Consider the following 72,089-nt stretch of genomic DNA (forward strand, 5'->3'; position numbering starts at 1 on the left):
AACTCTGCCATAGGGACTCGGTATCTGCCTGGAAAACCCTTGCATGCAGACCAAACACTCAGGCCATTTGCCACCTGGAACAGTGGAGATCCAGGAACACAGACTTGGAGAGAATGCGCTGACCTCAGGTCCATGGGAGAGATGGGTACCAATCACAGACAACAAGACCACATATAATCACAGACAACAAGATGGCAAGAGGAAAACAAAAGGACCTAGGCAATGGAAACCAAGACAACCTGGCAACATCAGAATCCAGCTCTCCCATCACAGCAAGCAGTGTAATGCCAAACACCCCAGAAAAAAGAATACTCAGACCTGAAATCATACCTCAAGAACATAATGGAGATCTTTGAAAAGAGCGTGAATAACTCCCTTAAACAAGTACAGGAGGAAAAACATAAACAAATAGAAGCTTTTAAAGAGGAAACACAGAAAACACTCAAATAAATACAGGAAAACAGAAACAAAGAGATTAAGGAATTGAAAATGGAAATAGAAACAGTAAAGAAAACACTAAAAGAGACAAGCCTGGAGGTGGAAAACCAAAACAAGAAATCAGGAGACACAGATGCAAGCATCTCCAACAGACTACAAGAGATGGAAGAGAGAATTTCAGGGGCCAAAGACAACATTAAAAACATAGACAAAACAATCAAAGAAGATGCAAAAACTAAAAAGCTCCTAATGTAAAATGTCCAGGAGATCCAGAACACAATGAAAAAAACCAAACCTAAGGATAATAGAAATAGAAGAGGGCAAATAATATCAACTAAGAGGCACAGTAAATATCTTTAACAAAATCATAGAACAAAACTTCCTTACCCTTAAGAATGAGATGACATGAGCATAAAAGAAGCCTAAGGACAAGAAAATAGAGTGGACAAGAATATAAATTCTTCCGGACACATAATTGTCAAACGCCAAGTGTTCAAAACAAAGAAAGAATAATAAAAGCAGTAAGGGAGTAAAAAGTCATGTAACATATAAAGGTAGACCAATCAGAATTACACCATACTTCTCAACATACACTACAAAAGCTAGAAGATCCTGGACAGACATCATATAGACCCTAGGAGACCACAAATGTCAGCCTAAGCTGCTGTAGCAAGCAAAACTCTCAATCACCATAGATGAAGAGACCAAGATATTCCAGGACAAAACTAAATTTACACAATATCTGACCAGAAAACCAGCACTACAAAGAATAATAGGTGGAAAACCCAATACAAGGAGGGAAACTACATCCTAGAAAAAAACAAGAAAATAACTAAGAAATAAAACCAAAAGAAGAAAGACACATAGGCACAATTCTACCTTTTAAAGCAAAAATAGCAGGAAGCAGCAACCACTATTCCTTAATATCTGTTAACATAATGGACTCAATTCCCAATAAAAAAACATAGGCTATCAGAATGGATACATAAACAAATCCCGGCATTTTGCTGCATACAAGAAACTCATCTCAGAGACAAAGACAGACACTATCTCATAGTAAATGGTTGGGAAAAAAACCTTCCAAGCAAACAGCCCCAACAAGCAAGCTGGAGTGGCCATTCTAATATCGAATAAAGTAGATTTTCTTTCTTTTTTTTTTTTTTAAGAGAAGTAAGCCTTTATTTCCATCTTTCTCAAATTAAGAAGGCTGAGTTGGTTGCATTGAAAGATTAGTCGAAGAGACCAAATCCCAGATCACCATCTGATTCCTCCGACTCTTCCTTTGCTTCAGCAATGGCTGGGGCTGCAGCAGCTGCAGGAGCAGCAGTGGTGGCAGCAGACGCAGGTGCAGCCACTGCAAATGCAGATGGATCAGCCAGGAAGGCCTTGACCTTTTCAGCAAGTGGGAAGGTGTACTCAGTCTCCACAGACAAAGCCAGGACCCGCTTGTACCCATTGATGATGGAGTGAGGCACTGAGGCAACAGTCGGGTAGCCAATCCGCAGACAGACGCTGGCCACATTGCGGACACCGTTTAGGAAGCGAGAGTGCAGGGTCTGCTCGGTGATGTCCAGCACTTAGAGTTGTAAATGCTGCCATTGTCAACACCTGCTGGATGATCAGCCCAAAGGAGAAGGGGGAGATGATCAGCATGTTCAGCTCTGTGGCTTCACTGGCTCCTACCTTGTCTCCAGTTTTGATCAGCTGCACATCACTCAGAATTTCAATGGTACCTCTGGAGATTTTAGTGGTGATACCTAGAGCTTGGAAGAAAGAGGTCTTCTCAGGCCCCAGACCAGTGTTCTGAGCAGGCACAGTGACCTCACATGAGGCGATGGCACCAGCTCGAGCAGCAGCAGGCACCTTGTTGGCCAGCAGCATGTCCCTAATCTCAGTGAGGTCCTCCTTGGTGAACACCAAGCCCATGTTCCCCCGGATGTGAGGCAGCAGTTTCTTCAGAGCTGGGTTGTTCTCCAGGTGCCCCCTGATGGCCTTGCGCATCATGGTGTTCTTTCCCATCAGCACCACAGCCTTCCCTCGGAGGGACATGCGGATCTGCTGCATCTGCTTGGAGCCCACATTGTCTGCTCCCACAATGAAGCATCTTGGGTAATCATCCAAAAGTTGGATGATCTTAAGGAAGTAGTTAGACTTCCAGGGTGCCCTGTCTTCCCTGGGCATCACGGTGTTGCGTCAGGGATTGCCACGCGGTGTTTAAAGATGATGTCACTCCAATGAGGATGCCTTGTGAGAGTATAAAGTAGATTTTCAACCAAAAATTATCAACAAATTAAGGAAGAACACTTTTTACTCATTACAGGGAAAATTTATCAGGAGGAACTCTCAATCCTTAAACATATATGCTTCAAATACAAAGCACACATATTCATAAAAGAAACCCTACTAAAGCTCAAAAAATACATTTTACCCCACACAATTATAGTGGGAGACTTCAACATCCCTCTCTCATCAATGGACAGATTATAGAAACAGAAACTGAACAAGGACACAGTAAAACTAGCAGAGGTTATGAACTCATTGGAATCAATAGACATCTACAGAACATATCACCCTAAAACAAAAGAATACACTTTCTTCTCAGCACCTCACGGCTCCTTCTCCAAAACTGACCATATAATCAGTCACAAAACAAGCCTCAATAGATATAAGAAGATTGAATTACTCCCATGCATCCTATTAGATCACCGTGGTCTAAGGCTGGTCTTAAATAACAAGAAAAACAACAAAAAGCCCATATACACATGGAAACTGAACAATGATCTATTAGACAATAGCATGGTCAAAAAGAAATAATCAAATTAAGAATTTTTTAGAATTCAATGAAAATGAAAGCACAACATACCATACCCAAACCTATGGGATGCAATGAAAGCAGTACTAAGAGGAAAACTACTAGCTCTGAGTGCTTCCAAAACAAAACAAAACAAAACAAAAAACAAAAAAAAAACAAAAAACAAAACAAAAAACAAAACAAAACAACAACAACAAAAAAAACTGGAGAGAACATATACTAGCAACTTGACAGAACAGTTGAAAGCTCTAGAACAAAAGGCAGCAGATACACCCAAGAGGAGTAGATGAAAGAAATAATCAAACTCGGAGCAGAAATTGACCAAATAGAAACAAACAAACAAACAAAAAGCCATTCAAAGAATAAACAAAACCAAGAGCTGATTCTTTGAGAAAATTAACAAGATTGATAAACCCTCAGACAGACTAACTAGAGGGCAAAGAGAGACTATCCAAATTAACAAAATCAGAAAGTGGAGACCTAACAACTGAAACTGAGGAAATTCAAAATATCATTTGATCCTTCTACAAAAGCCTATACTCAACAAAGCTCGAAAATCTGGATGAAATGCATGAATTCCTAGACAGATACCAGATACTAAAATTAAACCAGGACCAGGTATACCATCTAAACAATCTCATAACACCTAAAAATATAGAAGCAGTCATCAAAAGCCTCCCAACCAAAAAAAAAAAAAGCCTCGGTCCAGATGGGTTCAATGTAGAATTTTATCAGACATTTAGTGATGACCTAATGCCAATACTCTCCAAACTATTCTACAAAATAGAGACATAGGGAACACTACCTAACTCATTTTTTTGAGGCCACAATAACCCTCATTCCTAAACCACACAAAGAGCCTACAAGGAAAAAGATCTTCAGACCAATTTCCCTTATAAGCCTTGATGCAAAAATACTCAACAAAATCCTTGCAAACTGAATCCAAGAACACATCAAAATGATCATCACCATCATCACGTATGCTTCATTCCTGGGATGCAGGGATGGTTCAGTATACAGACATCCACCAAGGAAATCCACTGTATAAACAAACTCAAAGAAAAAACTACATGGTCATCTCACTAGCTGCTGAAAAAGCATTTGAAAAAATTCAACCGCCCTTTATGTTAAAAGTCTTGGAAAAAACAGGAATCCAAGGCCCATACCTAAACATAATAAAAGAAATATATATCAAACCAATAGCTAACATCGAACTTAGTGGTAATAAACTTGAAGCAATCCCACTAAACTCAGGGACTCGACAAGGCTGCCCACTCTCCCCTTACGTCTTCAAAATAATACTAGAAGTCCTGGCAAGAGCAATTCGACAGCAAACGAAAATCAGAGGGATAAACTCAGAAAGGAAGAAGTAAACACATTACTGTTTGTACATGATATAATAGTATATGTCAGTGACCTCAAAAATTCCACCAGAGAACTTCTACAGCTGATAAACAAGTTCAGCAATGTGGCTGGATATAAAATTAACTCATACAAATCAGTAGCCTTCCACTACTCAATGGACAAACATACTGAGAAAGAAATAAGGGCAAAGATACCCTTCACAATCGTCACAAACAATATGAAATACCTTGGTGTGACTCTAACTAAGCAAGTGAAGGACCTGTATGACAAGAACTTCAAACCTCTGAAGAAGGAAATTGAGAAAGATCTCAGAAGGTGGAAGGATCTCCCATATTCATGGATTGGAAGGATCAACATTGTAAAAATGGCCATCTTACCAAACGCAATCTAGAGATTCAATGCAATTCCCCTCAAAATTCCAAACCAATTCTTCATAGAGCTGGAAAGATGAATGCGATAGCTCATCTAGAATAACAAAAAACCCAGAATATCAAAATCTAACCTCAACAACAAGAAATATCTATGGGAATCACCATCCCTGTCCTCAAGCTACATTATAAGGCAATCATGTTAAAAACTGCATGGTACTTTTATAAATATAGGCATTTTGATCAATATAATAGAATAGAAGATCTAGAAATGAACCCTCACACATATGTTCACTTGATTTACACACAGGTGCTGTAAACATTCAATGGAAAAAGGACAGCCTATTCAACAAATGGTCTTGGTCCAACTGGCGCTCAGCATGCAGAAGAATGAAAATTTACCCTTTCTTATCTTCTTGTACAAATCTCAAGTGCAAGTGGGTCAAAGATCTCTATATTAAACCAGGTACACTGAAACTATTAGATGAGAAAGTAGGGAAAAACTTAGAACTCATAGGCACAGGAGAAAATTTCCTAAAAAGAACACCAATGGCTCGAGCTCTAAGGTCAAAGATTGACAAATGGGACTTAATGAGATCGCAAAGTTTCTGTAAGGCTAAGGACACTGTCAAGAAAACAAAAAGGCAAACAACAGAGTGGGAAAAGATCTTTACCAACCTCACATCAGATGGAGGCCTAATATCTACTTCAAAGAACTCAAGAAACTAGACATCAGAGAACCAAACAACCCTATTAAAAAATGCGGTACAGAGCTAAACAAAAAATTCTCAGTTGAGGCATATCAAATGGCTGAGAAGCATCTAAGAAAGTGCTTGACATCCTTAGACACCAGAGAAATGCAAATCAAAACAACCTGGAGATTCCACCTCATAGCAGTCAGAATGGCTGAGATCAAAAATTCAGATGACAGAAGATGCTGGAGAGGATGCAGGGAAAGAGGAACACTTCTCCACTGTTGGTGGGGTTGTAAACTGGTACAACCACTCTGGCTATCAATCTCGGGGTCCTCAAAAAATTGGACATAGTACTATCTGAAGACCAGTTTTTCTACTTTTGGGCATATACTCCAGAAACATTCCAACATACAATATAGAGACTTGCACCACAATGTACATAGCAGCCCCATTTATAATAGCCAGAACCCGGAAAGAACCCAGATGTCCTTCAATAGATTAATGAATATAAAAATTGTGGTATGTGTACACAATGGAGTACTTCACAGCTATCAGAAACAATGATTTTATGAATTTCCTACAAAAATGTATGCATCTAGAGAATATCATCCTGAGTGAGATAACTCAGTCACAATAGAAACGACATAATATGCAGTTACTCATAATTGGATACTAACCCCAGAAATCACTGAACACCCCAGAAACAACTCATAGGCTATATGAAGCTCAAGAAAAAAAAAACCTCAGTCCTTCTTAGGAAAGAAATAAATGTATATTACCCTCTCAGAGTGTGGTACACCTGGACTTTGTGGCAATTTTTGGTATCTACAGATCATTATACTTAATGTATACTCAATAAGAAATTTGTTTCCATGTTTTGTTATATCGTACATTTACATTATGCTTAATGTAACTAATGGGATTTGAATGCATGCAATCAAACCTCTCAATGAATCAAGTACTGACAAAAATATTCATATAATGCTATGCCAAAATACCTTTAAAATCTCTCTATATGTTCCAGTTTATTTAAAAATGAAGTTGCAAGAAAAAACGGAAAAATGAACCCTTTGCATGAAAATCAACTGCTTAATTAGTTCTGAGAGTAATGAAGCATACTTTAATATACCCAATGCACACGTTAATACACTAAATGTATACCCCCCTTTTTTTTCAAGAATAAGGAAAATTTAAATGTTCAACAGTCACATTGGCTGGTGATTCCTAGATTTTTTTAAACTTTATTTTAAAAAACAATGATAAAAGAAAAAAATTTAAACATTTTTGCATAAATGTATACAAATAAAATTGTGTCAGTGCTTGGCTTTTTTTTCCTTTTTTTTTTAAGGTTTGATACTCTGCATTAAGGTCTTACTAGTTACAATGAGCAAAAAGTACATGTAAAACAGGATATAACCTGGAATTAGTCAATGTTTCTTGGTGTGTAAGGATGAACATTCCGTTTTTTTTTTTTTTTTTTTTTCTTTTTTTCTTGAACTTCACACAGTCTGTGAGTTGTTTCTGGGGCAGTCCAAGCCTATAGGGTTAGCATCCTAATATCAGTGACTGCATATTATGTCTGTTCTTTTGTGACTGGGTTATCTCACTCAGGATGATATTCTCTAGATGCACCCATTTTCTTAAGAATTTGGTTAACTTATAGTTTCTGAGGGCTGAGTAGTACTCCATTGTGTAAATGTACCACAATTTTTGTATCCATTCATCTACTGAAGGACATCTGGGTCCTTTCCAGCTTCTGACTATTATAAATAGGGCTGCTATGAACATTGTGGTGCATGTATCTTTGTTGTATATTGGAGTGTCTCTGGGGTATATGCCCAGAAGTGGAATAGCTGGATATTCAGGTAGTAATATGTCCAATTTTCTGAGGAATCGCTGGACTGATTTACAGAATGGTTGTATCAGTTTACAACCCCACCAACAGTAGAGAAGTGTTCCTTTCTCCACAACCTCTCCAGCATCTGCTCTCATCTGAGTTTGGATCTTGGCCAATCTGACTGGTGTGAGGTGGAATCTCAGGGTTGTTTTGATTTGCATTTCCCTGATGGCTAAGGATGTTGCGCACTTCCTTGGATGTTTCACATCCATTCGATATTCCTCAATTGAGAACATTTTGTTTAGCTCTGTACCTCATTTTTTAATAGGGTTGTTTGATTCTCTGGGGTCTAGCTTTTTGAATTCTTTGTATACCTTGGATTTTAGGCCTCTATGTGATGTGAAGTTGGTAAAGATCTTTCCCCATTGTGTTGGCTGCCGTTTTGTTTTCTTGACAATGTCTTTAGCCTTAAGGAACTTTGCAATCTCATTAAGTCCCATTTGGTAATCTTTGACCTTAGAGCTTGAGCCATTGGTGTTTTGTTCAGAAAATTTTTTCCTGTGTCTTTGTGTTCTAAGGTTTTCCCTACTTTCTCATCTAATAGTTTCAGTGTATCTGGTTTAATGTGGAGATCTTTGATCCACTTACACTTGAGCTTTGTACAAGGAGATAAGAAACAGTCTATTTTCATTCTTTTGCAAGCTAAGTGCCAGTTGGACCAGCACCATTTGTTGAATAGGCTGTCCTTTTTCCATTGAATGTTTACAGCTCCTTTGTCAAAAATCAGGTGACCATATACGTGAGGGCTCATTTCTGGATCTTCTATTCTCTTCTATTGATCCATGTGCCTATTTCTGTACCAGTACCATGCAGTTTTCAGCCCAATTGCCTTGTATTATAGCTTGAGGTCAGGGATAGTGATTCCCTCAGATGTTTTCTTGTTGAGGATGGATTTCGCTATTCTAGGTCTTTTGTTATTCCAGATGAAATTGAACACTGATCTTTCCAACTCAATGAAGAACTGGGTTGGAATTTTGATGGAGATTGCATTGAATCTGTAGATTGCTTTGATAGGATGGCCATTTTAAAAATGTTGATCCTTCCAATCCATGAACATGGGAAATCTTTCCGTTTTCTGAGATCTTACTCGATTTCCTTCTTTAGAGATTTGAAGTTCTTGTCATACAAGTCCTTCACTTGCTTAGTTAGAGTCACACCAAGGTATTTCATAGTTTTTGTGACTATTGTGAAGGGTATCTTTTCCCTAATTTCTTTCTCCGCATGTTTGGTTTTTGAATATAGTAAGGCTACTGATTTGTTTGAGTTAATTTTGTATCCAGCCACTTTGCTGAACTTGTTTATTAGCTGTAGGAGTTCTCTGGTGAAAATTGTAGGGTCACTTAAGTACACTATCATGTCATCTGCAAAGAGTTATGTTTTTACTTCTTCCTTTCTGATTTGTATCCCCTTGATCTCCTTTTGCTGTCTAATTGCTCCAGCCAGGATGTCCAGTACTATGTTGAATAGGTAGGGGGAGAGTAGGCAGCCTTGTTGAGTCCCTGATTTTAGTGGGATTGCTTCAAGTTTCCCACCATTAAGTTTGATGTTTATTTGCTATATATTGCTTTTATTATGTTTAGGTATGGACCTTGGATTCCTGATATTTCCAGGACTTTTAACAGTAAGAGGTGTTGAATTTTGTTAAATGCTTTCTCAGCATCTAGTGAGATGACCACGTGCTTTGGTTCTTTGAGTTTGTTTATATGGTAGATTACATCGATGGATTTCCTTATATTAAACTATTTCTCCATCCCAGGGATGAAGCCTACTCAGTCATGGTGAATCATCATTTTGACGGGTTCTTGGATTCAGTTTGCAAGGATTTTGCTGAGTATTTTTGCCTCAATGTTCATAAGTGAGATTAGTCTGAAGTTCTCTTTCCTTTTAGGGTCTTTGTGTGGTTTAGTAATGAGGGTTATTGTAGCCTCAAAAAATGAGTTATGTAGTAATCCATCTGATTCTATCTTGTGGAATAGTTTGGAGAGTATTGGTGTCATGCACCCAATAAATGTTTGATAAAATTCTGCACTGAACCTGTATTGACCTGGCCTCTTTTTGGTTGGGAGGCTTTTGATGACTTCTTCTATTTCTTTTGGTGTTATGGGATTATTTAGATGGTTTAACTTGTCCTGGTTGAACTTTTGTATCTTGTATCTGTCTAGGAACTCATTCATTTTCGCCAGATTTTCCAACTTTGTGGAGTATAGGCTTTTGTAGTAGGATCTGATGATTTCTTGAATTTCCTCAGGTTCAGTCGTTATGTCTCCACTTTCCTTTCTGATTTTGTTAATTTGGATACTCACTCTTTGCCCTTTAGTTAGTCTGCCTAAGGGTTTAACAATCTTGTTAATTTTCTTAGAGAACCAGATCTCGGTTTTGTTGATTCTTTTGATGGTTCTTTTTGTTTCTATTTGGTCTATTTCTGCTCTAATTTTGATTATTTCTTGCTGTCTACTCCTCCTGGGTGTATCTGCTTCCTTTTGTTCTAGTGTTTTTAGCTGTGCTGTCAAGTTGATAATGTAAGCTTTCTCCAGTTTCTTTTTGGAAGCGCTCAGGGCTATGAGTTTTTCTCTCAGTACTGCTTTTATAGCATCGCATTGGTTTGAGTATGTTGTGTTTTCCTTTTCATTGAATTTTAGAAAATCCTTAATTTCTTTATTATTTCTTCTTTGACCCTGCTATCTTTTAACAGAGCATTGTTTAGTTTTCATCAGTATGTGGGCTTTTTGTTGTCTTTGTTGTTGTTAAAGACCCACCTTAGACCATGGTGATCTGAGAGGATGCATGGGAATATTTCAATCTTCTTATATCGATTGAGGCTCGTTTTGTGTCCAATTATGTGGTCAATTTTCGAAAAGGTGCCATGGGGTGCTTAAAAGAAGGTGTATTCTTTTTTCTTTATCTTTTTTCTTTAGGATGATATGTTCTGTAGATATCTACTAATTCCAGTTTGTTCATAGTCTCTGCTAGTTTTACAGTGTCGTTGCTCAGTTTCTGTTTCCATGATCTGTCCATTGGTGATAGTGGGGTATTAAACTCTCCCAATATTATTGTGTGGGGTGAAATAATTTTTTGAACTCTAGTAGGGTTTCTTTTACGAATGTTGGTGCTTTTGTATTTGGAGCATATATGTTAAGGATTGAGAGTTCCTTCTGACAGATTTTCTCTGTAATGAGTAAAAACTGTCCTTCCTTTTCTTTTTTTGACAACTTTTGGTTGGAAATCTACTTTATTGCATATTAGAATTGCCACTTCAGCTTGATTCTTGGGGCTCTTTGCTTGGAAGTTTTTTTTCCCAGCCTTTTACTCTGAGATAGTGTCTGTCTTTGTCTCTGAGATGAGTTTCCTGAATTCAGCACAATGCTACATTCTGTTTATGTATCCAGTCTGATAGCCTATGTCTCTTTATTGGGGTGTTGAGTGCATTTATGTTAATAGATATCAAGGAATAGTGTTTGCTGTTTCCTGCTATTATTGCTTTTGTATTTGAGTTGTGTTTGTGTCTTTTTCTTCTTTTGGTTTTCTTGCTTAGGAGTTTTCTTGTTTTTACTAGGTTGTAGTTCCCCTCATTGTATTGGGTTTTCCACCTATAATTTGTCATAGTGCTGGGCTTGTGATCAGATATTGTGTAAATTTACATTTGTCTTGAAATACCTTCATCTCTCCATCTATGGTGATTGATACTTTTGCTGGGTATAGCAGCTTGGGCTGGCACTTGTGCTCTCTTAGGGTCTGCATGATGTCTGTCCAGGCTCTTCTAGCTTTCATAGTCTCTGTTGAGAAATCGGGTGTGAGTCTGATTGGTCTGCTTTTATATGTTATCTGACCTTTTCCCTTACTGCTTCTAGTATTCTTTCTTTGCTTTGGGCACTTGGTGTTTTGACTATTATGTGTCGGGATGAATTTCTTTTCTGGTCCAACCTATTTGGAGTTCTGAAGGCCTCTTTTATGCTTGTGGTCATCTCATTCTTAAGGGTATGTATGTTTTCTTCTGCTATACCCAGCAAAACTATCAATCACCAAAGATGGAGAGACCAAGATATTCCAAGAAAAAACTAAATTTATACAATGTATGACTACAAAACCTACACTACAACGAATTATGGGTGGAAGACCAAATACAATGAGGGGAACCACCTCATAGTAAAAACAAGAAAACTCCTAAGTAAGAAAAGCAAAAGAAGAAAGACACTGGCACAATTCAACCTACAAAAGCAAAAATAGCAGGAAACAGCAACCACTATTCCTTGATATCTATTAACATAAATGAACTCAACTCCCCAATAAAAAGATATAGGCTATCAGACTGGGTACATAAACAAAACCCAGCATTTTGCTGCATACAGGAAACTCATATCAGAGACAAAGACAAACAGCATCTTAGAGTAAAAGGTTGGAAAAAACCTTCAAAGGAAAAGTCCCTACGAAGCAAGCTGGAGTGGCCATTCTAATATCAAATGAAGTAGATTGTTAATTAAATGTTATCAAAAAAGAAAAGGAAGGACACTTTTTACTCATTACAATGGAAATCTGTCAGGAGGAACTCTCAATTCTTACCATATATGCTCCAAATACAAAAGCACCAATATTCATAAAAGAAACCCTACTAAAGCTTAAAAAATACATTTCACCCCAAACAATAATAGTGGGAGACTTTAATGCCCCACTCTCACAAATGAACAGATCATGGAAACAGAAACTGTACAAGGACACTGTAAAATTAGCAGAGACTATGAAACAACTGGTATTAATAGATATCTACAGAACATATCATTCTAAAACAAAAGAATACACTTTCTTCTCAGCACGTCATAGCACCTTCTGAAAATTGACCACATAATTACACAGAACAAGCCTTAGTTGATATAAGAAAATTGAAATACTCCCATGTACCCTTTTAGATCACCATGGTCTAAGGCTGGTTGTTAACAACAACAAAGACAACAAAAACCCATATACACATGGAAACTAAACAATGCTCTATTAAACAAGAGCAGGGTCAAAGAAGAAATAAAGAAAGAAATTAAGGATTTTCGAGAATTCAGAGAAAATGAAAACATTACATACTTAAACCTATGGAATGCAATGAAAGCAGTACTGAGAGGAAAACTCATAGCTCTGAGCGCTTTCGAAAAGAAACTGGAGAGAGCATACATCAGCAACTTGACAGCACAGCTGAAGGCTCTAGAACAAAAGGAAGCAGATATACCAAAGAGGAGTAGACAGCAAGAAATAATCAAACTTATGGCAGAAACAGACCAAATAGAAACAAAAAGAACCATCAAAGAATCAACCAAACCAAGAGCTGGTTCTCTAAGAAAATTAACAAGATTGTTAAACTCTTAGGCAGACTAACTAGAGGGCAAAGAGAGAGTATCCAAATTAACAAAATCAGAAAGGAAAGTGGAGACATAACAACTGAAACTGAGGAAATTCAAGAAATCATCAGATCCTACTACAAAAGCATATAGTCAACAAAGCTGGAAAATTTGGAGGAAATGGATGAATTCCTAGACAGATACAAGATACCAAAGTTAAACCAGGACTAGGCAAACCATCTAAATAATCTCATAATACCTAATGAAATAGAAGAAGTTATCAAAAGCCTCCCAAAAGAAAAAAGCCCAGGTCCAGAGGGTTCACTTGCAGATTTTTAAAGACATTTATTGATGACAAAATACCAATACTCTCCAAATTATTCCACAAAATAGAATCAGATGAAATACTACCTAACTAATTTTTTAGGCTAACAAATGTTCATCTCACTAGATGCTGAGAAAGCATTTGAAAAAATTCAACACCCCTTCATATTAAAAGTCTTGGAAAGAACAGGAATCGAAGGCCCATAACTAAACAAGCAACTTGACAGCACAGCTAAAGGCTCTAGAACAAAAGGAAGCAGATATACCAAAGAGGAGTAGACAGCAAGAAATAATCAAACTTAGGTCAGAAACAGACCAAATAGAAATAAAAAGAATAATTGAAATAATTAACAAAACCAAGAGCTGGTTCTCTAAGAAAACTAACAAGATTGTTAAACCCTTAGGCAGACTAACTAGAGGGCAAAGAGAGAGTATCCAAATTAACAAAATCAGAAAGGAAAGTGGAGACATAACAACTGAAACTGAGGAAATTCAAGAAATCATCAGATCCTACTACAAAATCCTATAGTCAACAAAGCTGGAAAATCTGGAGGAAATGGATGAATTCCTAGACAGATACAAGATACCATAGTTAAACCAGGACTAGGTAAACCATCTAAATAATCTCATAATACCTAATGAAATAGAAGAAGTTATCAAAAGCCTCCCAAAAGAAAAAAGCCCAGGTCCAGAGAGTTCAGTGCAGATTTTTTAAGACATTTATTGATGACAAAATACCAATACTCTCCAAATTATTCCACAAAATAGAATCAGATGAAATACTACCTAACTAATTTTTTAGGCTAACAAATGTTCATCTCACTAGATGATGAGAAAGCATTTGAAAAAATTCAACACCCCTTCATATTAAAAGTCTTGGAAAGAACAGGAATCCAAGGCCCATAACTAAACATAATAAAAGCAATATACAGCAAACCCACAGCCAACATCAAACTTAATGGTGGGAAACTTGAAGCAATCCCACTAAAATCAGGGACTCGACAAGGCTGCCCACTCTTCCCCTACTTATTCAACATAGTATTGAATGTCCTGGATGGAGCAATTAGACAGCAAAATCAAATCAAAGGGATACAAATTGGAAAGGAAGAAGTAAAAACATCACTATTTGCAGATGACATGATAGTGTACTTTAGTGATCCCACAAATTCCACTAGAGAACTCCTTCATCTGATAAACAAGTTCAGCAAAGTGGTTAGATATAAAATTAACTCAAACAAATCAGTAGCCTTCCTCTATTCAAAGGACAAACATGAAGAGAAAAAAATTAAAGAAAAGATACCCTTCACAATAGTCACAAAAACTATGAAATACCTTGGTGTGACACTAAGTAAGTGAAGTACCTGTGTGACAGTAATTTCAAACCTCAAAAGAAGTGAATTGAGGACGATCTCAAAAATGGAAAGATCTCCCATGGTCATTGATTGGAAGGATCAACATTTTAAAAATGGCCATCTTCCAAAATTAATCTACAGATTCAATGCAATCTCCATCAAAATTCCAACCAGTTCTTCATTGAGTTAGAAAGAGCAATTTCATCTGGAACAACAAAAGACCTAGAATAGCGAATTCCATCCTCAATCACAAGAAAACATCTGAGGGAATCACTATCCCTGACCTCAAGCTATATTACAAGGCAATTGTGCTGAAACCTGCATGGTACTGGTACAGAAATAGGCACGTGGATAAATGGAATACAATAAAAGATCCAGAAACGAGCCCTCATATGGTCACCTGATTTTTGACAAAGAAGCTGTAAACATTCAATGGAAAAAGGATGGCCTATTCAACAAATGGTTTTGGTCCAATTGGCACTCAGCATGCAGAAGAATGAAAATAGAACTTTTTTTATCCCCTTGTACAAAGCTGAAGTGTAAGTGGATCAATGATCTCCACATTAAACCAGGTACACTGAAACTATTAGATGAGGAAATAGGGAAAACCTTAGACCTCATAGGCACAGGAGAAAATTTCCTAAACAGAACACCAATGGCTCGAGCTCTAAGGTCAAAGATTGACAAATGGGACTTAATGAAATTGCAATGTTTCTGTAAGACCAAAGACATTGCCTAGATAACAAAATGACAGCCAACAGATTGGGAAGAGGTCTTTACCAACTCCACATCAGATAGAGGTCTAATATCCAAGGTATATAAAGAACTCAAAAAGCTAGATACCAGAGAATCAAATAACCCTACATAAAATGGCGTACAGATTTAATAAAAAAGTTCTCAATTGAGGAATATTGAATGGCTGAGAAACATCTAAGGAAGTGCTCGACATCCTTAGCCATCAGGGAAATGCAAATCAAAACAACCATGAGATTCCACCTCACACCAGTCAGATTGGCCAAGATCCAAAACTCAGATGACAGCAGATACTGGCGAGGAGGTGGAGAAAGAGGAACACTTCTCTACTGTTGGTGGGGTTGTAAACTGATACAACCACTCTCGAAATCAGTTTGGTGATTCCTCAGTAAATTGGACATAGTACTACCTGATGATCCAACTATTCCAGTTCTGGGCATATACCCCAGAGACTCTTCAATATTCCACAAAGTCACATGCACCACAATGTTCATAGCAGCTGTATTTATAATAGCTGAAGCTGGAAAGAACCCAGATGTCCTTCAGTAGATGAATGGGTAGAAAAATTGTGGTGCATATACACAATGGAGTACTACTCTGCTATCAAAGACAATGACTTTATGAAATTCTTAAGAAAATAGATCCATCTAGAGAATATTATCCTGCGTGAGGTAACTGAGTCACAAAAGAACAGACATAACATGCAGTCTCCTATAATGGGATACTAACCCCAGAAACCTCTGAACACCCCAGAAACAATTCACAAACTTGTGACGTTCAAGAAAAAAAAAGTAGCAAAAAAAACCAACCAATCAACCAAAAAAACAAACAAACAAACAAACAAACAAACAAAAAAAAAACAAAAACAAAAACAAAAAAACAAAAAAAAAAAAAAACAAGTTCAGCAAAGTGGCTGGATATAAAATTAACTCTAATTATCTGTAACCCTCCTCTATACAAAGAACAAACATGCTGAGAAAGAAATTAGGGAAAAGATACCCTTCAAAATAGTCACAAACAATATGAAATACCTTGGTTGACTCTAACAAAGAAAATGAAGACCTGTATGACAAGAACTTTAAATCTCTGTAGAAGGAAATTGCAGAAGATTCCAGAAGATGGAAATATCTACCAGGTACATGGATTAGAAGGATCAACAATGTAAAAAATGGCCATCTTATAATGCAACCCCCGTAATAATTCCAATTATTCATAGAACTGTTATGAGCAATTACAATAATCATCTGGAATAAAAAAAAACCTACAACATTAAAATCTATTTCCAACAACTGTTAAACTTCTGTGGAAATCACTATCCCTGACCTTAAGCTATATTACAAAGCAATTGTATTAAAAATTGCATGCTACTGGTACAGAGATAGGCAGGTACATCAATGGAACAGAATAGAATAGCCAGAAATCCTCTTGATTTTTGAAAAAGAAGCTGAAAACATTTAATGAAAAAAGAACAGCCTCTTCAACAAATGATGTTGGCTGAACAGGCAGCCAGCATGCAGAAGAATGAAAATACATTTTTTTCTTATCTCCTTGTACCAAACTCAAGTGAAGTCAATCAAAGACTTTCATATAAAATCAGGTACACTGAAACTATTAGAAGAGAAAGTGGGTAAGAGCTTAGAACACATAGGCATAGGGAAAAGTTTTCTGAACAGAACACCAATGGTTTATGCTCTAAAATAAAGAATTGACCAATGGGTCCTCATGAATTAGCAAAGCTTCTACAAGGCTAAGGACACTGTCAAGAAGATGAAATGGCATCCAACAGATTGGGAAAGGATCTTTACTAATCCTACATTTGATAGAGGGTTAGTATCTGATGTATATATAATATACTCAAGAAGCTAGACTCTAGAGAATCAAATAATACTCTTAAAAATTGGGTACAGAGTTAAACGGTTAAAGGAGATTAAACAGATACAAATTGGAACAGAATAAATTAACGTATAGCTATTAGCAAATGACTTGATATTATACATAACTGACTCAAAGTCTTGACACTGCTACTAATGCCATGTTCTACCTGTCTAGAATAGATGTCCTCTGAGAGGCCCTACAGCAGCTTATTGAGACAGATACAGACATTTATAGTCAACAATTGGATTGAGGCAGGGACTCCTATGGAAGAGTTTGGGGAAGGTCTGAAGGAGCTGAAGTGTGTGGCAACCAGATAGGAAGACCAACAGTGTCAACTAACCCAGACCTCTGGGAACTTCCAGAGACTAAACCATGAACAGAAAGCATATTTGGGCTGGTCTGAGCCTCTAACCCTGCACATATATAGCAGACTGCCTTGTCTGGCTTCAGATGGAGAGGATTACCCTAATCCTGTAGAGACTTAATGTCCCAGTGAAAATAGATATGGATTCGGGGGAGAGGAAGTACCCTCTCAGAGGCAAAAAGAAGGGGAGATGGAGTAAACATTCCTGGAGGAAGGAGTTCAATATTTGGAATGTAAAGAAATAAAACAATTAAAAAAGAATTTGCCACAGTTTTAATGGTGAAGCACTGTTCACTAATACTAATTTTACTTCTGGTATCAAAGATATGCAAAGCTATGGTGTAGTGTATCATCAGAATGCTGAACTGGCCTGATTCCAGACATCAGAGTCTACAACAACCCTCAGTGTGGCTTTCCTTCTTGAGGCCTGTCCAGCTTCCATCTTGCCTCTGGAATCTCTCCTCCTCCCCTCCCTCCTCCAGTCTCTTTCCGTGCCTACCTCTTCACTGTCCAATCATGTATCACCTTAACATCAACCCACACAATGCAGAATCATGTTTGTATTGGGTGGTGGAGGAAAGGAACATGCCAGAATGTTCTTATCTACCCAGGACAGAAGCAACAGGGGTGGTGGAGTGAACCACACTGGAGTTCTTAAAGGCAGCCTAGAGACACCAAATTAGAGCTCACCACAGCATTATAGTGTCTGTGGGAGCAGGCTCTAGTGGGAGATATAAGGTTAAGCCATTTTTCATTTATGTAAAATACATTGGGATTCTTTCCTATTTGTGTTACTTTTAACCAACTAATTTATAAGATAATGCTTATTCTGTTCTTAAAACCTTAAAAAATATTAAACACCACTTATATTTCTTTGGATCAAAGTTTAAACCCTACTTTCATTTATTTAGTGGACTTTCTGTTCTTGTGTGTCATTTAAGCAATTGATGGTTAAAAAAAAACAAACTTTTATTTTATTTTTAAAATTTATTTTAAAAAACAAAGAAAAACGTACAGATTTTAAGGCATTTTTATAAAAGTATACAAATACATTATTATAAGGTTGTAATTAAGTATTTGTGGGTACATATACATATATGTAACAATAATATAGGAAAAGCAGTTATTAATTTGAGGAGATAGGAGAGAAACTGGGAAGGGCTGTAGGAAGGAAAGGCAGATGGGATACAGTTCTATTTTAATTAAATTATATTATTTTTTTCTTTTTTCTTGAACTTCACACAGTCTGTGGGTTGTTTCTGGGGTGTTCAGAGCTTTCTGGGGTTAGCATCCCATTATCAGTGACTACATTTTATATCTGTTCTTTTGTGACTGGGTTATCCCACGCAAGATGATATTCTCTAGATGCATCCATTTTCTTGAGAATTTTGTTGGGCCATTGTTTCTGATAGCTGAGTAGTACTCCATTGTGTAAATGTACCAAAATTTTTGTATCCATTCATCTGCTGAAGGACAACTGGGTTCTTTTCAGCTTCTGGCTATTATAAATAGAGCTGCAATAAACATTGTGGTGCATGTATCTTTGTTGTATGTTGGAGCATCTCTGGGATAAATGCTCAGAAGTGGAATAACTGGGTCTTCAGGTACTCCTATGTGGGGCGCCGCCTGCACATTCTCCATTACAAGATGGCGCTGACATCCGGCTGGAGTTAGCAGTAAACAAGTCATGTTTGCACGTGCTGGGTAACTTTTCACTCCTTGAGCTCTGCCTCTCCCATGGCGTCATAGGGCCTGATGAGTTTCAACCAATCAGGGGGCTCCACGTCCAAGGCAAGGACTGATCCCTTTATAAGGGGACGGGCTAGATAGTTCATGGTCTTTGCTTCTACTTGATGTATGCTTATGCTCTGCCTCTTGAGAGCATTAAAGTTTACCGCAGAAGAATCCTATTTCATGTGCCGCGTCGTTCTTGCAGGCGAGACAGTTGCGCGGGACATCTGGTGTCTGAACCCGGGAACTCGACCACTCCATCGTCTGCACCAGCGAAGGCCCCCTGTCTCCGGGCAGGGAGGATCCAGAACTGTGGGGAGATAAGTTCGGCAAGGTATGTCTGACCCTGGATCTTTCTTTAAATTTGGTTTAAATCTTCCACGGCCTGGGAAGGGTCCGTAGAGGCTCTGGTCTTTGTCAGTGCAGTTTTTATTCTCTTCCTCTTAATTTCCTCTTGTGTCCAACTGGGCTGGTGTTAATTTTGTGCTTAAGTCGGACGTAGATAAGCCGAGGCACACCTGCGTTCCTTAAGTCTTTGTAGATAAAAAAAAGCAGAACGCGCTGAGACTTGCCTTTCAGTTTCACTTTGTGCCGCCACGCAAATAAGCCGCGGGCATTACATCGCTGAGATGGGCTCTTCACACTCGACCATTACAGCCCTGCAGTCAATTCTTAAGCAGAGAGATTTAGAATTGCCCGCCTGCATCTTGCAGCCTTTCGTAAAAGAGGTAGTGCGTACTGCCCCTTGGTTTGCGGTCTCTGGGTCTCTCTCACCAGCCTCATGGAAAAAATTGGGTAGAGAATTAGACTGTGTGCAGAATGCCGGAGACCTCGGGCCCGGGACCATGGCCATTTGGAGGATGGTACAAAATTGTTTAAAAGATAAGAGTTGTAGGCCCACTATAGCTGTGGGGTAAGAGGTATTGAGTGAAGTCCAGGATAGACTATCAGAAGCCGAACAGAGTGAGAGAATGGGCGTGCGCAGGAAAAGGTATTTCCCCCCTAAGGAAAAAGGACCTCCAGGTACGCTGTACAGCGGGAGAGTTGTTACCCACAAACCTTCAGATTTTCATTCCCTTATGCCCTCTAATATTAAGAAAAGGGGAGTCAGCTTGTACCCTGTAGAAGACTTTGAGGCTCTTAACATTGATAGCCCCGAGACTTCAGATGATGATGAGCGAGAAGGCTTAGACCCAGAAGAAGAAGCAGAGATAGATGAAGAAGCAGCTAGATATGAGGGAAAAAGATATTATCCTGATGAGCAGTGCAGGCCCATGCGTTTGTCCCCAATTGTCCCGACAGCGCCTCCTTTACCCGTGGCCCCCCCTCCTTATGCAGCATGCACGCCTGTAAAATCCTTCTCATTCCTCCCGGAAAGGGTGAGAAGGCAGATGTGTCTTGCTTTCCCTGTGTTTGAGACAGCTGAGGGTGGCCGCGTTCATGCCCCCGTAGAATATAATCAAATAAAAGAATTGGCAGAGTCAGTCAGAAAATACGGGGTAACTGCCAACTTTACTATCGCTCAGCTTGACAGACTGGCTATCTCTGCCTTAACTTCCTCTGATTGGCAGACAATTGCCAAGGCTGCTCTACCGAGCATGGGACAGTATATGGAGTGGAAGGCTCTTTGGTATGAGGCTGCCCAAACCCAAGCAAGAGCCAATGCTACGGCTTTGACTCCTGAACAACAAGAATGGACATTTGATCTGCTGACTGGCCAAGGTCGCTATGCAGCAGATCAGACAGCTTATCATTGGGGTGCCTACGCCCAAGTATCAAGCACAGCCATTAAGGCCTGGAAGGCACTTTCAAAAAAGGGAGGGGCCGATAATCAGCTTACAAAAATCATTCAGGGACCTCAAGAGCCTTTTTCAGATTTTGTAGCCCGCATGACCGAGGCGGCAGGTCGGATCTTCGGGGATCCCGAGCAGGCTGCCCCTCTTATTGAACAGCTTATTTTTGAGCAGGCCATCAAAGAATGTCGAGCCGCTATCGCCCCTAGAAAGGGCAAAGGTCTTCAAACTGGGCGGGCCACTCACTAATGCAGGTCTCGCGGCAGCCATTTTGCAGTCCCAGAGGGGCTCTCCACAAGCCCCTGATAGATAGATCTGTTTAAAGAGGGAAAAGGCTTGGGACACTATGAACAAGGACCCCTAGAGCCTGTCTCACCTAACCCCAACAAAGAAAGGCAGGGTCTGGGCTTTTCGTAAGCACCATTGAGGCAGTACGGCCCATACCATAGAAAACAGAGGATCCGGTATGGGTTCCTCAATGGCCCCTTACCTCCGAAAAATTAGAAGCTGTTACCCAATTAGTTAGAGAACAACTACAATTGGGTCATGTAGAACCCTCTACTTCACCTTGGAATACCCCCATTTTTGTGATTAAAAAGAAATCAGGAAAATGGTGATTGTTGCATGAATTGAGAGCCATCAATGAACAAATGCATTTGCTTGGCCCTATACAACGTGGCCTATACCTCACAAAAATTCCAACAATTTTGTAGCCAGATGGCTGTGACTCATCTTACAGGTTTGCCGTATAATCCACAAGGACAAGGTATTGTGGAACGTGCTCACCGCACCCTTAAATCATATCTAATAAAACAAAAAGGGGGAATTATGCAATCTCTACCCCCTGTGCCTAGGACCGCAGTATCCATGGCACTATTCACCTTAAATTTTTTAAATCTTGATGACCACGGCCATACAGCGGCTGAAAGGCATTGCCTACCTATGGACAAACCAAGGGAGATGGTGAAATGGAAAGATGTCATAACTAATAAATGGAAAGGACCGGATCTTGTGTTGATAAGATCCAGGGGAGCTGTTTGTGTTTTCCCTCTGGATGAAAATAATCCCTTCTGGGTCCCTGAGAGGCTCACTCGAAAAATGGTGGAGACTCCTGATGACAGCCCTGCTCCTGATGCTTTGGAACCAGAGAGTCAGAGGAGAGGCGAGATGGGCGATTCTGTCGGCATTCCTAAAACCAATTCCAGTGGAACATGATGCTACAGTCTTCCCTAAGCTTTTCACCACCGATATTAACTTGGGTGGGGGTGGGACTCTTTGGAGCAATCCTTTGCTGCGGACTTGCGTTGCTTCTCTGGCTGGTTTGTAAGCTCAAGGCCCAAACAAAAAGAGACAAGGTGGTTATTGCCCAAGCGCTTGTCGCTCTAGAACATGGAGCATCAGCTGATATCTGGTTGTCTATGCTTAAGCAGTAGGTCGCCGGCCAGACAGCTCTTGCACTCCTAGAACTTCGGTTCATTGCACAGGATTAGAGTGTCTGGTTTGAGCAGCCCATGAGGGATGCCGAGCAAAGCATCGCACCGAGAGCCCCTTGTCTCGGGGTATCTCTGGGAGGTATGTCATTTTGCGTGAGGGTTGCCTGCCCCAGTGTCCCTCCCTCAGAAAAATGGCAGAGTGACAGGTCAAGAGTACTACGGGCTACAAAAAGCCTAGCGGTTACTCCTGTACATGGTCTTTATACACCTTAATGAGGATTTGACTTCTATCTCTGCCCTCCTAATATGGGTGTCCTACTTTGCTTAAAGAATAAAAGATAGGGGGAGATGTGGGGCGCCGCCTGCACATTCTCCATTACAAGATGGCGCTGACATCCGGCTGGAGTTAGCAGTAAATAAGTCATGTGCACACGTGCTGGGTAACTTTCCACTCCTTGAGCTCTGCCTCTCCCATGGCGTCATAGGGCCTGATGAGTTTCAACCAATCAGGGGGCTCCACGTCCAAGGCAAGGACTGATCCCTTTATAAGGGGACGGGCTAGATAGTTCATGGTCTTTGCTTCTACTTGATGTATGCTTATGGTCTGCCTCTCGAGAGCATTAAAGTTTACCGCAGAAGAATCCTATTTCGTGTGCCGCGTCGTTCTTGCAGGCGAGACGGTTGCGCGGGACACTCCTATGTCCATTTTTCTGAGGAACTGCCAGACTGATTTCCAGAGTGATTGTATCAGTTTACAACCCCACCAGCAGTGGAGAAGTGTTCCTCTTTCTCCACATCCTCGCCAGCATCTATTGTCATCTGAGTTTTGGATCTTGGCCAATCTGACTGGTGTGAGGTGGAATCTCATGGCTGTTTTGATTTGCATTTTCCTGATGGCTAAGGATATTGAGCACTTCCTCAGATGTTTCTCAGCCATTTGATATTCCTCGATTGAGAACTTTTTGTTTAAGTCTGTACCCCATTTTTTAATAGGGTTTTTTGATTCTCTGGTATCTTGCTTTTGAGTTCTTTGTATACCTTGGATATTAGGCTTTTATCTGATGTGGGGTTGGTAAATATCTTTTCCCACTCTGTTGGCTGCCATTTTGTTTTCATGATAGTGTCTTTAGCCTTACAGAAACTTTGCAATCTCATTAAGTCCCATTTGTCAATATTTGACCTTAGAGCTTGAGCTATTAGTGTTCTGTTCAGGAAATTTTCTCCTGTGCCTATGAGTTCTAAGGTTTTGTCTACTTTCTCATCTAATAGTTTCAGTGTACCTGGTTTACTATGGAGATCTTTGATCCACTTGCACTTGAGCTTTGTACAAGGAGATAAGAAAGTGTCTATTTTCATTCTTCTGCATGCTGAGTGGCAGTTGGACCAACACCATTTGTTGAATAGGCTGTCCTTTTTCCATTGAATGTTTACAGCTTCTTTGTCAAAAATCAGGTGACCATATTTGTGAAGGCTCATTTCTGGATCTTCTATTGTATTCCATTGATCCACGTGCCTATTTCTGTACCAGTATCATGCAGTTTTTAGCACAGTTGCCTTGTAATATAGCTTTAGGTCAGGGATAGTGATTCCCTCAGATGTTTTCTTGTTGTTGAGGATGGATTTCCCTATTCTAGGTCTTTTGTTATTCCAAATGAAAATGCACATTGCTCTTTCCAACTCAGCGAAGAACTGGGTTGGAATTTTGATGGGGATTGCATTGAATCTGTAGATTGCTTTTGGTAAGATGGCCATTTTTAACTAAGCAAGTGAAGGACCTGTATGACAAGAACTTCAAATTCTAAAGAAGGAAATCGAGGAAGACCTCAGAAAATGGAAAGATCTCCCATATTCATGGATTGGAAGGATTAACATAAAAAAAAAACAAACTTTTAAATATTGGAAACAGATCTACCGGGGTACCCAGCTATACCACTACTGGGCATATACTCAAAATATGCTCCAACATATAAAGGAGTCCCATGCTCCACTATATTCATAGATGCCTTGTTTGTAATAGGTAGAATTTGGAAGAATCCAGATGTCCTTCAACAGAGGAATGGATACAGAAATTTTGGTACAGTTACACAATGAAGTCCTACTCAGCTATTCAAAACAATGACTTTATGAAATTCTTAGGCAATGGATGAAACTAGAAAATATCCTGAGTGAGGTAACCAAATTACAAAAAACCCATACAAGGTATACCCTCACTGATAAATGGATATTAGTCCGTAAGCTCAGATTACCCGAGATACAAGTCACAGACCACAAGAAGCTCAAGGAGTTGGAAGTTCAAAGAGGGGATGCTACATTTCTTCTTAAAAGTGGAAACAAAATATCCAGGAGGAAATACAGAGACAAAATTTGGAGAAAAGACTGAAGGCAGGGCCATCCAAAAATTGGGGATGCATCCTATATATTGTTACCAATCCCTGACAATAATGTCAATGCCAAGAAGTGCATTCTGACATGTCCCTGATATAGCTGTCTCCTAAGAGTCTCTGCCAGAGCCTGAGAAATATAGCATTGGATGCTCTCAATGAACCATTGGAGTGAGAAATGGGTTCCTTAATGGAGGAGTTAGTAAAAGGAATGAAGAAGCTGAAGGGGTTTGCAACCCCATAAGAAGAACAACAATATCAATCACCCAGAGCCCCCAGAGTTCCCAGAGATTAAGCCATTTACCAAATAAGACTAATGGAGGGATGCATTGCTCCAGCAGCATAAGTAGCAGAGGATGGCATTATCAGGCCTAAATGAGAGAAGAGGTCCTTGGCCTTGTGAAGACTCAATAAGACAGTGTAGGGGAATGCAAGGCTGGTGAGATGGGAAGAAATGGGTGGGTGGGACAACCCTGTCACAGAAGCAGGGGGAGAGGAGGGGAAACTGGGAAAGGAGATAACATTTGAAATGTAAGTAAAGAAAATATCCAATAAAATTTATATATATTATAATAAATCTGCCAGGAAACTATTGCAGTGAATAAACACTTTCAGTGAAGTGGCTGGGTACAAGATTAACTAAGAGGAAAAAAATCAGTAGCACTCCATTTCTTAAATGATAAAGGGGCTGAGAAGGAAATCTAGAAAACAACTCTAAAGGAGCAAGTGAAAGATGTATATGAGATGAACTTTAAGTCTCTGAAAAAAGAAATCAAAGAAGATATCAGAAGATGGAAAGATGCCCTATGATCATGGATACATAGGATTAACATTGTAAAAATGACCATTTTAGCAAAAGCAATCTACAGATTAGATGCAATTCCAGTCAAAACTAAGTCAACTAGAAGCCAACTACTATCCGAGTATAAACCTTTTAGGGACATGACTATGTTATAAAGTGGCTGATGGCCACATAATGGTCTACTGCTTAGCCGCCAGGAGGTCACAGTCACTGGTTGCAAATGTCATAAAACTACAAGTACATTACATATCTTCTATATAACACAGGGTCTATCTTCTACCCTTCTATGATACAGTCTGTCTTCAACTATGTACTTTTGCTGCATTGTAGGAGTGATGGTAGATGTGTAACAGATATCAAAAAAAGGCAGTTGTTTTAAGACGTACATGGGAGTCTAAAGTGTAATCAGTGTTGATGAGGTTCTGTCCAGTGTTACTCACCAAGGTTGACATGTAGATGTCAAGAATCACAATGAAGAGAAACCAGTAAATATTACACTCACTGGACCTTAGAGGCTAAAACATAAAAGTCTGACTCAGTGCCATTTCCACAAGTCATGCCCCCTAGATAGGACTAGACAAGTGACAAGACAGAGGAAAAATCTTTGTACCTTCTTTTGATATAAATATGGTCTTATAATTCAAATAATTTGGAAATTATAATTTCCCAACAAGATTTATCTAGGCAGTTTTATGCTTTCTAAAGAGATTTCAAAATATTCTTGATAGGAAATGGTCATTTAGAGAGAGCATTTGAGCCATGCATCCATTTGAAAATGAAGGACTCTTCATAGAAGAATATTAATCTTTAATATATATTTCAAAGAAACAGATTCACATTATTTTCCTGTAAATTAGGTGCAAACCGATATTTACAAGGAACAATATTCATATTTCTTGTGCCCTTTCAACAGCCACCAACATTCTCAGCCACTTATTATTTTTGTGTTTTATTTTTGTTTTTTGGGAAGTTGGTGAACATTATCCTGTTACTCTTCTCACCAAATATTCCTGACCACTTAAATGACTAATGATGAGTGACAGAATAATCACAAAAGGGGTCTTAGATATTTTTGTCTATATTTTCTGTTCTCATGATTGATGGAATTAATAGTGTATACCATCATTCTAGATCCTTTCAGAAGGTTTTATAAAATTGAATTACAAAGTGACAATATCATACTTGTATACAATTCATATGACTCCATTAACTCCTATAAAATGGAGAGAAATAGCATAAAATTATTTTATTTTTTGTCAGTACTTGTTTTTTTTTAAAGGTTTTGTAAATGCACTGAAATCTTACTAGTTACAATTAGCATAAAGTACATATAAAACAAAATGTAACATGGAAATAGTTAAAGTTCTCTTGGTGTGTAGAGAATAAACATAATGATTTTCAAATACCAAGGATTGCCACAAGGCTGCATTCTTAGTTTTTGAATTATTAATAATTTAAGGTCTAGGTTTACCACACTCTGAGAGTGTGCTATACACATTTTTTTCTAAGACTGACTGAGGCTTCCACATTTTGGCCTTTCTTCTTCTTCTCCTTCTTCTTCTCCTCCTCCTCCTCCTCCTCCTCCTTCTTCTCCTTCTTCTCCTTCTTCTCCTTCTTCTCCGTCTTCTCCTCCTCCTCCTTCTCCTTCTTTCTTCTTCTTCTTCTTCTTCTTCTTCTTCTTCTTCTTCTTCTTCTTCTTCTTCTTCTTTTTCAAGCTTAAAATGATCTGTGAGTTGTTTCTTGGGTATTCAAAGCTTTCTGGGGTTAGTATCCAATTACCAGTGACTGCATATTATTTCTGTTCTTTTGTGACTGGGTTACCTCACTCAGGATTATATTCTCTATTTCTCTCCATTTGCCTAGAAATTTTGTAAAGTCATTGTTTCTGATAGCTGAGTAGTACTCCATTGTTTGTGTAAATGTACTAAAATTTCTGTATCCATTCATCTACGGAAGGACATCTGGGTTCTTTCCAGTTTCTGGCTATTATAAATAAGGCTGCTGTGAACATGGTATAGCATGTGTCCTTATTACATGTTGGAGCATCTATGCGGTAAATTTCCAGAAGTGGAATAACTGGGTCTTCAGGTAATACGATGTCCACTTTTCTAAGGGATTGCCAAAATGATTTCCAGAGTGATTTTACCAGCTTAAAACCCCACCAACAGTGGAGGAGTGTTCATCTTTCTCTGCATCCTCACCCACATCTGCTGTCATCTGAGTTTTTGATCCTAGCCATTTGACTACTGTGAGGTGGAATCTCTGGGTTTTTTTTTTTTTTTTTTTTTTTTTTTTGATTTGCATTTACCTGATGACTAGGGATGTTGAGCATTTCCTTAAGTGTTTCTCAACCATTTTATATTCCTCAGTTGAAATTTTTTTGTTTAGCTCTGTCTGCCATTTTTAACAGTATTGTTTGATTCTCTGGAGTCTAACTTCTTTAGTTCTTTGTATATATTGGATAGTAGATGTCTATCAGATATGGAATTTGTAAAGGTCCACTTTCAGTCTCTTGGCTGCCACATAATTTTATTTTTTTATGAGTGCTATTAGGAAAGGGGCTCATAAACTCAAAAAAGCAATATCAACATTTATTCAGATGCCTGGATGAAACTCAGCAGTAGAGTACTTGATTAGATTAAAGTAATCTTAAGTTTACTTCACACCACTAATAAAACAAGCCTATTTACTTCATAATTTACTTGCTTTTATGGTATTTCAGGTGTCACCAACAAAGAGTGCCTTTATGTCATATAAGCATTTGCTACATCTCCTGAAGCTGACCAAGGATAGATCACTGCTGCTTTGCCTGTTGAGCTTTTTTGACATGGAGACCACATTTTCTACTAGAAGTATTTGTTTCCTATGTGCTTCAGTGCTTTTATCACATTTTGGTTCCTTAGGCTATAAATGAGGGGGTTTAACATGGGAATCATAATACCATAGAACACAGAAGCTACTTTTTCTTGCTCTTGAGATTTGTTTGTTCCATGAAGTACATAAATGTACAAGACTGTTCCATAGAATATGGTGACAGCAGTCATGTGGGATGCACATGTGAGGAAAGCTTTTCTTCTTCCTGCAGCTGAAGACATCCTTAGGATGGCGGCCAAGATAAATGTGTAGGAAAGAATTACAACAGACAAAGTAAATGTCAGGTTAAACCCTACAAAGATTGTCAGTACTATGATATTAAGATCAATACTAGAACAAGAGAGGGCAAGAATCGGTGGTGCATCACAGAAAAAATGATTAATGGTATTTGATCTGCAGAAGTTTGATAAGAAAGTGAAACCTGTATTGACAGTGGCATTTAGGAAGCCCATGGTGTATGAACCAAGCAGGAGCAAAATGCAGAGTCTTTGGGACATTATAATGGGATAGCGCAGTGGGTTACAGATGGCCACATAGCGGTCGACAGCCATAGCAGACAGGATGAAGATGTCACTGGTTACAAAGATACCATATACCAGTAGTTGAACTATGCATCCTGTGTAGGAAATGGATTGTTTTCTGCTCACAAAATTTTGCAACATCTTAGGAGTGATGGCAGAGGAATAACAGAGGTCAACAAAAGCCAAATGCTGCAGGAAAAAGTACATGGGAGTGTGCAGTGAAGAATGGAGTTTGATGAGCAGGATCATGCCAAAGTTTCCCAGTAAGGTAGCTATGTAAATTACTAGGAATACCACAAAGAGGATGTGCCAAGACTCACTTTGACCAGCGAATCCCAGGAGAATAAATTCAGTCACTTTGGTATTATTACTGTGTTCCATGGTTAGTCGAAATCCAGTATCAGTTGAAATTGGCAAAGGAAAAAATAGTGGAGAAAATAAGTTTGTATTGCTTTGTTTTTAGAAATGTTATATTTGTTCTTTTAGTCACTTCAAAGAATCCTTTCCTTTTGTGTAAATGTGTATAATTATGTGTATTTAGAGCATGTGTGTACAGTACATGCACATGCACATTTATGTGCATATTTGAGAGCTGAAGGTCTGTACTGTATGAAGTTCATCAGGTGTTGTCCATTTTCTGTTTTGCCACATGATCTTTCACTTTATTTGGATGTTGATGTGTCAGCTAATGTGGCTAGTAAGGGACACCAGTAATTTGTCTGTCTGAGTTCTGGGTTTATAATTGTGCACCTCCATGCTTGTGTTTTCTTTTACATGCTTTCTGGAGATCTACAGTCAAGTTCCCATAGTTGTATGCGAGTGCTTTACTGACTGGACTATTACTCTTGCCCCTCAAACATATTTTTCTGTTATGTTTTCAATGGCGTTTAAAGGCTGAAACTTACTACCTAGATTACTTTCATTCATATTTCTTTATCCATATTTTTTAACAGATCCACTTTTAGTAACTCCTTGTTCTTTTATTAATGTACTAGTTAACCAAAATAAAAAATATGCTTATTTTCTTTTCTGATTGTTCCTTATTCTTGATATTTTAATGAAAATACATTCATTAATAATTGTGACTGAAAGCTTGTATCCAACCTTATATTTGTGTATAATCTTTCTCTAAGTTAATTCCACTTTGAACTTTCACCCTCCTTATTACCCCACTTTACCCACCATGGAATTATTGTCATGTAAGATATTTTTACCAAAGAACATAGGAATATTATTTTATTAGTAAAATTGCAAAAAATTATGAAATCTGATAAAATATGTCAGCTTTGTCAAACGTTTTAAATAATTTTCAGTGACCAAGATTTCTTCCCGTATTTTCCTCATCACAGATAGATTAGGTGGAGTCCATGGCTTAGTGTTTGTTCCACATCATGCATCAGTATCTTTGTGTCTTATTGGTTTTCTCTCACTGTTCACTTTTTCTGGTGCTAGTGCTTAGCTAGAGTTCACTACAGCTCATAATGCTGCAAATAATTTATCACACTTTCTATGGGACACATTTCTAGGAACAAAATTACTGAATTTGAATATTGACGGTGAACTTTATATGATGAATGTGCTAGTGTTTATTGCTACTGATGTATATTCATGTTTCTGTATTTCAATTGACTCATGAAAATGATGTTTTCTTAAGGAAAATAGTTATCTAGTACTGTGTTATTTTTAGTAAGAGAGAAATAATTTTATCACTTTTTAATGTTCTTAGATTTTGACATTTGTCCTTTCAAAAATTGCCTGCCTGTGGAAACATCAGTGTCTCCTACTCTTGGATTGATTTGTGAGAATTTTTTGGAATTTTCTTCAGTTGCCAACCATGATTTTTCATATTTTAGCCCCTATTTACTTTGTCTATTTCATCTTTTCTGGAGCAGAATTAATCAAACCCAAAATAAGAATTGAATAATTTTACACATGTGCTTTTGTAAGAGCTTAAAAATAGATAATTTTGAGCTTTTGTTGTATTCTATTGAGAAATTTTGGGTAGCCCAGTCCTTTCTTAAGCTTATTTTTTTTTTCTGGCAGAACCAAATGCTGAAATAAAACTACATTCTTCTTACCTTGCATTAACAGTAGGTAATGTCGGTTGAACTTAATGTCGGTACTTTGTAATAATTGTTTGATTTTCTCAATTAATCTCAATATTATTTTCTTAACAATGTTGACGAAGTTGACTAACCATCTAGAGTGTTATTGTATGTGTGAATGAATGTATGTTTATAAATATTTGTGTTTGTGGGGGCTTTGAAAAGATTAAACTATTTTAAAGCATTAATTAATTTTGACCTAATATCTTCAAATATGTTAAATCAATTTACCTACACAATATATGAAATATATCATGTTTTTAGAAACTATCTCCAATTTTAATAAATATTGGTTTTTATTCTTATAGAACTTCATAAGACTCATTTTATCTACTCCTATTTCTCCTTTCTGTCTATAGTCTCCTCAAATATACTCCTCCTGACTTCATATTCTCTTGTTAAAACAAGCAAGCAAGCAACAAAACAGAGCCAAACAGCCTACTAAATTCAATAAGTCTCTCATATATATTCAAGGAGTTGGGCCACCCACTGCGACACAGAGTCCAATCATTCTACATACTTTCTAGAGAAATTATTCTCTCTCCCTCCAATTACGTATCAATTAATAACAGTTCTCTGGTAAGGGAAGGAGCCTATGAGAACTCCTCATTCATTATTCAACAATTAAAAACATTTGGCAATTCATTTCATTAGCTTAAGATAACCCAAAATAATTCAATATGAGGAATTTAAAACTCTTATTTGGGACTATACTTACAAACATCTTAAATCCAGTCATGATTACAGAGATCAAAGATGGCATCAATAAATGCCTATTCCTTTTCCTACTAGGTTTTCAGTTAACCAGTAAATTAAAAACAATGTGTTAAAAACAATGTGTATGTGAGCACCATGTTATCACTTTTAGATATGGCATGAAGACCCAAAACAAGTAGATTGGCTTACAGTTTCAGTGAATCTTGGCAACAGATGGTGGTCATATATGAGGTCCTGGTGGAGAGTGGATCCATGGGCTTCAGCAGGCTAGGTTTTCCTCATATGACAAGGAATAGATCTTGGCAGGGTTTTTTCGGATTCATAAACCAAATGTTCCATATTTCTTTTTTAGGGATAGGGTAAATAAAATAAAGAGAAGCAATTCCCCCATAAATTGTCTTTGTAAGAAAATGAACAGTAAAAAGGGAAATACAATAATCAACATCAAGTTATATTTATTTATGACATCAGAACATTATTAACATTGCAAAATTAGTTATAATTTTCCACATGAAATAATAGATCCATATTATGTTTGAAGACAGCAGACAGTATCTAACAAACATTGATAATTGTTACTTGTAAAGTATTAATGGGGAGGAATAATGTTACTCTTGTTAGATGGGTTCACAACATTTCTGTGAGTGTCACCACTCCTACCAAAATGTCATATAAAGTGATTATAAACTAAGGAATACTGCAAGATTTCTTAAGTAATTGTATATATGCATATAAAAAGAAATTAAACATCACATAATTATACAAGAGTGATCATAGTCATTATTATTTTTAGATAATCCAATTATCTCAAGGGAATACATTAATAAATTGTTAGTGTAGCTAGTAAAGCTATTTAATACTAGGGTAATATATGAAAGTATGTTTCCTCGAAAAAGAAATAAATACTTAAAAAAAACCTCTATATACCACAGGTCTGGCCCCTGAGTGCTACATTATCAATTTGCGAAGCAAAGTCTCTCCATTAGTGTAATAGTGGCATGATTGTTCCAAAAGAAACCAACCATCTTTGTCTGCATCATTGCCTGCTTCATGGCTTGAATACATGGGGCACTGTAAACTTGTCAAACTTCTATGACTAGGAGAGTCACGGTTCTTTGAGGAAAATTTTCTACTTATGTTTTTCTACTTGAACATCTAGTCCTCCTGCGATCTAAATAGTATATTTAGACATACAGACTTCTGTACCCCTGGGCCTTAGTTAAAGAAGCCTATTTTAGTTATGGGTGGTGGTCAAAGCAGGGGCTCATTTCTCACTAAAGCATTAAAAGAAAGGGACATTCTAGTGCACAGTTCTACCTGGCACATCTATATCACTTATTCTGTGTCCCAAGAAACCATGTAGAGTAGTGAGTGGAAAGTCTGTAACATCCAGAGAACAAGGAAGAGACCATAAAATGCCATTTATTTTGGGTGTGATGAGGCTGCTGCAATTATAAACATGCAAAGCCATGACCACTTGCAGAACATCCCTGTCACAGCAAAGCACGGGAATGTTAGAGAAGTAGATTGGACAAAGAAGATTCATCAGGAGTGAGAGGGAGATTAGGGAAGGTAGTGAGGAGGGTATGACCACAAGATGATGTGTATAAGTAAGAAACTACAAAGTGCAAACAATTCAAGCTAAACCAAACCAAAACAACAGCAAAACAACTAAAACCAAGCAAATAAACATTTTAGTGAGATTAAAAATCCAAATAGAAACATAATAGAGTATATTACTGGTTTTACATTAAGGAAAGAAGTTTTTTTTGAAGTCTTGAAGAGTTGAACAGTCTAATTTCTTAGATAAAATCGCACAATTGTACTATCTGCACACAAAATAAAAGACATACCTCTCTTGAAATGCTCAAAAGTACCATCAAACCCAATGGAATTTAGTTAAACAAATATGTTTCAACACATATAAATGATAGAGATCCAGCATATATAATTCTTATAATTTAATCTAATAGAAAGTCTATGAAAATTATAAATAAGGGAATTGTAGAAGAAGGGGTAAGTAAGTGTTGAAGAACATATGAAAAGATACACAGCTCATAATTCATCAAGCAGTTATATGTAAACTTCATTAAAGTGGAATTTTATTCATCAATTTACAGTGCTAAGTTTTGTTGAGAATTCTGGATACACAGGGTTGCATGATATTTTAATTAGCAAAGTAAACTGTAGTTATGTTAGAGACAAACTTAAAACAGTTAAAATAAACACTTGTTTCTACTTGCCAAATCTCTAATTATGTGGTAAATAGTTAAAATACATGACCACATAAAACAGCCATTCTTACTCATGTGCATTTTTATATGTTTGTACATGAATGTACACACATGTAGGAATGCCTAGTTTCATGTATTAGAAAGAGGTAAAGAAAATCAAGTCAAGTTTTGCAACTGTAAATATTCCAGTGTAATAAAATTTTAGAATTCTCTGGCACTCAGCTTTCAGGACTACCAGGCAGAGTTATGGGTGGGCATATGTTTTTGTGAATTTTGAATATGAATGTTTCTTCAGTGATAAGCATATAACACACTATATTTGCTTCTACTTAGGGCTTCTCTAGCTTTTTGAAATACAATGAGAATAACAGAACAGGATACATTTCTAAAAAAATATAGCTAGTGTACCATAATGATTTTGTATTAAGACAGTACATTTGGGGGTGGGTGGGTAACAGTTTCTTATAGCTCAGGAATAATGTACTTGAATCTCTCTCTCTCTCTCTCTCTCTCTCTCTCTCTCTCTCTCTCTCTCTCTCACACACACACACACACACACACACTACACACACATTAATACAAACTGAATGCAATGAGGGTATTTGCTAATCAAATTAATTTTAGCGAGAGATCTGGGAAAATAATACATGAATATTCTGAGAGAGTTAAACCTCAGATGAGTCTGTATGCTACCAAAGCTTCATTTTAAATCAGAGTAGTTCCAGGGACAGACTGACTGTGGCTTGATTATCGTTCACAGCTTCAGTGTGATAGAGGATGTCACTCCTGTCTCAGTTTTGTCTCCTGTAAGGTGGGGTCACAGATTTACTTAAGATAAATGTTCACTGAAATGATTTATGAAAGAAAATGATTAGAAACAACGTTAGTGAAACCACAGTAGCTTCACCTTACAGACCGATATGTGGACTCTCAAAATGAGACAAATACAAACACTATGGAACGGTGCCTATGTAATACTGCACACTGAGGACAGGGTATTGTAGTTTGATATAAATAGTGTGCAACACTCAAAATATATTTTATACAATTTTACTTCTTTTTTAATTGTCCTCATTTTTTGTTAGATTTTAAAATACAATATATTTTTCCCCTTTCTCAACTCCCTCCATAATCTTTCCACTTCCCTAGGTACCCTCCTTCCTGTTTTATTTTCTTTCTCATAGCAACAACAACAACAACAACAAAAAGAAAATCAAGCAAAGAAAAACTCCAATAAGATGAAAAATCTAGATAAAACAAAATGAAACAAAGAATGCATGTACACACACACATACATACACACACACACACACACACACACACACACACACACACACACACACACACACACTATACCACCCTACTATTTGTGAGCATAGGGCCTGCCTGCTATGTTGTGTATTTGATATACCCAGTGAAATGTCATTGGAAAGAACTGAATTTACCTTTCATAGCAGAGAGCAATTACAAACTTCATTTTGGTTAGGGGGTTGAAATTTGTGTCTATTTCTTTCGTGCTGTATTTTTTTCTGCTTTGAACCTAAGTCACATAGTCATTGTTTTCTATTTGCATTAGTTCTGTTGCTGGGAAGAAGCTGTTTACATTGAGAACTGATACATTAAATTCCTGAGATTATTATTTTAGTCATGGGGTGGAAGAGATAGCTGACAGACAGATATATTAAACATGATATATTAAACTCAGTTCATAATTTTCATTTTGTGGTTGAGAGAAATTCACTCACCTCAGGGCCAGTACTGAATGAGTGCTCAACACTCAGTTATACACATGCAAATAGAACTAAGGGACTTCAGATTCATCTGTCATTTAGTTTTTGATCTGTTTACTCTCATCCTCTCTGGTCAGTTTGGTGCAACTCATTTTCTTCACTCAATTTCCATAATGAGACTAAGGAAGAAGTGGAACATTCTGGAACATAAGCTGAATGCTTTTGCATTTCACTATCTGCTCCAATGATGCACAGAAAATATTGGAATCCTCACTGTTTTTGCTTTGTATAAATCATGGTTGCTTCCCAAGCCACTGCAGCAGGCACAGGCTGATCATCAATGTACCTTGAATGTTTCCTACCCACAAGGGAGTTCATAGTTGGGCGGTAAGGGAAGAATATTCATTCCCTTGAGAACTTGATGTTCCAAGAGCTGAGATGAAATTGGATAAACAATATTCTGAAGTTATATGTTGCTGACTAAACTTAACATATTTAGAGACCATTTATCTTATTATGAACTTATAATATTTAGCTATCTTTTTTGCTGTTGTTTTGCCTTATTATTTAACAATTGTTATTTCTTTTTTTTAAACTTTTTTTAAAAAACAAAGATAAAAGAAAAAAATTAAACATTTTTGCATAAACGTGTACAAATACATTTTTGTCAGTGCTTGGCTTTTTATCTTCTGTTTTTTTAAGGTATGATCCTCTGTATTAAGGTCTTACTAGTTACAATGAGCAAAAAGTTCATGTAAAACAGGATGTAACCCGGAATTAGTCAACGTTTCTTGGTGTGTAAGAATTGAGCATAATGTTTTTTTTTTGTTTGTTTTGTTATATTTTATTTTTTTCTTGAACTTCACACAGTCTGTGAGTTGTTTCTGGGGCAGTCTGCGTATATGCCCAGAAGTGGAATAACTGGGACTTCAAGTAGCATTATGTCCAATTTTCTGAGGAATTGCCAGACTGATTTCCAGAGTGGTTGTACCAGTTTACAGCCCCACCAACAGTGGAGAAGTGTTCATCTTTCCCCACATTCTTACCAGCATCTGCTGTCATCTGAATTTTTGATCTAAGCCAATCTGACAGTTGTGAGGTGGAATCTCATAGTTGTTTTGATTTGCTTTTCCCTGATGGCAAAGGATGTCGAACACTTCTTTAGATGCTTCTCAGCCAATCCATATACCTCAATTGAGAACTTTTTGTTTAGCACTGTACCCCATTTTTTTAAACTTTATTTTAAAAAACACAGATAAATGTACAGATTTTCAAGCATTTTTGCATAAAAGTATACAAATACATTTTTATAAGGTTGTAATTAAGTATTTGTGGGTACATATACATACACATATGTATATATGTAACAATAATATAGGAAAAGAGTTTATTAATTTGAGGAGATAGGAGAGAAACAGGGAGTGGCTGTAGGAAGGAAAGGTGGATGTGATAAAGTTCTATTTTAATTAAAATATATTCTTTTTTTTCGTTTTTTCTTGATCTTCACACAGTCTGTGGATTGTTTCTGGGGTGTTCAGAGCTTTCTGGGGTTAGCATCCCATTATCAGTGACTATATATTATGTCTGTTCTTTTGTGACTGGGTTATCTCACTCAGGATGATATTCTCTAGATGCATCCATTTTCTTGAGAATTTTGTTGGGCCATTGTTTCTGATAGCTGAGTAGTACTCCATTGTGTAAATGTACCACAATTTTTGTGTCCATTCATCTAGTGAAGGACATGTGGGTTCTTTTCAGCTTCTGGATATTGTAAATAGAGCTGCAATGACCATTGTGGTGCATGTATCTTTGTTGTATGTTGGAGTGTCTCTGAGATATATGCTCAGAAGTGGAATAGATGAATCTTCAGGTAGTACTATGTCCATTTTTCTGAGGAACTACCAGACTGTTTTCCAGAGTGGTTGTATCAGTTTACAACCCCACCAGCATGGAGAAGTGTTCCTCTTTCTCCACATCCTCGCCAGCATCTATTGTCATCTAGTTTTGGATCTTGGCCAATCTGACTGGTGTGAGGTGGTTGTTTAGATTTGCATTTCCCTGATGGCTAAGGATGTCGAGCACTTCCTTAGAAGTTTCTCAGACATTTGATATTCCTCAATTGAGAACTTTTTGTTTAAGTCTGTACCCCATTTTTTAAGAGGGTTGTTTGAGTCTCTGGTATCTTGCTTTTTGTATTTTTTGTATACCTTGAATATTAGGCCTCTATCTGATGTAGAGTTGGTAAATATTTTTTCCTACTCTGTTGGCTGCCATTTTGTTTGCATGATAGTGTCTTTAGTCCTACAGAAACCTTGCAATCTCATTAAGTCCTATTTGTCAATCTTTGACCTTAGAGCTCGAGCTATTGGTGTTCTGTTTAGGAAATTTTCTCCTGTGCCTATGAGTTCTAAGGTTTTGTCTACTTTCTCATCTAATAGTTTCAGTGTACCTGGTTTAATGTGGAGATCTTTGATCCACATGCACTTGAGCTTTGTACAAGGAAATAAGAACGCTTCTATTTTCATTCTTCTGCATGCTGAGTGCCAGTTGGACCAACACCATTTTTTGAATAGGCTGTCCTTTTTCCATTGAATGTTTAAAGCTCCTTTGTCAAAAATCAGGTGACCATATACGTGAGGGCTCATTTCTGGATCTTCTATTCTATTCCATTGATCCACGTGCCTATTTCTGTACCAGTACCATGCAGCTTTCAGCACAGGTGCCTTGTAATATAGCTTGAGGTCAGGGATAGTGATTCCCTCAGATGTTTTCTTGTTGTTGAGGATAGATTTTGCTATTCTAGGTCATTTGTTATTCTAAATGAAATTGCACATTGCTCTTTCCAACTCAGTAAAGAACTGGGTTGGTTTTGATGGGGATTGCATTGAATCTGTAGATTGTTTTTGATAGGATGGTTATTTTTAAAATGTTGATCCTTCCAATCAATGAGCATGGGATATCTTTCCATTTTCTGAGATCTTCCTCAATTTCCTTCTTGAGAGGTTTGAATGTCTTGTCATACAGGTCTTTCACTTGCTTAGTTAGAGTCACACCAAGGTATTTCATAGTTTTTGTGACTATTGTGAAGTGTATCTATTCCCTAATTTTTTTCTTCACATGTTTGTCCTTTGAATAAAGGAAGGCTACTGATTTGTTTGAGTTAATTTTATATCCGGGCACTTTGCTGAACTTGTTTATCAGCTGTAGGAGTTCTCTGGTGGAATTTGTGGGGTCGATTAAGTACAAAATCATGTCATCTGCAAATAGTGATGTTTTTACTTCTTCCTTTCCAATTTGTATCCCTTTGCTTTTCTTTTGCTGTTTAATTGCTCCGGTGAGGACTTCTAGTACTGTGTTGAATAGGTAAGGGGAGAGTGGGCAGCCTTGTAGATTTCCTGATTTTAGTGGTATTGCTTCATGTTTCCCACCGTTAAGTTTGATGTTGGCTGTTGGTTTGCTGTATATTGCTTTTATTATGTTTAGGTATGGGCCTTGGATTCCTGTTTTTTCCAAGACTTTTAAAATGAAGTGGTTTTGAATTTTGTCAAATGCTTTCTCAGCATCTAGTGAGATGACCATGTGGTTTTCTTTTTTCTTTGAGTTTGTTTATATGGTAGGTTACATTGATGATTTCCCTATGTTAAACCATCCCTGCATGCCAGGGATGAAGCCTACTTGATCATGGTGAATGATCGTTTTGGTGTGTTCTTGGATTCGGTTTGCAAGGATTTTGTTGAGTATTTTTGTATCAATGTTTATAAGTGAGATTGGTCTGAAGTTCTCTTTCCTTGTGGGGTCTCTGTGTAGTTTAGGAATGAGGGTTATTGTAGCATCAAAAAATTAGTTAGGTAGTTTTCCATCTGATTCTATTTTGTGGAATAGTTTGGAGAGTATTGGTATTATTTTGTCAATAAATGTCTGATAAAATTCTGCACTAAACCCATCTGGACCTGGTCTTTTATTGGTTGGTAGGCTTTTGATGACTGCCTCTATTTCTTTAGGTGTTATGGGATTATTTAGATCATTTACCTGGTCCGGATTTAAGTATAGTAACTTGTATCTTTCTTGGAATTCATTTATTTCCTCCAGATTTTCCACCTTTGTTGAGTATAGTCTTTTGTAGTAGTATCTGATGATATCTTGAATTTTCTCAGTTTCAGTTGTTATTTCTCCACTTTCCTTTCTGATTTTGTTAATTTTTATACTCTCTCTTTGCCCTCTAGTTATTCTGGCTAGGGGTTTATCAATTTTGTTGTTATTCTTAAAGAACCAGCTCTTGGTTTTGTTGGTTCTTTCAATGGTTCTTTTTGTTTCTATTTGGTCTATTTCTGCCCTAAGTTTGATTATTTCTTTCTGTCTACTCTTCTTGGGAGTATCTGCTTCCCTAATTCTAGAGCTTTCAACTGTGCTGTGAAGTTGCCAATATATGCTCTCTCCAGTTTCTTTTTGGAAGCACTCAGAACTATGGGTTTTCCTCTCAGTGCTGCTTTCATTGCATCCCATAGGTTTTTGTATGTTGTGTTTTCGTTTTCATTGAAATCTAGAAAATCTTTGATTTCTTTTTTTATTTCTTCTTTGACCCTGCTGTCATTTAACAGTGCGTTGTTTATTTTCCATGTGTGTGTGGGCTTTTTGTTGTCTTTGTTGTTGTTAAAGACTAGCCTTAGACCATGGTGATCTGAGAGGATGCATGGGCGTATTTCAATCTTCTTATATAGATTTAGGCTCGTTTTGTGACCAATTATGTGGTCAATTATTGAGAAGGTGCCATGAGGTGTTGAGAAGAAGGTATCTTCTTTTTTGTTTTTAAGGATGATATTTTCTTTAGATATCTATTAATTCCAGTTGGTTTATAACCCCTGCTAGTTTTACAGTATCCTTGTTCAGTTTTTGTTTCCCTGATCTGTGCATTGGTGAGAGTTGGGTATTGAGGTCTCCCAGTATTATTGTGTGGGGCGCAATGTATTTTTTGGGCTTTTCTTTTAAGAATACCAGTGCTTTTGTATTTGGAGCATATATGTTAAGTATTGAGAGTTCCTCCTGACAAATATCTCTGGTAATGAGTAAAAAGTGTCCTTCCTTATCTTTCTTGATAACTTGGTTGAAAATCTACTTTATTTGATATTAGAATGGCCACTCCAGCTTGCTTCTTGGGACAATTTGCTTGGAAGATTTTTCCCCACCCTTTTACTCTGATATAGTGTCTGTCTTTGTCTCTGAGATGAGTTTCTTTTAAGCAACAAATTCCCGTTTTTTTTTTTTTTTTTTTTTAATGTATCCAGTCTGATAGCATATGTCTTTTTTGGGGAATTGAGTCCATTTATGTTAACAAATATTAAGGAATAGTGGTTGCTGTTTCCTACTATTTTTGCTTTTGGAGGTAGAATTGTGCCTGAGTGTCTTGCTTCTTTTGGTTTACTTGCTTAGGAGTTTTCTTGTTTTTACTAGGATATAGTTCCCCTCGTTGTATTGTGTTTTCCACCTATAATTCGCTGTAGTGCTGCGTTTTGGGTCTAATATTGTGTAAATTTAGTTTTGTCTTGGAATATGTTGCTCTCTCCATCTATGGTGATTGATAGTTTGGCTGGGTATAGCAGCTTGGGCTGGCACTTGTGCTCTCTTAAGGGTCTGTATGATGTCTGCCCAGGATCTTTCTCCTTCATAGTCTCTGTTGAGAAATCGGGTGTGATTCTGATTGGTCTGCCTTTATATGTTATCTGACCTTTCCCCTTACTGCTTTTAGTATTCTTTCTTTACTTTGGGCACTTGATGTTTTTACTATTATGTGTCGGGAGGTATTTCTTTTCTGGTCCAACCTATTTGGAGTTCTGAAGGCTTCTTTTATGCTCGTGGTCATCTCATTCTTGAGGGTAGGGAAGTTTTCTTCTATGATTTTGTTGAAGATATTTACTGTGCCTCTTAGTTGATATTCTTCACCCTCTTCTATTCCTATTATCCTTAGGTTTGGTCTGCTCATTGTGTTCTGGATCTCCTGGACATTTTGGGTTAGGAGCTTTTTGGTTTTTGCATTTTCTCTGACTGTTTTGTCTATGTTTTCCATGTTGTTTTTAGCCCCCGAGATTCTCTCTTCCATCTCTTGTATTCTGTTTGAAATGCTTGCATTTGTGACTTCTGATTTCTTTTTTAGGTTTTGTACCTGTAGGGTTTTCTCTTTTAGTGTTTTCCTTATTGTGTCCATTTCTGTTTTAAATACCTTCTTCCATTCCTTCATCTATTTGTTTCTATTTCTGTCTAGTTCTTTGAGTTCTTTGAGTGTTTTTCTTGTTTTTTCTTCAAAAACTTCTTATTCTTAATACTTTTCCTCCCATTCTTGTTTAAGGATCTCTATCATTATCTTGAGGTATGATTTTAGGTCTGTGTCTTTTTTTTCTGGAGTGTTTGACATTCTGTTGTTTGCTGTGATGGAAGAGCTGGGTACTGGTGTTGCCAGGTTGTCCTGGTTTCCCTGAGGTACATTCTTTCCCTTTTCTCTTGCCCTCTTATTGTCTGTGATTACACATGGTCTTTTTGTCAGTGATTGGTTCTCGCCTCTCCCTTGTATTTGGCTTGTGTCCCTGGATCGCTGTGTGTTCCTGGTGTCCTGGTGGCAGATGACCTGATCGTCTATTCTGTATGCTCGGGCCCCAGGCTGATAACAGACAGCTGAAAGCAGAATTCCTACTTCCCTGAACCAAGTGGGGGAAGGGGGGGTGCACTTTCTGCACGCTCAGCACAGACCTTTCTGTTCCCTGGCTACTTGGCTACTCGGAGCATCATCTCACTAGACCTGTGTCCCTGGATCTCTGCTGTTCCTGGTGGTAGATGGCCTGAGCGCCTGTTCTGCACACACAGGCTGCCGGCTGGAAAAACACAAATCCGAAGCAGGGTTCCTGCTCCTCTGAATCAGTCGGGGAGGGGGGGTGCACTTTCCACATACTCAGCAGAGATCTCTCTGCTCCCTGGCTACTCGGAACGACTTCTCACTAGGCCTGTGTCTCTGAATCTCCGCTGTTCCTCATGTATCTCCTTCTTTAGGGCAACATCTTCTATGATTTATTTGAAAATATTTTGTTGGCCTTTGAGTTGGTGTGCTTCTAATTCCTCTATTTCCTGAATATTTTGTGTGAAAAAATTTTAGATTTAACATTTTTTGCCCAATTTATTCATTTCTTCTATTGTATCTTCAATGCCTGAAATTCTTTATTGCCCTTCCTTTTTTAAATTTTTTATTGATGAAATTTGCCCCTCTAGTTACTGTTCATTTTCCTTAATTTCAAGGATTTTTTTAGCATGTGTTTTTTTTTCTATTGCTTTCTATTGCTATTCAACACAGGCCTGGTGAGACTGTGTTGCGGGTAGCCGGGTTGCAGAGAGGTCTGGGCCGAGCGCCCAGAAAGCACACCCGCTACCCCATTGGTTCAGGGGAGCAGAAAATCTGCTGTAGGGTCTCGGTTTCCACCCAGTGGGCCCGTGCGTGCAAAACAGGCACTCAGGTCATCTGCCACCAGGAACAGCAGAGATCCAGGGATGCAGGCCTGGTGAGACTGCTCTGCAAGTAGCCCGGGCACAGATGGTCTGGGCTGAGTACATGGAAAGCATAACCCCCCCATTGGTTCAGGGGAGTAGGAACTCTGCATCAGGGACAAAGATTCAAACCAGAGGGCCCGTGTGTACAGAACAAGCACTCAGGCCATCTGCCACCAGGAACAGCTGAGATCCAGGGACACAAACCTGGTGAGACTGCGCTGAGGGTGGCCGGGTCGAAGAGAGGTCTGGGCTGAGCAGGAAATCTGCCGTAGGGACTCAGTTTCCACCTGGAGGGTCCTTGCATGCAGAACAAATGCTCAGGCAATCTGCTACTGGGAACAATGGAGATCCAGGGACACAGGCCAGGTACACTGGAGAGACAGAAACCAATCACTGACAACAAGACCATGTATAATCACAGAAAATAAGATGACAAGAGGAAAGTGAAAGAACTTACCCAAGGGAAACCAAGACAACCTGGCAACACCAGAACTCAGCTCTCCCATCACAACAAACAACTGAATGCAAAGCACTCCAGAAAAGAAGACTCAGACCTGAAATCATACCTCAAGATGATGATAGAGATCCTTAAACAAGAACAGGATGAAAAGCATAACGAAATAGAAGCTTTTGAAGAAGAAACAAGGAAAACACTCAAGAAATCAAGGAACTAGAGGAAAACAGAACCAAAGAGATGAAGAAATTGAAGAAAGAATTTAAAATGAAAATGGAAACAATAAAGAAAACACTGAAAGAGACAACCCTGAAGGTAGAAACCTAAAAAAGAAATCAGGAGTCACAGATACAAGCATCTCTGACAGATTACAATAGATGGAAGAGAGAATCTCCGGAGCCTAAGACAACATTGTAAAAAAAGTCAGAGAAGATGCAAAAGCCAAAAAGATCCTAACTCAAAATGTCCAGGAGATCCAGGACAAAATGAGAAGACCAAAGCTAAAGGTAATAGGAATAGAAGAGGGCAAAGAATATCAACTAAGAGGCACAGTAAATATATTCAACAAAATTGTAGAAGAAAACTTCTTTACCCTTAAAAATGAGATGACCATGAGCATAAAAGAAGCATACAGAACTCCAAATAGGTTGGACCAGAAAAAAAATTCCTCCTGACACATAATAGTCAAAACACCAAGTGCCCAAAGCAAAGAAAGAATACTAAAACCAGTAAGGGAAAAAGGTCAGGTAACATATAAAGGCAGACCAATCAGAATCACACCCGATTTCTCAACAGAGACTATGAAAGAGAGAGATCCTGGGCAGACATCATACAGACCCTAAGAGAACACAAGTGCTAGCCAAAGCTGCTATACCCAGCAAAACTCTCAATCACCATAGATGGAGAGACTAAGGTATTCCAAGACAAAACCAAATTTACACAATATCTGACCACAAACTCAGCACTACAACAATTTATAGGTGGAAAACCCAATACAAGGAGGGATACTACATCCTAGTAAAAACAAGAAAACTCCTAAGCAAGAAAACCAAAAGAAGCAAGACACACAGGCTCAATTCCACCGTTCAAAGCAAAAATAGTAGGAAACACCAGCCACTATTCCTTAATATCTGTTAAAGTAAATGGACTCAATGTCCCAATATGAAGATATAGGCTATCAGACTGGATACATTAACAGAATCCAGCATTTTGCTGTATGCAGGAAACTCATCTCAGAGACAAAGACAGACACTATCTCATAATAAATGGTTGGGAAAAAACCTTCCAAGCAAAGGGCCCCACGAAGCAAGCTGGAGTGGCCATTCTAATATGGAATAAAGTAGATTTTCAACCAAAAGTTATCAAAAAAGTTAGAGAAGAACACTTTTTACTCATTACAGGGAAAATTTGTCAGGAGGAACTCTCAATCCTTAACATAAATGCTCCAAATGCAAGAGCACCTATATTCATAAAAGAAACCCTACTTAAAAAACAATACATTGCAGCCCACACAATAATAATGGGAGACCTCAACACCCCACTCTCATCAATGGACAGAGCATGGAAACAGAAACTGAAGAAGGACACAGTAAAAGTAGCAGATGTTATGAACCAATTGGAATTAATAGATATCTGCAGAACGTATCATCCTAAAACAAAAGAATACAACTTCTTTTCAGCACCTCATGGCACCTTCTTTAAAACTGACCATATAATCAGTCCGAAAACAAGCTTCAATGGATACCAGAAGATTGAAATACGCCCATGCATCCTATCAGATCACTATGTTTTAAGGCTGATCATTAATAAGAACAAAGACAACAAAAAGTCCATATACTCATTGAAACTAAACAATGCTGTATTAAATGATAGCATTGGTTAAAGAAGAAATAAAGAAAGAAATTAAGAAATTTCCAGAAATTAATGAAAATTAAAACACAACATACTAAAAACTATGGGATGCAATGAAAACAGTACTGAGAGGAAAACTCATAGCTCTGAGTGCTTCCAAATAGAAACTGGAGAGAGCATACAGTAGCAACTTGACAGCACAGTTGAAAGTTCTAGAACAAAAGGAAGGAGACACACCTAAGAGGAATAGATGACAAGAAATAATCAAACTCAGAGCAGAAATTGACCAAATAGAAACAAAAAGAACCATTCAAAGAATCAACAAAACCAAGAGCTGGTTCTTTGAGAAAATTAACAAGATTGACAAACCGTTAGCCAGACTAACTAGAGGGTAACGAGAGAGTATCCAAATTAATAAAATCAGAAATTAACGTGGAGACATAACAACTGAAACTGAGGAAAATCAAGAAAACATCAGATCCTACTACAAATGCCTATACTCAAACAAAGCTGGAAAACTTGGAGGAAATGGATGAATTACTAGACAGATACCAGATACTAAATTTAAACCAGGACTAGGTAAACCATCTAAATAATCTCATAACACTTAAAGAAATAAAAGCAGTCCTCAAAATTCTTCCAACCCCCCCCCCCCCAAAAAAAAAAAAAACCCAGGTCCAGATGGGTTCAGTGTAGAATTTTATCAGACATTTATTGATGACCTAATACCAATACTCTCCAAACTATTCCACAAAATAGAATCAGATGGAACACTACCTAAGTCATTTTTTTTAGGCCACAATAACCCTCGTTCCTAAACCACACAAAGATCCTACAAGGAAAGAGAACTTCAGACCAATCTCACTTATGAACATTGATGCAAAAATACTCAACAAAATCATTGCAAATCCAATCCAGGAACACATCCAAACGATCATTCACCATGATCAAGTAGGCTTCATCCCTGGGATGCAGGGATGGTTTAATATAAGGAAATCCATCAATGTAATCCACCATATAAACAAACTTAAAGACCAAAATCACATGGTCATCTCACTAGATGCTGAGGAAGCATTTGACAGTTAAAAGTCTTGGAAAGAACAGGAATCCAAGGCCCATACCTAAACATACCTAAATAATAAATATCATGCCTAAATAATAAAAGTAATATATAGAAAACCAATAGAGAACAGCAAAGTAAATGGTGAGAAACTTTTAGCTATCTCACTAAAATCAGGGACTTGACAGGACTGCTCACTCTCCCTCTTCCTATTCAACATAGTACTGGAAATCCTGGCCAGAGCAAATAGACAGCAACAGGAAACCAAATGGTACAAATTGAAATGGAAAAAAAGTAAAAATATCACTATTTTCAGATGACATGATAGTATACTTAAGTGACCCCAAAAATCCCACCAGAGAAGTTTTACAGCTGATAAACTACTTCAGAGAAGTGACTGGATATAAAATTAACTCAATCAAATCAGTAGCCTTCCTCTACTCAAAGGACAAACCTTCAGAGAAAGAAATTAGGGAAAAGATACCTTTCAAAATAGTCACAAACTGTATGAAATACTTTGGTGTGACTATAACTAAGCAAGTGAAGGACCTGTATGATAAGAACTTCAAATCTCTGAAGAAGGAAATGGAAAAATTCTCAGATGCTGGAAATATCTCCCATTCACATAGATAGGAAGGATGGACATTGTAAAAATGGCCATCTTACCAAAAACAATCTACAGATTCAATGTAATCCCCATCAAAATTCCAACTCAATTCTTTATAGAGTGGGAACAAACAATTTGCTAATTTATCTGATATAACAAATAATTTAGAATATTAAAATCTTTTCCCATTAACAAGAAAACCTCTGTGGGAATCACCACCCCTGACTTCAAGCTATATTAGAAAGCAATTGTGTTAAAAAACACATGGTACTGGTACAGAGATAGGCAGGTAAATCAATGGTACAGAATAGAAGATCCAGAAAGATCTCTCACTCATATGGTCATATGATTTTTGACAAAAGAGTTGTAAACGTTCATTGGAAAAAAGACAGCCAGGTCAACAAATGGTATTGGCTTAAATGATAGTCAGCATGCAAAAGTATGAAAATAGAATTTTTTATTATCTCATTACAGAAAGCTCAAGTGCAAGTGGATTAAAAATCTCCACATCATACCAGAAACTGAAACTATCAGAAGAGAAAGTGGGGAAAACCTTTGAACACATAGCCACAGGGGAACCTTTCCTGAACAGAACACCACCAATGGCTTGTGTTCTAAGATTAAGAACCAATAAATGGGACTTAATGAGATTGCAAAGTTTCTGCAAGGCTAAGGACACTTTCAAGAAAACAAAACAGCACCCAACAAATTGAGAAAAGATCTTTACCCATCCCACATCTGGTAGAGGTCTAATATCCAATTTATACAAAGAACTCAAGAAGTTAGACTCAAGAGAATCAAACAATCTTACTTAAAATGGGGTACAGAGCTAAACACAAATTCTCAGTTGAGGAATATTGAATGGTTTATTGTGCTTTTATGTTGGCTTTTAGGCATTTGGATTTGGAATGATTATAGGCCTAGGTGTTGATTTCTTTTTTTCTCTTTTTTTGATTGGGTATTTTGTTCCTTAGTTTCTGTTTCCTCTCTGGATTTTCAAAGTGTCTTAGCTGTACATTGTCTGTTTTACAGGCCTGATCTATGATGTGCTCAACAGAAGTACTTGTTAGTGTTGGTGGCTGGGAGAAGGGAGGCCAACACAGGGCATGTTGACTGGGCAGAGGGAGGCTGCAGCTACTGTTTTGTTGCAGTGCTAGGGGTGACCTGAAGATTTAGTCTCAGGGAATAGAGAGGGTTGAGATTCATGGACAGTCTACATAACAAATAACTTTAAAAGTTCCACAGTCTTTACAAATTCAATCATGTCAAAATTTCAGTCTCTTTAAAATATTGAATCTCTGTAAAATCTATAAATCTCCTTTTAAACTTCAAAATTTTTCAGCTGTGGCCTTTTGTAAAAATCAGAATTAAAGTAAATACCTTCTTCATGAGAGAAAAGCCAGGGCACAGTCACAATATCAACCAAGGAAAATCAAACACCAACAGTATAAGTAAATCAATGTCTAATTATCTTGGATTCACTTATGAACTTCCGGGCTCCTTCAAGGAACCTGTCTCCCTTTCCTAGCTCTACCCTCTGCTACCTCCCCAGACCTCGACTGTCTTCTAGGTTTTAGCAAGTTTCACACTGCTGCAGCTGATGTTCTTGGTGGACATCGCATAGTACTGGCATCTCCAAAATGCTGGAGTCTTCTGCTTAAACTGGGATACACTTTCACAAACTGGTGGGCACTTTGAGTGGAGTATTCTGTAGCTGGGAAACTCTCTTCAGTTTCTGTGTCTAGAATTTTACTTAAGATTGAAAACAGGAATAAATCAGTCATGAAGACAGAAACACTTTCAGTATCTACCCTGACCTAAGCATAGGGTGCTGGGTCAGCAGTGTATTGATAGTGTACTTTATCACTTAGTGGGAAATGAGTGACACTGTCTGCATTATTTGTATCGTTATTTCAAAACCTAAACAAACCCTTAATGAATAATGAACAAAGTCTGGTCAACCATTGTATGTAAGGCATTAATTAACATGTTTGTTTTCACAACACACTTTCAATTTGAGCATTTTCATATGTAAATATGAAAGACAAGTCATATCTGGTGAGATGTCAGTAGAGTGAACACAGATTTTATGCAGAATTTTGCTGTCTATAAAGCTTACCTGAGTCTTTGGTGGTCAGAATTATATTGGGGCTACATAACACATATAGTCAATAGGAAAATCAATGGGATTCCAATGTATGCTAAGTGCACTGTTTTTCATTCTCCTACCCCACCATTGTTTTTTTTTTTTTTTTTTTTTTTTCGGTGAGTAAGAGAATGGTCAGCAGAAAATTGAGTGCCAGGATGGCACTTCATCCAGTGATGGTGTAATGAAGACTTGATGTATCTGAAGGCAGTTTCTTGGCACACAGCAAAGCAGTGGGTTTTTGTGTTGTCTGTTCTAAAGCTGTTTCTCTGCGTGAAATGATTTGCGTATCCATTATAATTGAATGGTCAAGGATACATTTTGATGCCATTTTTTTCTAGGTTATCTCACTTGGGATAGACATAGAAAGTGTCTATATTGTCATAGTTAGTAGGGAAGATTAAGGTAGAGTGAAACATGAAAATGTTACTGGTGAAAAAAATAAAATAATTATAAATTTTCAGGGAATGTAATTATGATGAGAATGTGAGATGGACGGGATAGTTTGAATTGCAAGATATTTATTTAAAATTTATTTCATATTCAGATTGCTGTAGTAATTTGAATAGGATTTACAGAAGACCCCATTGTAATCAATTTATGAAACTCAATTAAAGTAGGTGAAAATAATGAAATTAAATGTTAACATTTATTATATACATTAAAATGTTTTTCTAGTCTTTAAAAAAATTGTTCTGTGTGACCCTTTTATATAGTTCCTCATGTTGTAGGGACCCCTAACCATAAAATTACTTTGTTGCTACTTAATAACTGTAATTTTACTACTGTTATAAATTGAAATATCATTATCTTATATACAATATCCAAAAGGGTCACTACCCACACGATGAGAACCACTACTTTAAAGTATTTAATTTACATGAAATAGTATTTCATGATGGATACTTTAAAAAATACATTTCTTATCTTTCCCTCCTCCTCTCTGTTCAGAGACAGCTGCATCTTCTCGTGCAGTACTAACCTCATCATAGACAAGATAATGAAGGTTGTTGTGAACGGACTTGGCCATATTGAGTGCCTAGTTACCAGGGCTGCTTTCTGCTCTGCATCTGGCAAAATGGAGATTGTTGCCTTTAATGACCCCTTCATTGACCTCAACTACATGGTCTACATGTTTCAGTATGACTCTACCCATGGCAAATTCAATGGCATAGTCAAGGCTGAGAATGGGAAGCTTGTCATCAATGGGAAGCCTATCACCATTTTCTTGGAGTAAGATCCCACTAACATCAAATGGGATGATGCTGAGTATGTTGTGAAGTCTACTGGTGTCTTCACCACCATGGAGAAGGCCAGGGCCCAATTGAAGGGTGGGGCCAAAAGGGTCATCATTTCTGACCCTTTGGCTGATGCTCCCATGTTTGTGATGGGTGTGAATTTTAAGAAATATGACAACTCACTCATGCTTGTTAGCAGTGAATCCTGCACCAGCAAACTTACTTCCCCAGGTAAGGTCATCCATGACAACTTTGGCATTGTTGAAGGGCTCATGACCACAGTTCATGCCATTACAGCCACTTAGAAGACTATGAATTTCCCCTCTGGAAAACTGTGGCGTGATGGCTGTGGGGCAGTTCAGAATATCATCCCTGTGCCCACTTGTGATGCCAAGGTTGTGGGAAAGGTCATCCCAGAACTGAATTGGAAGCTCACTGACATGGCCTATCATGGTCCTACCCCCCAATGTATTCATTGTGGATCTGACACACCACCTGGAGAATCCTGCCAAATATAATGATAATAACACCAAGAAGGTAATGAAACATGTATCAGGAGACTACTAAAGGGCATCCTGGGCTACACTTAGGACCAGGTTGTTTCCTGTGACTTCAACAGCAACTCCCATCCTCATCCTTACACCTTTGATGCTGGGGTTGGCATTGCTTTAAATGGCAACTGTGTAAAGTTCATTTCATAGGATGACAATGAATATGGCTTCAGGAACAGGGTGGTGTACCCTATTGCCTACATGGCTTCCAAGGAGTAGGAAACCCTGGACCACAAATCCTAGCAAGGTCACTGAGAGCAATAGAGAGGCCCTTAGTTGCTAAAGAGTCCCTGTCCAAACTCAGCCCCCAACACTGAGAATCGTTCTCACAATTTCCATCCCCAAACCCCATAATAACAAGAGAGGCCTAAGGAGCATCCCTACTCTCTTGAATACCATCAATAAAGTTTGCTTCACTCACAAAAATATATTTGTCAATATCTATAATAATCTTCATAAAGTCCTCTTTATGACAGTATGAAACAGATGTCAAACTATGAGTTTTAAATATAAGTTTCAGGATAGATAATTGATTATTTCATATATTATAGGATTGGATGCATTAATAGAGGTTGTCACCATTTAAGAATTCACTCTTTCAAATTTAGTAATTATTAAGTTGTAATTGCACAATTATACTAATTATGTGATATGGTAAATTTTTATTTCTCTGGGTCAAATCTAAATAACCTTTTCCTTGTCAATTTTATAGCGTCTTTGACCTCCTTATTTCTCAAGCTATAGATCAAAGGGTTCAGCATGGGAATCACAATGCCATAAAACACAGAGGCCACTTTCATATTCTCCTCAGAATTGTCCGAGTGAGGCTGTAAGTACATGTAAGCAAGGGTTCCATAGAAAATTGTGACTGCTGACAGGTGGGAGGCACACGTGGAGAAGGTTTTCTTCCTCCCTGCAGTAGAGGACATCTTTAGAATAGCAGCCATGATGTATATGTAAGAGAAGATAACAACCAATACAGTGAATATCAGGTTAAATCCAACAAAGATAACAAGAAGTCTGATATTTGTGTCAATGTTGGAGCAGGAAAGGCTAATAATTGGGGGGACATCACAGAAAAAGTGATTGATGTGATTAGATTTACAATATGACAGTGAAAATGTAAAGCCTGTGTGTACTGATGAATTTATTGATCCAATGAGATAGGAAGCAGCGACCATCTGGATGCAGACTTTTCTGGACATGAGTATGGGATAATGAAGTGGTTTGCAGATGGCTACATAGCGGTCCACTGCCATAGCTGCTAGGAGATAACAGTCACAAGTAGCAAAGATTGCATAGATCAGTAATTGCACTACACACCCTGCAAATGATATGGATCTATCTTCCACTACAAAGTTTTGTAGCATCTTAGGAGTGATGGCAGATGTGTAACACATATCCACAAAGGCCAGATGTTGTAGGAAGAAGTACATGGGGGTCTGAAGTCTGGAGTCAGTGTGGATGAGGAGGATCATCCCAGTGTTGCCCACCATGGATGTCCCGTAGATGACAAGAAACACAATGAAGAGGACACACTGAATATCATGCTGACCTCCAAATCCCATGAGATAGAAGCCTTTGACTTCAGTATCATTGTATTGTGCCATTGCCACTGAGCATCTAGAGAACACTAAGAAGATGAAAGACAAAAAAGAAAATTTCAGTAATTTGATTTTTAAAACATTAAGTATTTGTTACATTTTGATTAATTTTACTTGAGTTGGTTTTCCTGACAAGCACTCATAATATTTGTCAATTTCCCAAGAGTCTTTAATATCTATTATATGAAGTCATTTTATAAATTAATGTATTTGAGCCATTATTCATCTTATAATGGAGAACACTTCTTAGAAAAAAGTAAAAATATCTTTATTTACAGATAATGTTATTTATACCCAAAAGACCACACAGACTCTGCCAGAAAAATTCTTAGATTCACTTTGTTGATTGTAAACACTTTCACTAAAGTTGCAGGGTATATAATCAACATACAAAATTAGTAGTTTTTATATTTGCACAAAGTGAAATTATTAAGATCAAACTCAGAAAAGATAATCATTCACAATAGATTAAAATGTATCTAGGAATACATGTAAGTATAGAAATGAAAATCTTAAGACAAGGTGGGGAAAAAACTGAAGAATATGATAGATATAGAATAAACTTCCATGATCCTGGATTAGTAGAATTAATTTGTGAAAAGTCTATATTACCAAAGGTTTTCTACAAATTCAATGCAATACCCAGCCAAATTCTAATTGTATTCTTTACAGTACCAGGAAAACCAAAATTTATACAAGAACAAAAAGGTATACAAGAACAAAATTTATACAAGAATAAAAACAAGTAAAGCCAAAGCCATCCTAAGTAGGAAGGACACATCTGGTGGTTTTATCCCACCTGACCTCACTTTGAAACCATAGTGACAAAAAGCCTGAACCAGCACAAAAGCAGAAACATAGACCAATAGAACACAGAAGTGAGGGATAGACAGAAGCATAGACCAATAGAGTGCAGAGCTGAGGGATAGACAGAAGCATAGACCAATAGAACACAGAACTGCGAAATAAACAGAAGCACACACTAATAGCACATAGAACTGAGGAATAGTCATAAGCATAGATCAGTAGAATATAGAACCAAGGAATAAACCCATGCAGCTGTGATCATCTGATTTTTGACAAAGGTGTCAAAACATTTGGAAAACAGAGTCCATTCAACAAATTGTAGGGTGAAACTGGATGCCTACTTGTATAAAAATAAAATTGGATTCATATTTTTTTTACCCTGCACAATGTCATATAAAGTAGGTAAAAAACCTTTGAAACCTCAAACGCTGTTAGAGAAAATGGACAAAATGACTCATTATTTAAGTATTCACAAGAACTCTCTGAACATAATTACAGCAGGACAGGAAGTAGCCAGAAAAACAAACTAATGAGGCTACGTGAACTTAAATAAGCTTCTACATAGCAAAGGAGGCTATGAGTAGATTAAATAGAGAGGAAATGTACCTATGTATTGGCAAGGGCACCTATGTACCCTTGATTGAAGGTACCTATGTACTTTCAGTTGCACCCATGTATTGACAAAGGTCAATATATAGAATCTATAAAAAATTTAAAAAGTTAAACATTAAGACCCCTAAACTTCTAAGTAACAAATGTTTTAATAATTATAACAGATGTTCTTATAAGAAATAAAAGTGGTCAATACATATATTTTAAAAGGTTTGAATAAGCCCAGGTATCAAAGAAATACAAATTAAAACTACTATATGATTCCATGTCACTCTTGAAAGAATGGGCCTCACCAAGAGAAGAGAGAGAACAACTGATGCCAAGAAGAGAACCCTTATTTACTGCTTATGTGAGTATAGCCTAGTAATGGCATTTTGGAAATCTGTATGGAGACTTCTGAAAGCCATAATGATTCAAAATACAGCGGGTGAGCAGTCATGGTGTCTCTACCTGTAAAACGTCCCTCTCTGAAGGCTCATGGAACAGTGCAGCAGAAGCAGCTGAAATATTCTAAGTGCCAGAGGAAGAAGGACTTTGATCTGAGGCTGTGTCTTCTAGTAATATCAGACATGACACACATAAAGTCTAACCAGCATTTCCCAAACAGAAGCTGAACAAGGATGACACCATGTACCTGCCAAAGTCGAAAAAGCCCATGAGGCCTAAAACTGTGCAAAGAAATAAGAGCTAACAAAAAAAAAAAAAAAAAAAAAAAAAAAAAAAAAATGCTAGTGCCAAATGGTCAGCCCTGAAAAACATACATATAAGTAACAATATATGAACTGAGCAGGATGTATTTTAAAACAATTATATACACATACACATATGAATTCAATACCAATTAGTGAAAATATGTACGTCATCACAGATACACGTACACATTCGTATTTATTATTCTCATAGTCATAGTATCGAAAATGGAATCAGTCCAGATGATCCACGGGCAAATGAATTATGAAATTATGGTACATATATTCAATAGATATTTATCTGTAAAATTGAAGATAAATGGATAAATTTGGAAAAAATCCAGATACAAATAGTATGAAAAAGAAACTTACTTCCTAATACCTCAAATAACTTTTGAAGATGAATTTAGGAGAATTCAACACTTGGTCATGACTTTAAAAAGGTTTCAACTTTATGAATGGAAGGACTATTTTCAATTTGATAAAGAACATTTACAAATATAAATGTTTGCCTCCTTAGAGAAACACACCACCATCAGTGCCGTTCCTTGTGTTCATGAAAGTTCTAGTTAGTAGAATGAAGGCAGAAGAGGAATTAAATCATGCATATTAGAGAGGAAGAAATATACCTGTGTGTACATACAGGTGAAATAAACAATATTGAAGAGCCCAAGGAATCTATTCTCATCTACAGTTCACAAGTCACTTCAGCAAAGCTTCAGAATGCAATAAGACCAGATGAAATTAAAGTCTCCCTTATAGTCACTAAAGTAGAATAATTAAGTATAAATGCTGTCATATCTGCATAGAATTAGTGTGATGAAACTCAGAAAACACTGATGAAGGAAAGCAATGATATACATGTGTAGACAAACTGTATGGGCTAAAAATCTGTATAATGAGATCTTAATCTATCTGGAATTGATACACAATCGATACAATTTTCAATTTGCCAGATTTTTCTCTAGATGTAGAACACAGTATACTATAATTCATATGGAAAAAAGAGTTGTTATACTATCTAAGCAAAACTTTCCAAAGAATAAAGTGTAGTGAGCCAGTAACCTTGTTGTCAGAATTTATCCTGGCATTGTATAAATAAACACTGTGGTATGAGTAGATGGGCTGAGACACAAAGAACAGAGGAAACCAAGAAAACAGTGGGTCTCGCCCACTGATTTTATAAAAATGCAAACGCCATTAATAGGATGCCAGAATGCTTGACCATTTCAGGGTAAAAATCACTGTAATATAAAAATTACATCAAAATTAACTCAAAATAGATCATATATTTAAAGCTCATATAAGAGACATGATTTTTTTTTTTCAAAGCATGGTTTCTTTGTGTAACGTTGGAACTCACTCTGTAGGACAGGCTGCCATCAAACTCAGAGATCTGCCTGCCTCTGCCTCCGAGGTGCTCGGATTAAATGCATGCCACACAGCCCATTATTTTTTTGAGAAAATAATATAAGGTAAAACTTGCTTTGTGATCAAGTATATGGTCAGTTTTTGAGAAGGTTCCATGAGCTTCTGAAAAGACATTATATTCCTTTGTCATTTGGTGAAAGGTTCTGTATATCTCTGTTAGGTCCATTTGGTAGATAATACCTGTTATTTTTATTATTTTTCTTTTTAGTTTCTGTTTTGACGACCTGTTTTTTAGTGAGAGTGGAGTGTTGAAGCCTCCCACTATTAATGTGTTGGGTTTAATGTGTGATTTAAGCTTTAGAAATATTTCTTTAACAAATGTGGGTGCCCTTGAATTTGGGGCATAGATGGTCAGAATTGAGAAGTCATTCTGGTGGATCTTTCTTTTAATGAGTATGAAATGTCTTTTCCTATCTCTTTTGATTACTTTTGGTTAAAAGTTTGTCTTATTAGATATTAGGATGGCTACTCCAGTAAAAACAGTATCCCTCTGTATATTTGTTCAGCTAGCACTCTATTAAATTAAAATATTTCATGTAACTTTCTGTGGAATAAAACTGTGGGTTTAATTTATATTAACCTTTGTTTTAATCAAACCTTTTACTCCATGGTCACAGATGAGACTTGCCTCTGAGGATTTATGGGTTTTTGCTTAGTTGTGGACTGAGTGAAGATCAAAGGGCAGACAAACTCTTACACCTCACTGATGGCTACAATCACAATTGCTGATAACAGTACAAACTTCAACTTGACTGCAAAGATTTATTTTTCTTTAGAACACATATTGAGAGTCAAGATTAATATGTTTGCAATTTCCCAAGTGTTTCTCATATACTTGATGCCTCATAATTCAATGTGTTGTCTGTAAATCTGTAATGTGTCTACTGTAAACCTTATCCATCAGAGCCTGAAAATAACCCACAATCTGGATAGAATGGCAGGCACATGTTGAACATGGCCCAAGAGACAACAACCTCCCATATCACTCAGCACTCTTGCACTTAGTGTCATTGGTTAGGCCTCTATCATGCAGAGCAACAAATTCTCTGTCTTGTTCCACAGCTCATTGGTACTTGATTTTAGAACATTTGTAGTTGATAATTTTGTCTGTCCTTCTGTGTGTCTATATTTATGGCATCTTCAGCATTGTGAGTTTCTGTTTCTTATGCCACGGAAGAGGAATCTATAAAGGAAATTATGATATATGTGTGGAGATTTTAACATCTGAAAAATTGTCATCTAATGGAGTAAGACAGTTGATAACACACCCTGTCCAAATGAGGGAGAATGTATACTTCATAGTTTACCAGAATCCCTTGTAGAATTCATCACAAACTAAGCAACCATTTTCTACTTTCCTATCTTTTTGTTTACTTTTTGGCTAGCCAGGAAACTCACATTACAAAAGATCAGTAAAACTACACATTATGAATAGTTTCTACAGAAGCTATTTTTCTTCATGGATAACTTCACAATTGGTGGCTTCAATGCATGCATTTTACATATTAATTGTAAATTTATTTGAGATGCTTCAGGGCATGTCCAGCTACCCTGAGCTAACTGCATGCTGTCTCCTGAGCGTCATTGTCTGACAACTACTTTGCTAGCTTCCACAAGACCCACCTCAAAAGGAACATCCAGGTATGCTAAACCAAGAACATGTAGTCCATGGCTGCTCAGCAGAGGCTTGCTGCAAGGGAAACATTCAGATTAGGCCTGTTTTCTGGATACCTGCTACACCAGGGACATTTAGGGACAGCTAGATGGCATAAGCCCAGCATAAGACACAAACAGTAAGAGCTAGGGCAATATGACACCTTCAGAGCACAGCTGTCTTACTACAGCAAGCCCTGGATATTTTAACATACCTGAACAACAAGAAAATGACCTTAAATCCAACCTTATAAAGGTGATAGATGCTTTTTCTTTCTATTTTTTATTGGCTATTCTCTGCATTTACATATCTGATTCTATCCCCTTCCCCCAATTCTGTCCCCCTCACCCTTCCATTGCCTCCATGAAGCTGCTCCCTATCCCAACCATCCTCTTATACCTTAGCATTTTGGTGTTCCCCTACACTGGGAAAATGAGCATTCACTGGACTAAAGGCCTCTCCTCCCATTGATGCCAGAAAATGCCTCCCCTGCTGCATATGCACCTGGGGCCGTGGGTCTCTCCATGCAAACTCGTTGATTGGTGTTTTAGTCCCTGGAAGCTGTAGTGGATTTGCATATTCGATCATTTTGTTCTTCCCATGGGGTTGTAGACCCTTTCAGCTCCTTCACTGGGGTCTGCCTGTTTAGTCTGATGGTTAATTGCAAGCATCCTCCATATCATTACATCAGGATGGTTCTGGCAGAGCCTCTGAGGAGGCATCCATAGCATGTTCCTGCCAGTAAGCACTACTTGGCATCAACAATACTGCTTGAGTTTAGTGACTGCATATGGGATGGATCCCCAGGTGAGGTAGTCTCTGGATGATCCCTTTTTCAATCCCTGCTCTTCGATGTGTCCCTGTATTTCCTCCTGTGAGTGTTTTGTTCTCTTTTCTAAGAAGGACGAAGGCATCCACCTTCTGGCATTTTTTTTCTCTTTGAGCTTTATAAGTTCTGTGAATGGTTTCTTGGGTATTCCGAGGTTTTTGGTCTAGTATCTGCTTATTAGTGAATACATACCATGAGTGTTCTTTTGTGACTGGGTTGCCTCACTCAGTATGGTAGCTTCAAGTTCCATCCATTTGCCTAGGAATTTTATGAAGTCATTGTTTCTAATAGCTGAGTAGCTCTCCATTGTGTATACGTACCACAATTTCTGTATCTATTCCTCTGTTGAAGGACATCTGGGTTTTGATAAATGCATTTAAAGAGGAAACAAATAAACACCCTAAAGAAATACAGAAAAATACAATCAATTAGATAGAGACTTTCAAAGAAGAAACTAATAATAAGTCCCTTAAAGGAACACAGGAAAATACAATTAAGTGGGTGAAAGAAATGAATAAAACCACTTAAGACATGAAAATGGAAATGAAAGTAATAAAGAACAGAATCTGAGGGTGACAACTCACAAAAGCTGTATCCCTGGAGCTCTCTATACAACTTGGATGAAGCTTACTAGATCAAGGAGTCTTCTGAAAAAGTGGGGTATAGAATTTGAGTGAGCTGTAGGCGTCAAGGACACCACAAGGAGACCTACATAGTTAACTAACCTGGGTCAATGAGGGCTCAGGGAGACAAAACCTCCAACCAAAGAGCATGATGTGGCTGGACTTAGGCCTCCTACACATTTGTAGCAGATGTGTAGCTTGAACTTCATGTGGATTCCCTTACAATTAGAGTTGGGGCTGTCTCTGACTCTGTTTCTCACCCCTGGATTCCCTTCTCCCAACTAGACTATGTTGTTGGGCTTCAGTGAGAGAGAATATGCTTAGACCTCCTGCAACTGGATGTCCAAGGGTGGGTAGTACCCAAGGGGGGAGCTTTTGTTTTTCTGAGGAGAAGGGGAAGCAATAATGAGGGGAGAAAGAATTTGTAAGGGTGGAACTTGGAGGAGAGGAGTGATGTAGTTGTGGCTGTGATCAGGATATAAAACAAACAAACAAAAATCCCAAATAAATGAATACCAAGAAGATGGAGTTGTTGGGTGTACACAAAATTGTAAGACTGGGACCCTAATGAATGAGGATTATGTCCTTATAAATTACATTGAAAAGCTCTATTCCCCTGTGTTCTCTTCCTTTGCTGGTGAAGTTACCATGGAAAGTTTTCAGTCTGCAGTTCAGAAGCAAACCCTTGCCAGAACCTAATCAAGTTGATGTCCTAATTTCAGGCTTTTAGTCTCCAGATCTGCAAGGAACGAAGTTCCGTTGCTTAGAAACAACCTAGGCTATAGTAGCGTGTTATAGCAGCCCAGACTCTCTGAGACTGGAATTTTTACACAGAGTGAAGGGCATCTGTTTCAAGTGTTTAAAAATAGGAAAGCAGCTTTGGGTGTGGGTAGTGAATAGATGCTGGACAAGTTTCGAGGTGCTGCTTGAAAAAGTAAAATGATTCACACCAGATCTGATAGAGAGAAATGGAGGCATTTTATTTATTCTTGGAGATTAAGAAACCATGCATTGGTAGAAAAATGATGGTAATGATGTGCAAGAAGAAATGTCTCAATGTGAATTTAAAAGTTTTGATCTCCTAAAGTATTTAGAGGGCAGTATATGAGGGTCAAAGGAATTTATTCCCCAGACTTAGGATATCAGAGCTCACTTCCCTAATTTAATACTTTCTTTAGGTCCATTACCTGTTTCTTAATTCCATTCCTACTATTCCAGAGGAAGAACTGTGGTATGAATATCATTCTTACCACTGCATGTGTGTGCGTGTGTGTGTGCGTGTGCATGTGTGTGTGTGTGTGTGTGATGTGTGTGTGTTTGTGTTTATTTATATTTCTGTTTGTGTGTAAACTGACAGCCTTATTGGTGTTGTTATTAAGAGTATGAGTGAGAGATCACGTACAAACACAGGACTACTCAAAGACAGCTGCATCACCTCAACATCCTGGGTGTTTCTTTTGGGGAGCTTAGATGGCCCAAAGTCCACCTTAGGCAGTTCTGCTTTATCTACTTTACCCAGAAATTGTTATTTTGAAAGCACACAGATTAGCAGTTTCTCAGATTTATGGCTGGAACAGCTCTTTTAAGAATAATTTCTTGAAACTCACCTGGGTGGGGTGGTACCCCAAAGGGGGTGGGGGGCTTCTACATCTCAATGGGCATATTCAACGCATCTGTGTGCATGCTTTGTTTGTTGATTTTGAAACCACTAAGTAAAGGGTATGAAAAGACAGGTAAACAGTTTGGATAACTTGTTGCTCTTCCAGAGAACCAGGGTTTGCTTTTCAGCACGGATATGGTAGTTCATAACCGCACATAGTGATAGTTCCAGGGGATCTGAGTCGGTGTTCTGGCATCTATAGGAAACAGCATTCTAGTAGTGCACAGCCACACATTAAGGCAAAAACACTCACAAATACACAAATATAGAAACTAGATTAATGCACAGCTAGTAAATTCTTGGAAAGAAATGACCATGGAGACATTAAATGGCTATGGTTTTGTATACTTATCTATGACAGGCATAACATATGGTTTCAGCAAGGTGTCTCCTGTAAAACAATTTACTTTGAGTGACAATCAACTGTTTTGTAGTGGGTCTTCACTGATGTGAGGTACAATACAGCTTTCCTGCTTATGTTGATTTTTGACTCAAGGGGTTCTCTGGTTCCACTGGAATTCCCATAAATTTTCTGTAGTTTATAGTGATGTATCTAAGCAAAAAAATTCATAGGCCTTTTATTTTTTTATTTTATTTATTTTATTTTTTTTCATAGGCCTTTTCAAGTGGACATTTACCAGTAAGTTTTTAGCTGACATCATTTAAAAATATCTCTACTGGAGACAAATAAGATATTGTCGCAGTAGTTCCTTTCCCAAAGATGGGGATAATTAGGAGGATGGTCAATAACAGAAACAAGTACTTCCAAGTATCAGGGAAAATAATAAATGTGTAAATATAGAACAAAGATGGTAGTTTGGGTAAAAAGATGTTTTGTAGATATAAAAGTTTATTTAACATCAAGATTATTTGCATTAACTTGAACAGAACTGACAATGGATACCATAGTAACTAATTTAGAGAAATGTTTAAAGAATGGGTATATAATGACCATTAATTTTGATAGTGGCAGTGTACAAGTAGGCATTTTTTATGTGCTTAAATCCATTTGAAATAAGAATTTTCAGATATTTATTTATTGTTGGTGTTTGAGTAATCTCCGTGAATATACTTCTCAACAGAAGTGTAAGATGTTTTCAAATTTTGTAGGGATGATTTCAAAGATCATGGACATGATTTCAAAGATCATTGATTTCAGTATTGGAATTACTCAGTGAGCTACAGTGATAGTTTGTAGACATTCTAGCTGAATAGTAGTCATCTGGATAATATAATGCACTGAATTTTAATAATTTAAATCCCATTTAAGGAACTTTTTCCCTGTGGCTTTTATAGCATCTTTGACCTCCTTGTTTCTCAAGCTATAGATCAGAGGGTTCAGCATGGGAATCACAATGCCATAAAACACAGAGGCCACTTTCATATTCTCCTCAGAATTGTCCGAATGAGGCTGTAAGTACATGTAAGCAAGGGTTCCATAGAAAATGGTGACTGCTGTCAAGTGGGAGGCACATGTGGAGAAGGTTTTCTTCCTCCCTGCAGTAGAGGACATCTTAAGGATGGCAGCCATGATGTATATGTAGGATAAGATAACAATCAACACAGTGAATGTCAGGTTAAATCCAACAAAAATCAAAATTAGCATGAAGTTAGTATCATTGTTGTAGCAAGAAAGAGTGACGATTGGGGGAATGTCACAGAAAAAGTGATTGATTTTTGACTTACAGAAGGACAGTGAAAATGTAAATCCTGTGTGTACTGAGGAATTTATTGACCCCATGAGATAAGAAATAGCTACCAACTGAATACAAACTTGTCGAGACATAATTATGGGGTATTGAAGGGGCTTACAGATTGCCACATACCGGTCCACTGCCATAACAGCAAGGAGGTAACAGTCGCTAGTTGCAAATATAGCATAAACAAATAATTGTATTACACATCCCTTAAAAGTTATTGATTTATCTTCTACTATGAAGTTCTGCAGCATCTTGGGAGTGATGGCAGATGTGTAACAGATATCAACAAAGGCCAGATGTTGTAGGAAGAAGTACATGGGGGTCTGAAGTCTGGAGTCAGTGTGGATGAGGAGGATCATCCCAGTGTTGCCCACCATGGATGTCACATAGATGACAAGAAACACAATGAAGAGGACACACTGAATATCTCTTCGGACTCCGAATCCCAGAAGATAGAAGTCAGTGACTTCGGTGCTATTGTCTTGTGTCATAGCTACAAAGAGTCTATAGGTGACCAAGAAAAGGATCAAAATAAGAAAGAATTGTTCATCATATTTAAGAAAATCCTTAATTTTCACTTTATTCTTTACTTTCATTTTCACAATGAAGAGATAAATAAGTTTGTTGCTTTGCATGTATAGTTTAGTAATAAATTCATATAAAATATTTCATCAAATACTCAACTTTGAATAAACAATATAAGAAATACAAATCTCACACTTTTTTACTCTATTATACAGATATTTGTATATGTGTATGGCAATATACAAATAAAATTTTAACTGTCTCAAGAAGCTTATATTTTTTTACATTTATTTTTTATTAGTTTATTAATTGTTTTTCAAACTCTTGAAATTAGCAGACAATCCTTTTTAGAGACATTTATAAGGTCTACACAATTTTGATGGTTTTATCATGTTTTTGTACAACATGGGTGATGACTGACCCCTGTAACTCTGTGAAATGTTTTCAGGGGTGGGCTCTGGGGAGCACAGTGAGTTTAAAGTAGATCTCCTTCCTACCTGATGCAATTGATAATTTTGTTGGTTGAGGTCACTGAATTTTAGGCATTTTTTAAAGTAGTTTACTTCTAAAAAATTATTTTTAGTGTGCGTATGTGTGTGTGTGTGTGTGTGTGTGTGTGTTTGTGTGTGTGTGTGTGTGTGTGTGTGTGTGTGTGTGTATGCTTGCAGAAGCCAGAAAATGGTTTCAGATCCCTGGAGTCTGAATTATATGCACTTAAAAATTCATAGTATATGTACTGCAAACCATACTTTTGCCCTCTGTAAGAGCAGCAGGTGCTTTTAACCATGGAGCCATCTCTCTAGTCCCTGTCTGGGTTAATTTTAAGGGGTGTCATTTTAGTGAAATGTATAATAAAAGTATTTTAATTAAAAGTCATAAATATATGATTTTGTAACAACAGTACACATTTGTATCTCAAAAGATGGAATCAGCATTGTTGATTACTGATTTATTAGCATCAAGATGATCAACTCCTAAGCCAGCAGTAGGGAAAGCTTATGATTGACTATGTTTATCTTGTAGAATTCCTAAAGTGTTCAGAAATTAATACTGATAGATCTTCTGATAGGAGGCTAAAAGGAGTATTAAAACTATGAACATCAATTCAGGGCTTACTGAAAAGCAGATCACTAGTTACGAACTTGATTGTAACTAACAGACCATCAGTTTACCGCAGGCAGCAGATCTTCTGTGACTTACAGTGTAAATACTCAACATAGGTCACCAAGTACCCCAACCCTCAAGACAGAAATAAACACCATGGGAAAAAGCAGGTAGTATGATTAAAACGCATTATTATTTGACTCAACTGAGCAAACCATCAACACCTTCTACAGATAATGAACGGAAATAATATGTACTGAAGGATATATGCTAGTGTTGAAATAGTTACTGAAGGATATATGCTAGGGTTGAATACTAGGTATATTTTCATTCTGTAGCATGCTCAACAGAGTCTAGTTTTGTTCATATAATTAGAATTCATATAAATAGACTTTTATATTTGTAAAATATTATATAATTTATGTAATCAAATAATCATATATTCAAAGATATATTTATATTTCTATAATATATTATATAAGTATATTTATTATATAAATACAATATATAAAATACTTATTATATTTATAATATATAATATAAATTGTAAACATTTTTAGTAAATATATATTTGTGTGTAAAATGTAATTATATAACTTAAGGAATTCCCTATGAATGAACAAATATTACTTTAAGTACACACACACATGCACACCTACACATACATAGGCACACACAAAAAATATATAAATGTAACTGAAATATGTTCCTGGAGAATACATCAAAATTAAGGTTGTAGAAAATATTATGTAGAAATATGATTTTTGACTCTTGAGTGGCTTATTCCTTAATGCCAGATATAGATAGCATAGAAAACTGCCTCCCAGAATCTCACATCAATATGAAAGCAAGGTATTTTAATAAACAAAATACTGAAAGTTCATTTTGGCACACATACAGAATTACATATACAGCAAGTAAGATTTAGTTTATGATTGCTCTGGTTTTAGATATGGAAACCAATCAGTGTAATCAAATACGTTCACAGCAGAAAGAAGAAAAATAACCAAATAAATTTATGGATAAAACATTTGGAAAGATTGAACACTTATTCACTATTGTATGAAAAACCTCCTATTATTAGTTCTTACTCAATGAAAAAAATCTACAGAAATTATCACTGATGATTGCTTGCCTCCTAAGATCAAGAACAAGATGACTATATCTTCATTCCTGTTTTGATATTCATCACGTTTCAGACAGTTCTACCCAGTGACATTTCAGGAACTACAGAACGTTACTATCCTACTTGTAAAGATGCACGGCTCTATGTCAAGAAGCTAATGAAATTTCATAATAAAGGTAACCATATGAACAGTAATAGCATTTCTATACTGACAACATACTGGTGGGAATTGAGACTAAAATCAATCTTTAGTGGATGGCTGAAAAAAATGAAATATTTAAATATAAACATAATAAATATACATAAGATTACTGTTCAACAATGAGAAAATGTTGATAAGGGCAATAATAAATGTTGAAAAGGAACAGTGCTCAGGTGTTGTAGCATCCAACACAATGAAATGTCCATCTTCTCAACTGCTAAACACACGTGACCATCCTATTAAATCTTAAGGATTATCTAAAAATTGATGCTAAAGAGTAACATTAGTTAAAATACCTAATTCTAAAAAAAAGAATTAAGTGTATGAATCAGGCCCCTCCCCATGTCCAAGATCCTACTATTTGGGTTGCCAATTCCAGTGGCTGCTTGTCAAAAATTGTTAACTTGTGGCTTTGTGGGTTATATGCCCTAGTATAATACCTACTAGTATTATTTGCAGAATTGGAATAATATTAAAGCAATTCCCATCATATCCTTAGATTAATGTATCCTTCAACTCTTATCACAGTAGCTTCTTTGTTCAGTGGATGGTTATTAATATAGAGACCCTCAAATTGTCAAAGGTCAGAGAATGAGAGATTACAGAACTCTCAGCCCTAAATAACACATCTCCACAATGACCTCTTCTTCTATGGCTCAGTGATTATCCAGAAAAAGGGGGCAAAAAGAGTGTAAGAGCCAGAGGCAGTGGATGGAAATAAGGAAACTTTTAAGACACAACATAACAGTTGCACCTTTGAACTATAAGCAGTTGTGATACACAAGCAAAGAACCTGCTGTAGCTTAAGCCAGATAAAACCCCAGCATTGGAAACAGAAGTTGGGCATGAAGTCAATTCTTAGTTGAAGAGTTATTGGCACATTGGTGGATGGTAAGAGAGAGTCAGTTTTTTTAATGGGTGTGGCCCCTAGTAGGTTGTCCATGCTTTATCGGATGACCACACATCCAAAAGTATTTGAGTAACTCAAACTGGACTTAATGAGTTTTACAAGGTGTATGTGTGTGGGGGCAAGGTTAGTAAGAAAAGAGGTATGGATTTTGAAGGAGTTGGGGGAGGGGGTGAAATGTTAAAAATACGTTACATGAAATTCTCAACAGATGATTATAAAATGAAGAAAAAATGCAGTGTTCCACTTGCTTTCAGGACTTAAAAAATGCCACTATGTTAAAAAACATTCCAATATTGGAGGGTCAGCACACAATGAACGCACATTAAAGCTCCCAAGAGTAAACTGAACACAGCTGCATCCATTAGTTTTTGATTAAGATGCAAAATCACTGAAAAAAAATGATACTTCTAGATTATTTGACTATCATTAAGATGATGATATATGCTCAGTTTAAAGAACATACTACAAAAAGATAATTAAAAATACACAATATGTTTAAATCCACAAGTACAGTCATGAAACATTATAAACATAGGGAACGTTTTATGTCCTGCAGCTAGTGAAGAATTCTTTCCCATAATGTGCAAAGTAAAATAGATAAATGAAAATAAAGAAGTAAATTCTCAAAATCTACAGTTTTACTTTGCTAAAAACTTGGTTAAGAAAATGAAAGCCATATTGCAGAGTTGATGAAAAAAGGATTTTATATCTAAACCAAGTAAAAAACTATCAAATAAAGGATAAAAGATAAACCAAATTAGAAAATTGGAAAATACATGAAAAGCCCATTTCACCTGGGGAATATATGTATGAATACATGCAAAGCACTTAAGCCTTATTCGCCATTAAGAGGATGTGATTTATCATCATGACTGGGTAACATGCCCAGCGTGATGAACTACCGCCACTCAGCAAGCATCACTGCTAACGTCAAAACAGTGGCAAAACTAAAGCTGGCAAAGACATGGAGCTATGGGTCTTTTATAGATTGTTGTGGGCATGTAAAATGTCACAACAACTCTACAAAAATAACTTGCAAGTGTTTAAGGAACCCAAACACAGACCAGTCCCTGTCCTCGCAGCCAATGTTGCTTATACAAGACTTATGCTTATGTCAAAATTGTGCAAAAATTTTTTAAAAAGCTTCATTGGCAATAATTAAAAAGTGCCAACAGCTAGAACTTTCTTTAGCAAACTGTTGGCTAAACAAATCTCATTATATTACACTACGGAACGGCACTTAGAATCAGAGAGACAGAAACGTGGACAAATGGTGACACCCCACGGCAGCATGAAATTTGCAAAGGTCATATGGCAAATGATTATACTTATAATGTTGTCCAGATAGCAAGATTTTGAGATGAAGATGAGTCATTGACTTGAATTAGTACTAGGAGGTGGCTGGGGTAGTGTTTTCATTGGCAGATGTGAGAGATCTCTGTTGGATATTTGATATCTTGACTAACATGAAGAGTCTGGAAATCTAGAAAGTGAGAAGGAGCCATAAAACACTATGGACACTGTACCGATATCCAAGTTCTGGGTTAGTACGCAAGCCTAGGGTTATTATGTAGGATTAAATCACTGAAGGGGAATCCGCCAAAGATACATGTGGAATTTTCTGTGATCTTTATCTTTAAAATCCTCTGTGAGTCTGTGAACTTTAAAACCCGAAAACAGTGTTAGTAGAACAGCACCGAGCCAGCTGTGTAGTAATGTAAGAATCAGACAAGCCAATCCACACAAACATCAGCACGGGACAGGCACTGAGTGAGCTCACCGAGACGGCTGTGAGAACACACGTCAAACCGTGATTAGTTGACTCAGTTACGTTTCCTTTACCTTCTCTCCCAGGAAGTGCTCAGCCAGAAGAAAACAAACCCCTTCACCCACAATGCAGCACACCCTCTGAGTGCTGGTGGCACATGCTGGGACTCTGAATCAGTTCTATTGCTTCCTGTGCACTGCAGTGATCAAAGCTGATGGTAGAAAAAAATGGCTTCTTGTTGTTTCGTTTGCTTACACTGGCATTGCTTCCAGATTTTCTCTGTGCAGTTGGTTGAGGTGACTGTCAACTAAAGCTCCTATGTGTCTTCCTCATTAGGGAGTTTATACCTGAGGCCTAAGGGATCTATACTGTCTTAATAATCCAAGGTCTGTCTCCAGGGCTTAGTAGGAATTGGATAAACAATAATCATTTGTGATTATAAAAATTAGCACACATTAATCACAATAAAGGGTTTCATTATGATACTTTTATATTGACATGTAGTATATTTTGATTATGTTTGTTACCCATTAACCTCTCTTGTCCCCTTCCACTTCTGCTCCTCTTTATTTTATGTTTTTAGAGTTAGTCATTTTAAGTTTGTTTATTCACATGTTTGCATGAGTGTGTGTGTGTGTGTGTGTGTGTGTGTGTGTGTGTGTACATTTGAAGATGCAAGTACCAGTGAGTGAGTAGAGGACAAATGTGTATCAGATCCCTTACAGCTGGAGATACAGGTGATATAGGAGTCCCAGCTTGTTAAGAAAGCCCAAGGTTTATGGATGCCTCCTTAGGAGCCCTGCCAGAGTCATACAGATACAGCTGAGGACACTTGCAGCTAACCATCGGGCTGGGCACAGGGACCATAATAAAAGAGCTAGAGAAAGGACTGAAGGAGCTGAAAGGGTTTGAAAACCTATAGGAAGAACAAAATTATCAACCAACCAAACCCTCTAGAGCTCCCATGGGCTAAAACATGAACCAATGAGCACACATGGAGAGACCCATGGCTCCAGTAGCATATGTACCAGAAGATAACAGTGTCTGTCATCAATGGGAAAAGAGGCCTCTGGTCCATTGAAGGCCTGTTTTCCCAGTGTAAGGAATGCCAAGGCACTGAGCTGGAGAGGGAGCATCTTCATGAAAGCAATGGAAGGGCAAGGAGGGATTGGAGCTGGATGGGAAGGAGGATAACATTTGAAATGTAAATACAGAGAATATCCAATAAAATAACTAAAAAAAAGTGCAAAGATCTGAACCTTTCTTCTCATAAACAAGTGCACCTAACTGCTGAAACATCTTTCCAGCACTCTTTTGATCCTAGTTAGCCATTTTTGACTAGTGAATTTTTTTCTGTATAAGGCCTGTTATTTAATGACACTTTATTTCTGGAGAGGATGATTCTTTCTTATGCTTGCCTTTAGTAATAGCATATTATTTATTGTTATGAGTCAGGTTCACTAAACTTTCATATTGTCCAAGGATCTATACTTATCAGCGTAAAGATAAAATTCTTCCTATACTCAAAGAACAAACATGTGGAGAAATAAATTAGGGAAAAGGTACCCTTCACAATCGTCACAAAAACTATGAAATACCTTGGTGTGACTGTAACTAAGCAAGTGAAGGACCTATACAACAAGAACTTCAAACCTCTAAAGAAAGAAATTGAGGAGAATCTCAGAAAATAGAAAGATCTCCCATGCTCATGGATTGGAAAGATCAACATCTTAAAAATAGCCGTCCTACCAAAAGCAATCTACAGATTCAATGCAATCCCCATCAAAATACCAACACAGTTCTTCATGTAACTGGAAAGATCAATGTGCAATTTCATATGGAATAACAAAAGACCTAGAATAGAGAAATCCATCCTCAACAACAAAAAAACATCTGCGGGAATCACTATCCCTGACCTCAAGCTATATTACAAGGCAATTGTGCTGAAAACTGAATGGTACTGGTACAGAAATAGGCATGTGGATCAATGGAATAGAATAGAAGATCCAGAAATGAGCTCTCATGTATATGGTCACCTGATTTTTGACAAAGGAGCAGTAAACAATCAATGGAAAAAGGACAGCCTATTCAAAAAATGGTACTGGTCCAACTGGCACTCAGCATGCAAAAGAATAAAAATAGACCCTTTCTTAACTCCTTGTACAAAACTCAAGTGTAAGTGGATCAAAGATCTCCACATTAAACCAGATACACTGAAACTATTAGATGGGAAAGTAGAGAAAACCTTAGAACACATAGGCACAGGAGAAAATTTCCTGAACAAAACACCAATGGCTCTAGCTCTAAGGTCAAAGATTAACAAATGGGACTTAATGAGACTGCAAAGTTTCTGTAAGGCTAAGGACATTGTCAAGAAAACAAAACGGCAGCCAACAGAATGGGAAAAGATCTTTACCAACTCCACATCAGATAGAGGCCTAATATCCAAGGTATACAAAGAACTGAAAAAGCTAGATGTCAGAGAATCAAACAATCCTTTTAAAAAATGAGGTACAGAGCTAAGCAAAATGTTCTCAGTTGAGGAACACCGAATGGCCGAGAAACATCTGAGGAAGTGCGCAACATCCTTAGCCACCAGGAAAATGCAAATCAAAACAACCCTGAGATTCCACCTCACACCAGTCAGATTGGCCAAGATCCAAAACTCAGATGACAACAGATGCTGGCGAGGCTGCGGAGAAAGAGGAACACTTCTCCACTGTTGGTGGGGTTTCAAACTAATACAACCACTCTGGAAATCAGTCTGGTGTTACCTCAGAAAATTGGACATAGTACTACCTGAAGACCCAGCTATTCCACTTCTGGGCATATACCCCAGAGACACATTAGTACAGAACAAAGATATATGAACTCACAGACTGTATGAAGTCCAAGACAAAAACAAAACAAAACAAAACAAAACAAAAAAAAAATAGTCATGCTCAATCCTTACTCACCAAGAACACATTGACAAACTCCGGGTGGTACCCTATATTACATGTACTGTCTGCTCATTGTAAAAAAAAAAAAAAATCTTACACACCAAGAAAACTTTGACTATTTCCAGGTTGCATCTTGTTTTACATGCACTTTATGCTCATTGTTACTGGTGGGATCTTTATCACACTATCAAACCTTTAATAAAAAAAACAAGTACTGACAAAAATGTATTGTATAATTTTATGCAAAAATGCTTAAAATCTGTACATTTGTCTCTGTTTTGTAAAATAAAGTTGTTAAAAAAAAGATAAAATTCTTATCAATGTAATCAGTGAAAAGAGACCAATATCTAATCTAAATTTCTGCATTTTGTCCCCAGTGTGGCAAAGAGGGAAAGTGCTTTGTAACACCAGGTTGATTATTTATGTTTATTTCTTTTTTTATTAAATATATATATATATATATATATATATATATATATATATATATATATGTATATGTATTGATGGGTGTCAATCAAAGCTTTCTTTTTTAAGTTTTTTAAACTTTATTTTAAAAAACAAAGATAAAAGAAAAAATTTTAAACATT

At 37.4% G+C, this 72,089-nt stretch overlaps 3 protein-coding genes and 1 pseudogene across 4 annotated transcripts; all 4 read right to left on the minus strand.

Moving 5' to 3' along the window:
- Positions 1-1,667: 1,667 nt before the first annotated feature.
- On the minus strand, positions 1,668-2,634 carry LOC308429073 (large ribosomal subunit protein uL10-like; annotated as a pseudogene). The gene has a single exon. The product of its transcript is annotated as a large ribosomal subunit protein uL10-like (transcript).
- A 25,913-nt stretch (positions 2,635-28,547) lies between these two features.
- Positions 28,548-29,477, minus strand: LOC308429047 (putative olfactory receptor 5AK3; the record flags this gene model as incomplete). The annotated part of the gene is made up of 1 exon (XM_080927693.1): positions 28,548-29,477. The coding sequence occupies one exon, from the start codon at positions 29,475-29,477 to the stop codon at positions 28,548-28,550; it is 930 nt and encodes a 309-aa protein (XP_080783819.1).
- A 22,501-nt stretch (positions 29,478-51,978) lies between these two features.
- LOC308429206 (olfactory receptor 5AK2-like) lies at positions 51,979-52,926 on the minus strand (the record flags this gene model as incomplete). Its single annotated transcript, XM_080927941.1, has 1 exon — positions 51,979-52,926. The coding sequence occupies one exon, from the start codon at positions 52,924-52,926 to the stop codon at positions 51,979-51,981; it is 948 nt and encodes a 315-aa protein (XP_080784067.1).
- Positions 52,927-62,471: 9,545 nt separating this feature from the next.
- LOC308428989 (putative olfactory receptor 5AK3) lies at positions 62,472-63,416 on the minus strand (the record flags this gene model as incomplete). The annotated part of the gene is made up of 1 exon (XM_080927630.1): positions 62,472-63,416. The coding sequence occupies one exon, from the start codon at positions 63,414-63,416 to the stop codon at positions 62,472-62,474; it is 945 nt and encodes a 314-aa protein (XP_080783756.1).
- Between the last annotated feature and the right edge of the window lie 8,673 nt (positions 63,417-72,089).

This window comes from Micromys minutus (genome assembly GCF_963924665.1).
Source record: "Micromys minutus genome assembly, chromosome: 13".
NCBI classification, from domain to species: Eukaryota; Metazoa; Chordata; class Mammalia; order Rodentia; family Muridae; genus Micromys; species Micromys minutus.